The 70,316-nt window shown below is 51.4% G+C and overlaps 2 protein-coding genes across 2 annotated transcripts in view; one reads left to right on the forward strand and one right to left on the reverse strand.

Moving 5' to 3' along the window:
* The window catches only part of LOC132351102 (chymosin), an 11,609-nt gene extending 5,070 nt beyond the window's left edge, over positions 1 to 6,539 (forward strand). The window contains exons 4-9 of the mRNA XM_059900939.1: positions 94 to 212; positions 2,208 to 2,407; positions 3,940 to 4,053; positions 4,818 to 4,962; positions 5,557 to 5,655; positions 6,402 to 6,539. Of these exons, the coding sequence (XP_059756922.1) occupies positions 94 to 212; positions 2,208 to 2,407; positions 3,940 to 4,053; positions 4,818 to 4,962; positions 5,557 to 5,655; positions 6,402 to 6,539 (815 nt within the window). The remainder of the gene's footprint in view (positions 1 to 93; positions 213 to 2,207; positions 2,408 to 3,939; positions 4,054 to 4,817; positions 4,963 to 5,556; positions 5,656 to 6,401) is intronic.
* A 21,474-nt stretch (positions 6,540 to 28,013) lies between these two features.
* On the reverse strand, positions 28,014 to 29,549 carry KCNA10 (potassium voltage-gated channel subfamily A member 10). The gene has a single exon (XM_059900951.1). The coding sequence runs from the start codon at positions 29,547 to 29,549 to the stop codon at positions 28,014 to 28,016; it is 1,536 nt and encodes a 511-aa protein (XP_059756934.1).
* Between the last annotated feature and the right edge of the window lie 40,767 nt (positions 29,550 to 70,316).

Genomic DNA, 70,316 nt, shown 5'->3' on the forward strand with positions numbered 1-70,316 from the left:
CTTACAAGACCTGGTGAGGATTCAGCTCCCACTGGCACTGTCGAGTGGTGAGAAGATGCTACAGGCCCCACTAACCCTGAGTCTGTGTTCCAGAAAATCACCACCGCTTCGACCCAAGCATGTCGTTCACCTTCCAGAACCTGGGCAAGCCCCTGTCCATCCAGTACGGCACGGGCAGCGTGCAGGGCTTCCTGGGCTACGACACCGTCACTGTGAGTGGGGCTTGGGGCCAGCCAGCCCTCACCTTCCCCCCCAACCAGCCACTCTCCCACCCAGACACCCAGGCTCTGGGCTGTGCCCCCCCTGACAGGCTTCTCTGGGTCCGGTTTCCATCCTCCTAACCCTTTTCTCACTTGACCTTGCCATAGTGAGTCCTGAATCCTGAGTCTGTGCCAGTTCTGAGTTCTTCAGCGCCACGTGTGTGATCTCATTTTAAATTTAGTTCTTTCAACAGCCCTTTGAGGAAGGTATTCTCATCCCCATCGTTCAGATGAGGGACCCGAGGCTCAGATGAGCTGATAACTTGCCTGAAGTCGCACAGCTGGGTGACGATGGGAGCTGAGTGTGAGACCCACGTCTCCGACTCTCTGGGCTTGACCTCACTCTGGATCAGTCATAGAGCAGCATCTTCTTCCATGTCAGAGAGCCTCTGTGCCCTCTGGACAAGGGCTCCCCTTGCTCTTGTTCCTTTCTGGCTTCTGAAGTACTTAATACAGTGGCCAGCACATAGTAAGCGCCTAATACATGTTAACATCTTTCTTTTCGTCCTCATCCACCGTCTAAGGTTAAAAATCAAGCAGCATCCCTTGGTGCTCTTCACCTTGATCTGCTTTTAGTTCTTCCCAGGGTCTGGCTGAAGTCTTTTTTACTTCAAGCCCAAAAGGACACAGCCCTTCTCTGCTGACAGCCCTCTCCTCAGCTTCTTCCCTTGGCTGGGCAGTTGCCCTCCCAGCTCAGGCCTCCCCAAGAGTCAGCACCAGAACCGCTGGCTGAGGTGGCCCAGCAGACAGACCTCTGGAAGGCTGATTCCCCTGCCGAGGTTTTGCTATTTTCTGCTATTTTGTGTTCTGGGGGGAAAACCTGCATCTTCACGGAGGAGCTGGCCCTTGCTGTGGGCCTGAGCCGTGGCGCATCTTGCTGTCTTCGCTCATCCACCTTGGGCAGGGGCTGGGAGAGAGAGGCTCAGGGGTCAGGACCTCCCTCCCCCCCTGCCACCCACAGAAGTCTCACATGAAGTGAGAATGAGTGGGGCACCCAAGGAAGAGAAAGATCCGTGTGGGTGGAGCAGGGTGAGCTAAGGGACCAGAGGAGGGAGAGGAGGGGTGAGAAGCAGGACCAGAGCATGAGGGACTCTAAGGCACAGATTTCACCCTGAATACCTTCAGGAACCTCTGGAGCAAGGGGTGACATGATGGCGTCCACTCTCAATTTCGCTTTGGCTGCCTGTGTGGAGGATGGGTTATAATGGGACAGAGTAGAAGCAGGAGGCCTGGTGGGTCGCTGTGGGAGCTCAGAATAGGCTAGTGGACGCGTCAGCCTTCCAGGGAAGTGGGCAGGTTGATAGGACACTTTGGAGTTAGCACTTCTTCGCAGAGTGCCGATAAAGGTTCACTGATCATACATTTAGTAAGTGCTCGATCAATGTTCAGCATTCATGTTCTTTAGTCTAAGCACTGCCTTGAGATGCAGGTGTTATTATTCCCTGTAACAGATGAGGAGATTGAGGCTCAGAGAGGTACTTGTCCAAGGTCACACAGCACATGACAGAGCGAGGATGCACCGCGGGACCTTTTTAGATGCAAACTGCGTGCGTGTTCTTTCTGTCCATCGTGCTGCTCCCACGGCTCTTCCCTGGGAGATGCCCTGGTGCAGCAGCTGATGGGAGGGCTTCAGGCTGGCAGAGGGCCTTGGAGCGTTCCTCGTTTTACGCCCTTCTTTGGGCTCACCCCCAACTTCTGCACCATGAGCCCTGCTGTCCACACCCCCAGCCATGCTCTCTCTTCCCCTGCCACCCAGTCCCCTGCCTCATCAGACCAGTTCCCTCAAAACCACAGCACAGAGCTGGGAAAGGAGGCTTTTCTCTCTTAAGCTCACATAACTACGCTGCCTAAAAGAGGGAGGGCGGGCTGGCAGAGCCTGACCCTCGACCTTTCTGGGTCCTCTGCCTGCAGGGCCCCCTGGTGGAGGTCATTCTGCCTTTCTTGCAGGTCTCCAACATTGTGGACTCCCAGCAGACTGTGGGCCTGAGCACCCAGGAACCTGGTGACGTCTTCACCTACTCCGAGTTCGATGGGATCCTGGGGCTGGCCTACCCCTCCCTCGCCTCTGAGTACTCGGTCCCCGTGTTTGACAACATGATGAACAGGCACCTGGTGGCCCAAGACCTGTTCTCGGTTTACATGGACGGGTAGGAGCTGCGCCCAGCGTGGGCTGGACTTCCACGTCCTGGCAGGGACTGTCGCCTGAGGAGTGTCCACCCCGTGGGGACACTGCAACCCAAGGGTAGTCACCGGCATCCAAGCAAACCTCTCCTTGCTTCCAGGCACATCCAACCTCCTGTCTAAAGGTCCCCAGCAGGGTCACTGACGCAGCCAGAGTCCACTGGGCCAGAATTTGACTTTCATTTCTGGCATGTAAAAAAGGAAGCCTGAATCCATCTCTGCATAAGGGCTTTTAACCTCTTTTCTTCCAAAGCGGCAGGCCTCAGTAATCATTTATTGATGTCACTGAGACTCACAGATGTTTAGAGCAGGCTCTAAAGGAGTCCAACCTTCTCCTTTCAATATGCAGGGAACTGAGGCCCGGGCGGGATGGTCACCCTCAAACTGGTGGATGAGCCATGTCTGGGGCCCAGGGCTCCTGACTCCCAGTCCAGTGTTCCCCACTCTACCCGCCTGATGGGGCAGCTCTGCTAGACAGAGGGGTGGGTGGCAGGACTGGCAGAAGGGAACCACACCCAGGAGAAGGAGCTGGGCAACCCAGGCAGGGGGTAAATAGGTGCATTCACTCATTCATTTACTCAGTAGATATTTATGGGCCCTTACTAGTGCAGGGGCTGTGCCAGGAGACGGGGATACATCAGCAAACAAGACAAACTGGGAGTCAACTTTTTAGCAGGGGAAACGGACAACACACACGTCATAATTACGTATACAATTACGATGATGACGGTTGTGATAAGAGCACTCCCTGCAGGGGAGATCTGCATGTACTGAAGGCTTAATAGTAACAGGCAGCCCAGTCTGACGAGGTATGTGTGTGGAGAGTGGCCAGGGGAAGCTTCGCTGAGGCCTGAGTGGGTGATATACAGGTGAGACAAAGGGATGGCACATTTTAGGCAGTGGGGTGGCATGTGTCAGAGCCCGGAGGTGGGACAGAGCTTGATGAAGCCAAGGAACAAGAGCTGCAGAGTGAGAAGCAGGTAATCCACAGTGTGCCAGTGTTTCCTGGCCATGAGACAGAGTCCCAGAAGCAACAGAGAGGGTTTGGGCTGGGGTGGCAGTTTTCATCCAGAGCATGTGGGACCTCGCTGAAGACCCCTTCCCCTACTCAAGGCCAAAGGGCTGGGGGCAGAAAGCCTTGAGTGGTGGGGGGCAGGGACACAGTGGCCTGAGCAGAGCCTGGCAGGCACGTGACCTCCTACTTCCTGACCTCCCCTCCCACAGTAATGACCATGCTCTGGGCTCTAGTGCTGCCTCAGCCTAGGTGGGTGCTGCAGAATTCAGAGAGAAAGGATGCTGCAGCTGATATCAAAGAAAAGCCTGGAGTACCGGGAAGGTGGGAGAGCTCATGTGAAGCCTTTGGGGTGGAGGTGGGTGTTGGAGGCCAGGAGGACGGTGCGGCAGGGTCTGAATCGCATCTAACCCTGTGTGGGGCTGGGCTACCTCCTCACAGAGCCAGGATGTCGGAGTTCCACATCATGACTTTCCTTGGTTTCAGGAATGGCCAGGAGAGCATGCTCACGCTGGGGGCCATTGACCCGTCCTACTACACAGGATCCCTGCACTGGGTGCCTGTGACCTTGCAGAAGTACTGGCAGTTCACCGTGGACAGGTGGGTGAGTGGCAGCTGTGGCCCCGCCAGAGGCTGCCTCCAGGTGTGGGGATGTGAGGGTCTGGGTGTCAGCCCGGTAGCTCGGAAGACCATCACATTAGCGTATGAATCAGATGCTCCAAGGCCAAGTGTCTTTGTCAGTGAGGACGCTAAACCTTCACTTACACTTGATTAATAAGATTAGCTGTGCTTATCCAGCACCGCTACCTGCCAGGAATTGCGCTGGGTGAGGATATGACTGCCTGCTTTAGTCCTCATTAGAGCCCTGTGGGGGTGGCGCTGTGATTATCCTCATTTTGTAATTTACTAACATCGACTCTGAACCTCACGACCATCCCTTGAGGAAATCAAAAACAGGGTGGTTAATGTACCCATTTTGTAGATAAGAAGCCTGAGTGTAAGAAGACTGGGGAATTTGCAGCAAATAAATGGCAGTGGAAAGCTTGAAACCAGATCTTTGGGCAACCAGTGTGGTACTCATTCCACCCCTTAATGCCCATGACTTTGCTGTTTCATTGAAGTTTCTGTCCCATAGAAGGTCAGGTGGCCTCCATTGAGCCACTGAGTTGGAAGAAAATGGTTTCGGGTCTTTTCTCTGAGTTCAGGAAGTTATGGGGGCTCCAGAAAGGAGCCCAAAGAAAAGGATCTGGGGTGGCTGGACTTCCTTCCTGCCAAGGATCCTGGCAGGGGAGGCTAGGAGGGACCCAGGGCGGGAGGGGTGGATGATGGTTGTGCTGCGAGGCCATCCTATTTCCCCTCTGCAGTGTCACCATCGGTGGTGTGGTGGTGGCCTGTGATGGTGGCTGTCAGGCCATCCTGGACACGGGCACCTCCATACTGGTCGGGCCCAGCAGTGACGTCCTCAACATCCAGATGGCCATCGGAGCCACACAGAACCGGTATGGTGAGGTGAGGCCAGACCCTTATCCCCACCTCCCCAGACACCCCAGAAGAGGGAACCCCTTTGCACATGGAAGAAATGACAAAGGGAAATGGTGAGGGGTTTGGGATTCCTGCAGGGGTTGGGATTTCTTGGGAGGCCTTCAAGATGGCCTGGCTTTTCTAGCTTAGGCTCACTTGCTGTTGGAGGTCCCATGTCTCGTGCAGTGGCTGCAATCTGACTTCCTGTCCCCAGGGAGGGTCATACATCCCTGACTCACTGAGCTTTGCTGTGCTCTCTTGTACCCCTCCACCCATGGGTCTCCCCTCTTCCTCCCTGACAGCTAAGTGCTCTCAGTGTCCTTGGGAGCTCTGGCTGGGCTTGGAGGGGAAATGTCGAGGCAAACAACTCCTTGTCTCGAGCTGGTGTCTGTCCCTGGGCTGGTCCCCATCAGTGTGACTCCTTTGAGGTCTAAGGACCTCCCTGGGGTCCTCTGAGTAGCAGGTCCCTCCCCACCTCTTGGCTGCAGTGCAGAGGAAGAGGTCCCCCCTGGGACTTTCTCTGCTTCTGGCAGTCAGATCACACCCATGGTCCTTCTAAGAGGACCTCCCTCTGGTCTTTAGTTTGACATCGACTGCGGCAGCCTGAGCAGCATGCCCACGGTGGTCTTTGAGATCAACAGCAGAATGTACCCACTGACGCCCTCCGCCTACACCAACCAGGTATGAGTCTCCGGAGAGGAAGCCTGGGCTCACCCAGCTCCCCTCCTCCCTCCTGGCAACTCAGCACATTGGTGATGGAGCACAGCACATGGGCTAGATGGAGAGAGCAGGACGTGCATTTAGACCACCTGGCCTTTCGGAGTGGGGCCTGTTGTCCTTGGGCCTCATTTGTGGCTGCGGCAGCCTCATCCTGGGAGAAATGGTGCAGACAGGAAGGACCGAGCCCAGCGGCCTGCGGGAGGGTGGGATGGGCGGGACCACAGCCACCCATAGGAACCTCCATCCACTGCGCTAGCTTCTAAGCCCTGGGGCCTAGGGCTTTGTCTGGGATTTTTCTTGATAACCTGGGCTTTGTGGGGACCCAACCCTCATCCCTACTGCCCTGCTGGCTTCAGCTTTGACCTAATCCTGAGCACCCCGAACTGTCAAGGCCTTGGGTCCCCAGGCCTGTTCTGGCTGGTCACCAAGGCCGTAGGTGCTGAGAGCAGGAGGGCGGGGGGTTGGGGAGGACCAGTGAGGGGGAATGAGGAGGGGACCCACCAGGTGATCTTGGATCTGACACTTCATTTCTGAATGTCAGTTTTTTCATCTGTTGAGTAGATGAATCTGATACTTGTTTGCTTAGCTCAGAAGGTGATTTCAAGGGTGAGAGGAAACAATAAATCAGAGAGTGATTGGGGGTGGGGTCCGGAGAGGCACAGCAACTGGGGTTGGGACCAGCTTCATATCGGCCTTCCCTTTCCCAGGACCAAGGCTTCTGCACCAGTGGCTTCCAGGGTGAAAATAATTCCCAGCAGTGGATCCTGGGGGATGTCTTCATCCGGGAGTATTACAGCGTCTTTGACAGGGCCAACAACCGCGTGGGGCTGGCCAAGGCCGTCTGATGGCACCGCTGACCAAGAGCCTCGCTGTCCCCAAACACATGCACATACACACATGCACCCGCACGCATGCACACACACATGCACACACACATGCACACACATAGGTGAGGTTTTCAAGCAGACGGTTCTCAATAAATACTACGTCTCTGCAAAGCCTGGCTTCCTTTGGGGCTGAATCCCTGCACCGCTCTGGGGGTGGGATGTGACAGTCACGTGGTGTGTTCAGCAGAACTGGGGCCACATGGGTAGGGGAGCACTGGGGACACTGTTGATGGATGGAGACTTTCACAAGGGAATTGGCCATTTCAAGCTCAGGTCAGGTTTTTAAAAGCAAGACCAGTCTTGCCTTCCTGTTCTCCTACTCCCCGTCTTTCTGGGGAAAGAGTGCAGTAAGGGAGACCTTTGCAGGATGAGACTTGTGCCCGGGGAACAAGGGCTTGAGGTGGGGCCGAGTAGAGAATATTGGTCTAGGGAGAGAATGGCTCTAGTTCTATTAAGAGAAGGGCTTGACTGCCATTTGGAGAAGACATTAGTGGAGCAGGCAGAGGGCTTCTGGGAAGGTCTGAGGGCCCTGAGGTTGCTGTGGGGAGAACCACAGCCCAGAGGCCCATCCTCAGTCTTAGAGGCTCTGCACCTGACTCGCCAGCACCTGAAAAGTAGCTACATCGCCGGGGCGGACCCATGTCCACCGGCTCACAGAGGCGGACATGTCAAAGGTCAGCAAAGACCACAGCTGTCAGTGAACAGACCACGCATGCTCACAGGTCCCTGCAGCCTTCTGAGGAGGGGAGAGGCCACCGAGGAAATACAAATATCAGGGGGTCAGAACAAGGGCCTCTAGGCAGAGGTAAGAGGCTTTTCTTAGTCATGCTACTTTGAGGTGCTGTGAGGGGCAGGCTGGCCAACCTCCTGGGGAGACCCCAGTGCTCGGTCACTTGGCAGGAGCTGTGCACGTTTGCTCCCTCGACCCTCCTTCCCTTCTCTGCACCCCTTCTTTTGACAGTCTTTTCCCTAAAGGGGACGGTACCATTGATCAGCCTTCACTTTTCTAAATCACAGCCAATCTTGCCCCCAGTACAGTCACTGGGCTTTAAGTCACACCTTTATAGTAGCTGAACTCTCAGAAGTCCTTGGAAAGGGGGTTGGGACCACATTATTATCTAGTCCCTGCCCTCACTGTATCCTGACCACACGTGCCCTGCAAACACCTGAGGGGCAGGTGAGTCACGTGGCATGTCTCAGAGGGCCTGAAGCTACAGGTGTGGCTGTGACACTTCACAAAGGAGGCCGTCCTTTAGGAAGGGGGCAGGGGGCTCCCACAGGAGCTGCGGATGGGGTCCTGTTGACGGGACCCTCTGGGGGCATCTCCCGGGGTCTTTCCCAGCTGTACCCAGGGACAAACAAGATGAGACCTGTGGAGGTTGGCTTCTTCACAAGGGAATGGCAGATGTGCCCCTAAGGTGGAGACACTGTGGCTGTGGCTTTCTCGTCTGTGGCTGAGCAGCCGGTCCTGGCCGTGGAGGGAACTGGGGACCGACCTCTGGTAGGGAAGAAGCAGGGCTGCACCGTGGTGGGTGACGTGGGAGAGGAAGGGCTCAGGCTGCAGCCCTGGGGAGCTGAGGGGCCTGGGGTGGGTTTGGGCAGAGGACACAGGAGAATGTTCTGGGACTTCAAGGGCAGAGGGCAGCGTTGGTGCTTCAGCCTTATGGGGTCGGGGAGGCGAGTGTGGTGCTGAGTAAGTTCTGGCATTAGGCACTTTGTAAAATCTAAGACCAATACTGCCTGTTTGCCAAGAATGAGACAGAACTGGGCCACTTTCATTATTTTTAGGCTTCCTGTAGATTAAAAAAAAGCCAAACAGGCTCACAAAAATTGTGTTATATTTCAGTGGTTTACCCTTAACAAATTGTATTTTAAACATCCAGACCTCAATTGGAGGTAATGTAGAAAGTCATCGTATTTATGTGATGACTTTCATAGATGGGAAGCTTGGACCAAATGGTCCCCCACCGCACCCATTGCCCACCTGGCCCGGGTAGAGACCCCTGTCCCGAGGGGGCAGCGCCCTCTGGGTCTCATGGGCCATGGCAGCCTCACAGTCTGCTCCTGGGATGTCTCCTGGCTGCAGAGAAAGTTCTGCTTGGAATGTTCTCCACAGTCCTACCCTTTGTCAACTTTTAAGTGTCCTTCAAATCTCCCTTCAGTCCAGACCTCTTTAGGATCTTTAGGATCCCGGGTTGGTGCCCTCCTGTGGCCCTGCTGCGCCCAGCCCTTTCCCTAGGGTACACTTGGTATTTTTATTTTCTTGTCTGTCTCCCTCACAGACAGTGGGCTCCCTGAGCACAGACACTGTGTACCTCTTTTTGATATCTTGGAGGCCTAACTCATGGAATGCCCCTATCAGGTATTGTTGCATGAATGAGTGAATGAATGGACAAGTGATTCACTCGTCCTGACGAGTCATACTACTCACTGCTGGTCTCCTCTTTCCTCCCCATCTTCACAACCGCCCGCCCTCACTGCACACTCAGGCCTGCTCTCTACCTTTTCTCTCCCATTGTGAGCCTGGGGAATGGCTCGGCACATGCTGGGAGGACGCTGAAGGGGAGAGAAGGGGCCAAGCTGTCTGCAGGGTTTCAAGTTTCTGCCAAGGGGCCCACACCAGGCTCTGAAGCAGGCCCAGATCACTGGGGGTCTGCAAGGGGATAAAGGAGCATTGGAAGGGGCACATCTGCCATTCCCTTGTGAAGAAGCCAACCTGGAGGCCAGTGAGATGTGATGCTGGGAGAGACCCTGCTGGGAGAGACCTGGCTGACTCACTACCAGGTCTCCTACCTGCGCTGTCTGCTGGCGAGAACCAGGGCCTGGCGGGGCAGCTGAGGAAGTCTCAGTGGCCATTCACGTCCACCCTCTATGCAGCTGCTGCCATCTGTCTGCTACCGTGGCCACACCCAGTACCCTGCAGTGTTGGCCTCTGGGCATTTGCTCATGCTGTTCCCTTCGCCTGTTTTCTCCTTTCCACTCTCTGACCTGTGAGCTGCTCCTCACCCTTCAAGACCAGCTTTCAGTGTCCTCTGAGGTGACACCTACACTGCACCAGACTGCCGGCTCCCAGCTTCCTAATTGCTCGGCAGGGATCTTTAAAACAACGTTTATCTTGCCTTTGTTATTCACTGACATGCTGGTCTCTCTGCTAGAGTCCCTGATGGACAGCACAGCATTTTTACTCTCTGAATCTTCAGTGCCCAGGGAACTTCCTGGCACAATGTGGAGGCTGAGAAAGAGCCCAAGGGTGGCTTATGCCTTGTGATATGAGTGGGCAAGTCTCTGACCCGGTGGCATGAATCATAAGTGCTGAAAAACACGGGCTCTCTCTCTCTCACACACACACACACACACACACACACACACACACACACGAGTCTGCAGGTCTCTTATCAGTCCCTGCCCCGCCCCTGGCCCTGAGTACACACAGGCAGAGGCCTCAGGCCTAGAGCCCTATTTCCAGTTCCTCTCCCTCCTTGTCACTCATTTTCCTGCCAGTTCTTCTCTTGCTAATGAGAGGAAGTTTTGGCCAGAGAGAAGCTTGGAAAGGAAGTCTTTGAAATGGAAATGTTATGACAAAATGATAGATTGTTTTCCGGGCTGTGCAGTTTGTTTCTTGCTTGCAGCAGCAGAAGGGGAGAATATCTCTGCACCGGGAATGGTGGAGGTTGCCCACGTCAGGAAGCCCTAGACAGTAGGAAATGCAAGTGAAACACACACCAAAAGCAGGAAGCCGGTGGTGGGAAGGTAGGGCGAGGGAAAGCCCCAGGCAGGCAGAGGAACATGGCCTGGTTACTGCCCAGTAACTCTGGTTGGAGCTGCGGCCCCCGATGGGCCAGGGTGGGCAACAGCTTCCTGCTGAGGCCAGAAGAAACATCTGGTGTAGCCTTCGACCATGGCCACACCTACCACCCTGCGGGGCTGGCCTCTGGGCCTTTGCTCATGCTGTTCCCTCCATGTGATGTCCCTTTCCACTTTCTCTGACCTGTGAGCTGCTCTTCATCCTTTAAGACCAGCTTAAATGTGCCCTCCTCTGAGAAGCCCCCTTACGGCACATGATGCCCACCTCACCCAAACCCTCCAAACGGCAGGAATACTCGCTGGCTGACCCCTGGCCACTCGGTTTACTTGAGGTTAATTAGAATTGTCACCTGTCTTGTTTATTAAAAAATGTATTTTGAGTACCTACTGGGTGTGAAGCTCTGCTCTATTCACCGTGTCCCTCAGTGGACACAGCACATGGAACCTCCACCCTCATGGAACTCTGTGGGGGGCACAGACTGTGGAAACAAGAAGTGTGTAAACTGCATAGCATGTTCGATGGCTTTGAAACTGATAGGTGTCGTTTCAGGGGGCTCCAGGAGCACTGTCCTTTATGTCTCAGTGCAGAAAGAATTCAGTGAGAGGCAAAGTGATAGATAAGTGACTTATTAGAATAGGACGTTTGTGAGGCTTACAAGCGGGCAGGCAAGCGTTGTGCTGCCCCGAGTGCTTAGTGGGTTACATTTTTATAATCAGAAGAAGACAGGGGAGGGGGAGAAGACCTTCTTTGTCTTTCTTGAGTAGATGTCACGTTTCCATAAATGATTGTTTTTTGTGTGTGTGCCCACCACTGGGCAGGTTGTAGGCCTTATTCTCCACTATTGTTTTATTGTTTTTAGGGCATTGTGTACAGAGCATGTCCTAGGGGTCAAAGGGCATGTTTTGGGGGTCATTAACTTATTGAGCTCACTGGGCGGGATATAGGTCTCATGCTACCACTGTTTTGTTGTTTTATTGTTTTGGAGCATGTCTTGTGCCTCTGTTGCATGATTCTGTGCTAATCAAGTTAGCTTGATTTTGTTGTTAAGCAAGCCAATCTGGCTCTGATGTTAAGTGACCAGTTCTGCTTTATGAGTCAAGCAAGCCCGCATCGTTTCAGGATTTTCCCATGACTTTCTGGAGTGATCATTAACATTACTGTGGTCTCCCAAAGCCCCTTAAAGTTCCCTCTCTATCTACAATTCCCTAATGGGGTTTCTAAGCTGACTATTTGATTATCCTACTCCATCCCTATCAGTCTGAAGCTCCAAGGGAGAAAGTAGAGCCGGGTGACATGATGCAGCGCTGTGGGGAACACGCTTGCTCTAAAGCGAGGTGAGAATGGTAGGCTCCGTGAGAAGGTGATGTTTGAGCAGAGACGTGCAAGAGGTGGGAAGGCATGTGGCTATGAGAGAGGGACAAGCATTATAGGTAGAAGGAACAGTGTGTGAAGATTAATCAGCACTTAACCAATAGAAGTTGCTGGTAGATAAATAAGGATACATTATTTTCTGCTCATGCCTCTTATGTTTCTAAAGAGATGACCCTGTCTTTGAGGGCAATAATCATGTCTCGGTCTTTTTGTATCCTTCATAGCACTTATGTGTTTGGCACAGAGTAATTGTTCAGAAGATGTTTGTTGAACAAATACACACACTCCAAACTGTCCTCTAAACGCTTAAGAGCATGAGGCAGCTCAGCACTTGTCCTGGAGCGCCCTCTGGTGACCTAATCTCAAAAGCCAACTTTGTATACATTCTTTGGTATCTGGCAAGATTCCTCCTTATCACCCCAGGCCAACCAAGCAATAGAATTCACTCAGTGCCTACTATGTACAGGGCACGGTGCCAGCTTCTGCAGGAGGCACTGACTCACAGGAGATGTGGTCCCTGCCCTCAAACCCCTCACTCACAGGACCTCTCGCTGGTTAGCCTTTCCCTTCTCAGTCTTTGTTTTTCTGGGATCCTCCATCTCCATCTTTCTGGATCATCTGTCATACTAGAATTACATTTTGAGCTAGAGCTGGCCAGGTGAGGATGTGGCGAGTGTGTGCCTGAGGGGCTTGGGGGCGGTGTTAGCCCTTCCAGGTCAGCCGAACAGCCCTCCACCCCAAGGAGTTCCAGCTCCAGGGAGCTTGGTAAGCAGCGGGGACCTGCTGCACGAGATACTCCCTGGAGTCGGGCTGGGGCTGGTAAGGTGCAGACCAAAGCTGCCTCCCCATTCTGGCTTGTGGAATTGTGCCTCCTTTTTGGAGACTGCTCATGCCCTTTGCCGCCTCGTCTGGGAGAAAATAAAGTTCCATCGGAGGTGCTGGGCCACCCCCGTTTTGTCCTTGTCCACCCCTCTGGCTCGGACCATGAAACCTAAGAGTCTCTTTCTTTCCCAGGGCCCCGTCTAGCATTGAGACCAGAATAGCTGTGTCCTTGAAGCTTTATTTTTAGGGCCTGTGAGAGGCATCAAGGAGCTTCCTGGGTAAGGACAGCCACACCTCCTGCAGCTTTGGACTGTGACCTGGGAAGTCCTGTAAGCCAGGCCCTCCCGTGGGAGCACCAGATCTCAGCCACGTTTCCCAAATCAACTCCCTGGGGGGCATTTCTCATCGAGAGAGTCATTCATAAGCAGTGGAGTGGACTGTAGGCAAACTGGCTGTCCGATGCCTAGGCTTGTGTCCCTGGGACTCCCAGGGTCACCCTGGTGGCCAGTCTCTTGACCTCAGCTCCTAAGACAAAGAAGCAGGCAGGCCTAAGCTGGAGGGATGCTGGGGCCAGAACTCTAGTGCCTGCACCTGCGGCCCTGGCGGGTTTGGAAAATATGCAAAGAATAGAGAATCTCGAAGCACTTTCCTGAGTCCATTTCCGGGGAGTCCCAGACACAGACCAGTTAGGGAGAGAAGCTGGGATCTGAGAAGCTTCAGGAATGAGAGACCTATTGACAGGCTAGGACAGAAGACGCCATATGGATATTCTAGTCATTGGTGGGCTATGGATTTGGACAGTATTCGAAGGGTTTATTTAGACACAAGAGGAAGAGGAAGGGCTTTCTGCCACCCACAGGGTGCTCCCTTGCAGAGTTCACTGGGCACTTGTGCATGTGTCTCCCAGGCCTCTTTGTCTCCTCTGACCACTCAGACCTCTGCGTCTTCTTTGCCTTGAGAGGTGTCTTAATGCTGTAGGGCTGCCGTAACAAAATACCACTGACTGGGTGGTTTAAACAACAGAAATTTATTTCTCTTGGTTCTGGAGGCTGGAAGTCCAAGATCAATGTGTCAGCAGGGTGGGCTTCTCCTGGGTCCCCTGTCCTTGACTTGCAGATGAGATGGCCACCTTCTTGCTATGTCCTCACATGGCCTTTCCTCTGTGCCTGCACATTCCTGGGTATCTCTTCCTCTTCGTATAAGGACACCAGTCATATTGGATTAGGACCCCACTCTTAGGACCTCATTTAACCTTAATTGCCTCTTTAAAGGCCCTGTCTCCAAATACAGTCACAATGGGGGTTAGGGCTTCAACATATAGATTTTGGAGCGACACAGTTCAGTCCACAACACGTGGCATCCTGAAGGGTTGTCCTCCCTTCCCCACTGTGTCTGTTAGCCCTGCAACACCCAGCTGCTCATCTGTCCTTCCCCATCCAGCCTTGAAAAGTAAATACCGACCCCCTCCCTGGGCGGCGGGGAGGCTAAAGCTGACTTGCCTGCTTGGAAACACTGCAGCTCCTTCTGGGACTGGTCAGGCCTCGAGGGGGTACAAGTACTAGGTGGGATTCAGCATGTCTCCCCCAACAGGGGCAGAGGGACACTGAAAAATCCCTTGCCCCACTGGAGGTTCCTGAGCTAGAGAGGTGAAAGAGGGTGACTCAGGGGACTGTGGCCTTTCCCACGCAGCTGGTGGCCCTGGCCTGAGGTCTGGGACAAATATTCTGGGAATTTGCCTGGGCCTTGTCAAAGTGAACGCTCTCTCACTCTCTCATTAAATATTTATGGAACATACCTAGTACTAGGTGCTAAAGCCACGGTGGTGAGCAAAACACAACCTTCACCCTCTTAGAGCTTTGTAGGGGTATCAATTATCAGGAGCTTTATCATGGTGAGATTTATTGGAAGAGACTATGTTTTAGAATTTAAATACTCTGTCCCATTGTTCTTGCAATTGATTGCAGTGTCCTAAAAAACCTGGTAATTCCAAAATCAAACTCCATCTGCCAGACTGTTTCTTAGGCCAATGAGTGTCCCATTTGTTAGTCTAGAAGGTATGGTCCCCGTTCAGCTTGTGCTTCAGAGCCCCTGAGGCGGAGCATGTCTTTGCATGGAGGAAAGGGGAGCAGGCCTGGCACCCTGAAATCTCATCCACACAGCTGTTCTTCCAGCATGCCCTACGCTGGCTCATGGAAGCCCTTCCCTCCCTGGGGCAGCCTATGACCAGTTCCCTCCGCTCTGCTACTCCTGATGGGCCACCTGGACTTCACCAGCCTCTGGAAAGGGCCCCAGATGAGATGTCATTTTTATAGTCCCAACAGGTTTCGAGGGAGGATCTGAGAGCTAAAGCCAGAGGGCAGCCGAGAGCTGTGACGTGATGGGGACATCTGGAAAGGGGGAGTTGCTGCAGGCTGCTCCAGCAGAGGCTCCGCAGGGCTCTGGGGCCCAAACTGGGCTTGGCAGGCTGGGGAAGAGGCACCGCCTCTAGGATTTGCCTTGAAGCTTTTGGCAGCTTTGACTGTCTCCTTAGATCCATTGGTGGGCAGCCCCCAAAGTCTAAGACCCTGGAGCAGATGACTCTCACGTCAGGCCTCCTGGCACTGCAGAGGATGTCTGGGGGGGGTGGGGTGGGGGGGGTGGGGAGGTGCCCTAAAGGCTGTGACCTCAGTCTTTGATGAAATAAGACCTGATGCTCCAGGGTGGGCCTGGTTCAGGGGCTCTCTCACGGGGGAGCAGAGGCTGGACCTTGCTGGCAAGTCACCTCTTCTTCGGGGGTCTCTGATAATCGCTGCTGCCATCACCACGTGTTCCCCAGTTAAAGGTGCTGCTCCCTTTAACTCTCTGGCTCAGGTAGGGGTACATGGCTCTAGTGCACAGGCTCTGGATGACACAAAGTGGAGTAAACAAGAGTGACATATCCCCAGGTGGTCAGGTTTAAGAGCTATGTGTTGACCCACTCTATCTCCTGGCTGATTTCTTTACAACAGATACCAGCTGTGTTAGTTGTCTATTGCTGTTGCTACAAATTAGCACAAATTTAGTGGCTTGAAACAATACAAATGTATTATCTCATAGTTCTGGAGGTTGGAAATCCAAAATTGGTCTCAGTGGGCTAAAATTAAGGTGTCAGGAGAGCTGCCTTCTTTCAGGGAGCTCTAGGGAGAATTGATTCCGTCACCTTTTCCAGTTACTAGGCTGCCTGAATTCCTTGGCTCATGGCCTTGTCACTTCGACCTCTGCTTCTGTTGGCACATCTCCTGACTCTGACCTCCTGCCTCCCTCTTATAAGGACCCTTGTGGGTCCCACCTAACCCAGGATCACCTCCCCCACCTCAAGATCCTTAACTTAGTCACATCTGCAAAACCCCTATTGCCATGTTTTGTTTTGTTTTTTAATTTTATATATTTTTGGCTGCGTTGGGTCTTTTTGTTGCTGCACGTGGGCTTTCTCTAGTTGCGGCAAGCGGGGGTCACTCTTCGTTGCCGTGCATGGGCTTCTCATTGTGGTGGCTTCTCTTGTTGTGGAGCACGGGCTCTAGGCACGCAGGTTCAGTAGGTGTGGCTCGCGGGCTCTAGGGCGCGGGCTCAGTAGTTGTGGCACACGGGCTTAGTTGCTCCGTGGCATATGGGATCTTCCCGGAGCAGGGCTCGAACCCATGTCCCCTGCATTGGCCAGCGGACTCTTAACCACTGTGCCACCAGGGAAGTCCCCCTATTGCCATGTTAAAGTAACATATTCAAAGGTTTCAGGAAATAAGATGTGGACGTCTTTGGGGACTGTTATTCTGCCTCCATGTCATCTTATTGCCCTCTGCCCTGAAGCTCATGTCCAGATAGTTTCCCTCCTTGAGGTCTGGATCCAAGAAAGGGAGGTTGTAGTAGAGGCAGGGCCCCCCTCCACCTGCCCAAGACCCTCCTCCTTGGAAGACTGACAATGAGAATCCAGTTCCTTCAGAGAATACCTTGCCCTCTTCCTCACGGGGTGACCTTTCTCTATGGCTGCTGCAGGACCAGTTCATTAGAATACCATCAAGTACTCCCAACATCAGCACCCCTGCCCCCCAAATCATAGCAGGATAATCTCCTTACAAAAACTCAGAGAGCCAAGGACTGAAGCTAAGACACCACAGCTGGACACTTGTTCCTCAAAATCCCATGCCCCATCCACCAAGCCTGCTGATTTCTTTACTAAGAATTGTTTCTATGAAGGGAAGGAGAATATTGGCATATAGATATCTAAGTTGGGGAGAGGGTACCACTGTGGGGGAAGGGAAGGAACTACCTCCAGAACCTGGAACTGCCAATGCCAAGGTGTCCCCCTGAGGTCCCAGGGCTGGTACCTGAGTCCAGCTGGGGGTTAGACTTGATTCCAAGTCCTCAGGGAGTATCTGGTCACCAAAGTCAAGAGACTGGGGAAGATGGAGCTGCCTTGACACTAAGTTTTAGAGAAATAAATAGAAATGCTTTGTTCTCACTGTACATTGTAATTGTATGGAACTTCTTTCACTTGAAGTGGTACTGTCTTGATAGAGAAACAAGTTTTTAAAAGTTTAGATAAATTTGAGGATGTCAGACTGGGTTCAGCTCCATCCTTGCCATTCATTAGCCCATGACATTTCTGGGCCTCAGTTTTCTCAGCTGTAAAATGGGAACACATAAGAACTACTCACTGAGGGGCTTCCCTGGTGGCACAGTGGTTATGAATCTGCCTGTCAATGCAGGGGACATGGGTTCGAGCCCTGGTCCAGGAAGATCCCACATGCTGCGGAGCAAATAAGCCTGCAAGCCACAACTACTGAGCCCATGTGCCACAACTACTGAAGCCTGAGCACCTATAGCCCGTGCTCCGTAACAAGAAGCCACTGCAATGAGAAGCCCGCATGCAGCAACGAAGTGTAGCCCCCCCGCTCGCTGCAACTAAAGGAAGCCCGTGCGCAGCAACGAAGACCCAAACGCAGCCAAAGGGGGAAAAAAAATTAATTAATTAATTAAAAAAAAGAAAGAACTACCCACTGAGGACAGTAATAAGGAAGAAGTAAGATAGTGAATGTGAAAGTGCCTTGTACAAAGGGATATGCCATGAGGAATGTTATTATTAAAGGAATGTAAGCATGCTGGGAAGCATTTAACACCTGGGAGTTTGGGGACCAGGAGGACAGTTATACCTGCAGACAGCCAGTACCTTGGTGGCAGAGAACTGGGCTGACTGGCCCAAGAGTCATCTGGATGTGGGAGACCTTATATTTTCATGTGGTTTCTATTCCCTTATGCTCCTCTCATTCTAATCATCCCTCCCCTGGTCTAGCTCCACTTCGGCAAATGAGAAAATATCCTATGAAATGCTTTATCCTGTGTGATTGACAGCCTTCCAAAATTGTCTCCAATAAACCCTGCTTCCATGTATTCACACTCTTGTGTAATCCCTCCTCTTGAGTGTGGGCTGGATTTAGTGAATTGCTTGTAACAAATACCTGAAAGCGATGGGGTATCAGTTCCGAGGCAGAGTTGCAAAGACTGTGGATCCCGCCTTGCTTGCCCCCTCTCCTGCCTCTCACCTGCTCACCCTGAGGAAGCAAATTGCCTTTTTGTCAGCTGCCCTATGAAGAGGTTCACACGTCAAGGAACTGAGGGCGACCTGCGGCCAACAGCCGGAGAGGAATTGTCCCTCTCAGTCCAGCAGTCCTGGAGAAACCAAGTCTTGCCAACGAGCACATGAGTGCGCTTGGAAGCAGATTCCTTGCTCCATTTGAGCCTTAAGGGGACTGCTGCCGCATTGGCTGACACCTGGTTGCAACCTCATGAGAGACCCTGAGCCCGTGGGCCCAGCTAAGCTGCGCTTGGGTTCCTTACCCACAGAAACCGTGAAATAATAAATGCATATTGTTTTAAACTGCTAAATTTTGGGGTAATTTGTTATGTGGCAATAGATAGCCATGTAAAGTGTCATTTGACACTTAAGAATCACAGTGTCATTACACTTCTAGTTTAGTAAATACAACGAACATTGCCTCTGTGCCAGGAACATAGTACTGGGACTTCTCAGGCTGTGGAGATGAGACAGGCAAGACCCCGCTCCCCAGGAGCTCACAGCGGAGGAGGCAGTAGGCATGGAATGGGCAAGGAGGGGGTGGGGGCGAGGCAGAGGAGACATCAGAACAAGCTGTCTGGAGGGAGGGGTGTTTGGAGTGGCCTGAAATGATAGAAGGTAAAGCTAGACCCAGAGAAGGTGAGTGGCCTCAGGTCACACAGCTAATCCACACAGATCCGCCGGGCTGCACAGGCAGCACAGAGCATGGGTCTCCCCACATTTTCTGGGCAAATGGAACACAACCCAGACAAAGGAATAAGGTGATGCTGAAGAAAAAAATAACTGCTCTTGCAGAGTTTTGTTTCCTGGGGGAGCGGGGCAGAATTACAGGGTATGGTTGTGGGAAGAGTGGGACGTTGACAGAGCTTGGGTCCCCCCCTCCAGGTGCGACAACAGAGGCAGAGCAAGGGTGTGTAAGTCATCCCGCCAGAAACGTCTTTTATGCTAGGCTGCCCCGTGTCGCCTTCATCTCTGTCCTGTGCCCTTTCCAGGGCCCCCGGGATGTTCCTGCCTCCCTCCTCCTTCCCTCCCCCCAGCCCAGGATGCTTCTCATTCCCTGGAAAAGGGCTCAGGGATATTGTGTCGGAGGCAGAGTCAGGCCTGCAGTGTGTGTGTGTGTGTGTGTGTGTGTGTGTGTGTGTGTGTGCGCGTGTGTGGAAGTAATTCTTGATCTCAGGGGTCCTGCGAGGCAGGAACCAAGCCATTGAGAAACTCCAAAACATGACTCAAGTAGTTTAGGAAAAAGCTTCATTTTACAAGTCACTAGTGGGAGGTGTTTCCAGAACCTACTCAGGCACTCTGCTGATTGCAAATCTACGAGGCTTGAGGAACTCGGGAGCGGGTAGGCGCCCACCCTCAGGGGACTTGCCAAGCCCTCCCAGCACCCCTCGCCTGACTGCCTTCCGCTGCTCTCCTTCCCGCCCACTCCTCACCTGTCCCACCTTCGCCGCTCCTGACCGCCACTGATCAGCCTGAGGAGGCAGCAGCAGGGACGGAGGGGGAAGGTCAAGGTTGCGGGCTGGGAACGTTTCTCCTACTCTTCACTTTAATCCCTGACACAGTCTGAGGGGCAACTCTGCAGTGGGGTGGCCTCTGTGCCCATGGCAGGTAATGGGCTCCATGGAGGGAGGGTGCGTGGTGTTGTAGGGCCCACACAGACTCTGGTATCAGGGCTAGTGGCTGCTGCTTTTCCTCGCTGTGTGACTTGGGGCATGTGACTTAACCTCTCTGAACCAGTTTCCTCATTTGTAAGGGAAACTGGGAGGGGAGATCAAAATTATTATGGGGTATTGTGCCCCCCCTCCCAAAGGATATGTTGCAGTCCTAACCCCCAGGATCTCAGAATGTGACCTTATTTGGAGATAGGTCTTTACAGAGGTAATCAAGTTAAAACGGGTCATTAGGTGGGCCCTAATCTAGCCTCCAGAACTGTGAGACCGTAAGTTTCTGATGTGTAAGCCACCCAGTTTGTGGTACTTTGTTATGGCAGCCCTAGTAAACTGATACAGTCATACTCACCAGAAGACGCAGAACAAACATCTGGCCTACAGCAAAGACTAATCCCCACTGGGGTAGAAGGAAGGGGCTCCTTCTCCATTCCTGCCCCCATTTTCTTCCAGAGCAAATGTTCCTTGTCTGACAAGCTGTGTTCTGTGAGACCCTGCTTGGGGGAGGCAGCTGTGGTGTCAGGGGGAGGCCACAGGCTCAGGTCCCTGCCTACCAAAGAGTAGACGGTGACACCTGGGACAAGTCATTGAACTTTTCGGAATCTCAGTTTTATCAACTCTAAAGTGAGGCAAACACCCAAACCTCCTCGACTATTTTGAAGGGTTATTGTGAGGTTCAAGTGAGATAATGATGTGTATGGAATCATTTTATAACCCCCCCTCAGCATTAATTACTACTGTGGTTATTCCTGGCATAAGAAGGAATTCTGAAGACACAGCAAAGTGTCCATAGGGGAGCATGGAAGGAGGCATCCCTGCTTTGTGGGAAAATGCGATACTGTCCTAAGGATCCCACAGAGGCAGAAGCCAGAGGCTTGCTCAGGATTGTTCCGAGTACCGTGCCACCCTGAGCTCAGGTATCCTGCCACCAAGTGGCAACAGGAATCCTGCGTATGTTTTGAAACTTTTTTTGAGATCTCATGGAGGGGAGGGGTGTGGGGCAGAAATCTACTAATTATTTAGTGCCAGTTCTATGAAGGGGGCTTTGTAGTTGACATCTCACTTAATTCTCTTGAAGAATTACCCCTAATAACCCCAACTTATAGTTGAAAGGATTGAGTCTCAGGGAGTTTGAGCAACTTGGACTTGTAATGTAAGGACTGTCAAGCCTGGGCTCCTTACACATCCTGACTTTCCAGATCCAACACGGCCATTTCTACTTGTGGTTCCCTAGCAAGTAAAGTGCTCCAAGCCTACTTAACTTAAAAAAAGCACCCATCTGTCATTAAACATTTGAACTTGAGCATTTCATTTACAGATGGTGTTTTTGAGAAAATTATAACAAACCTCAAGACATCCGAACACCTCTTTCCTTCACAAGGAACTATTTTTAGTCTTAGCTTTTCCCCTCTTTTTGCCCCTTTATCCAGTTTCAAAGAGTTGCAGCTCTTTGTTCTTTCTACTCACTTATATAAGCTTTTTAAAAAATGCCTCTTCTGTTACCAACATGCTAGACTTCCAGCCCCGGCCAAAAACCTTCCCTTCCCCTCAGTGCCTCTCTGCCACCCCAAAGAAGAGAAAGAGAGCTACACGCCTGGCCTCTCTCTCCACCTCCTGCAGTGAGGTCCTCACTCTCTCTAAGACAAGGCCAGATGAGCCTCTCCTGGAAAATGCAAAACCCTGTTTTCCCCTCTCTCCACTCAAAGGGAAGCATCTTGGTACTTGATCCTTCAGAACTGGAAGGGAACATCACTCTCCCTTTGCTCTCTCTGGCAAGAGGATTCTCCAGGACTAGAATTCGTGTCAATGCTGGCAGGACTGCCCTCCTGGGCTTCAGATTCTTTCCCACTAGAATGTGCCGACACTTCTAATGGAGCAGAACGCCTTCGGGGAGACTGAGCTACGTTTATAGCCTCCCCTTTGTGGGCTCCATCCCAGGACTAGTTAGTGGGTGGGCTCATGCGGGCTTGGTTCCCCTTGAGTCTAAAGGGGCCAGGGAGTGGGAGGGGTGGCTGGCTTTTCATTCACAGGGAGAGCTCAGAAAGTTGACGTTTTATCAGGAGGCACAGGCCTCAGACCCATCCTCAGGGAGGGTGTGGATTTCTGGCTCTTCTGAGAAGGCTGTTTCCACTCCCTGAGGACAGAGACCCCTCTCAGTCTCTGTAACCCCAGAGCCTTTTTTGGTGTCTGGTGCATAGCAGGGATGGGGTGAATGTTGGAGGAGAGAGCGAGCATGCTGTCTACATGCCTAAGAAAGTGAACTGGGCACATGGTGGGTGTTCATTATCTTCTCCTGCTTGGAATCTCAGAAAACAGAGAATTCAGGGCCTGAACAGAAGATTCTGTGTCAAGAAATTACTTCAACCCAAACTCTCCAGGTAAATGGGTCAATTTGTGGGAGTGTAGGGGGGAGTCAGGGGCCTCTCAGTCCGCCCTCCTGTGGCCTCAGTTCTGCCTTGGATTTTCCCTTTCTTTCTCTTCCTCCTTTCCTCCCTTGATTTGTTGAGCATCTATTACGCACCAGACACTGTGTTGGGATGTTAACATTAAAAAGGCACAGGCCCTTGAAGGGTTTACCACCTGCAGGGGAGTTTTTATCTTAGGCTTCAGGCATCTCCTCCTACTTTGCAGCATGTTTTACCTTTTGGTAAGGAATTTCATATATTATCTTATTTAATTCTCACAATAACCTTGGGAGTTTTGTATTATTTATTTTTCAGCTATATTTATCTTTTCCTGTTATATTTATATTTATTCTTCCTGTTGACAATAGAACAATAGGGTCAGGTGGGAAGGAGGGGGCTCAGAAGAGCAGAAGATCCACACAGAGTCCCTAAGGAGGATGGCTGTCATCCCTCTGCGTGCATCTGACTGACACCTCAGCGCTGGAGTGAAATAGCATTCATTATCCGGTGACATTTCTCAGGCAGCTTCTTACCTCTGCCTCCCCTGAGATGCAATAACAAAGATTCGTCTGATCTTCCTTTCCCCCATCTCCCTGGCTCCCTGCACCTCCAGTTCCTTTTCATCCCTGCGTTTGAGGGCAAACGTTCTCCTGTCTCTAGGATGTGCCGGCCGGGCAGACTCAGTGGTCTCTGGGGAGACGGGGTGGCTTCCTTCCTCTCACTTCAAAGGGACTTTGGAGCGCTGCACTCCACGGGGTGAATGCATGTTATTTTTTAGGGGGCTGGAATCAGCTTCTGGGCAGGAGCACTTTGGGTGTCTCTTTCCTTTCCATCCCAGGACCTGAAGGGTGGGGCTGGCGAGAGGGCTGTTGGGTGCCTTGGCACCAGTGGGGGGCGCACTCCTTCCCCAGAAGCTGCTGTGGAGGTGGGCCTGGAGGACTCCATGGGAGGAGGGCCTGCTGAGGTGGGCGAGGGCTGGGCAGACAGGGCACGACGGGGAGCAGTCCAAACTGACTGGGGAGGCTGGACATCCGGGATGCTTGAGCCGAGCAAACTTTTGAAGGCTCAGCTGTTCCACTGGAAAGCTTGTGAAGGGATCCGAGACAGGGAGACCTGCAGAGTGGGGCTTCTTGCCATCCTCTATCCTGTCCACCAGACCGAGCAGCCCCAGAGGGAGGGGACAGGAAGATTTCCCTAAAGATGGCTGGAGCATGCTCTAGGCCAGGCCTCCCCTGGGCCCCTTCCTGGCTACCCCCAGGCCCCAGAGCCCACCCCCATAATGCCTTCAAGGGGCACCTACCCATCATACTCTTCATTATGGAATATCTGGTTTCAGCCTGAAGGTCTAGGATTTGGGGGAGAGTGGGAGTAGGAGGAGAACAAAATCTTAACAGGCCTACAGAGTGGCTTGGTTTGGTCTCTCTAGGGTAACTGGGAGGGAGAGCTTAAAGGGACAATTCATTAATTCAGAAAAACACTTATTGAACACCTGCTCTGTGCTGAGATAGGCCCTGGGACAAAAATGCCTATCTTTTTGATCTAACATGTGAGGAATTAAAGATAGTAATTAGATACAAAGATGATTATATGTATTTATGTATTTTTGGTTAGACGGTGATAAGGCTGGGCCCTGGGGACTGCCGTGCTCCCTCCCCATGGAGAATGCTTGCTTGTCCAACAGAGGCCAGCAGACAAGGGCGATGGACAGAAGTGACGAGAACTCCGAAGGTGGCGTGTGAGTCTCCAGGCCCAGTAGGCCTACCATCAGCTCTCCTACATTTCTCAGTCATGTGAGCCAATAAAGCCCTCTCTTTTGGTTCCATTTGATTGGGTTTCTGCCACCTGCAACAGGAAGCATCCTGCCCATCGCATTCCTGCACCAGCTTGTGCCCCATCAGGGAGTGCTGAGCAAGTCGCGGGGAAGTTCTTCCCAGCAGCCTGCTGAGGCAGGTGTAACTCTGTCTGTGTTTTTAGATTTGGAAGTAAGTTCAAAGAGGTTGAGTACAAGTATAAGAATGAGAGAAGTAAGAAGTCACAAAAGGACATGTCTCAAACAGAGGGCAGGTCCTAAGCAGCCACTTTGGCCACCTGCGGAGGTCCTGAGGAGCCTGGTTGGCCAGTTTGGGTGGGAGAGGGTTGCTGGGAGGACTTTGAGACTACTCACTGCTGTGGAGGGAGGGGGGAACTGCCCTGTTTGCTGTGAGGTTGGCCTTTTTTTAATCTCCATTTTCCATGTAAGGAAACTGAAGCTCATTGAGGCCAAAGTCATACAATTGTTAAAAATTCAGCCAGGTCCTTCGATTCCAAGTCCAGGGAGCTTTCTACTCAAAAAATCCTTAAGTTTTTGAAACTCTTTGTGGTTTATAAAGCACTTTTCAAAGAGAATGATGAATAGACACAACTGTTAGTCCTGACTTGCACGGTTCTTCGCAAAGATAGCTGGCATGATATGGTAGAAAAGAAAACACAAGATTTGGAAGCCTTCTGCAAATTGTAGCACTCTCTGAAAATGCTTCTGTTGTTTCTCTTACGTTATTTGCATATTTTTACTGTGAAAATTTAAGGGGCTACTTTTGTTCTTTCTGTGTCCTTATTCAGTGGCTATAAATTGTCTGCCACACAGTAGGAGCTCAATAAATGTTAACTGGCTGAATGAAGCCTCAGGCCTTGCTCTGCCCTCCTTAAGACAGGCTTCTCTGAGCCCAGCTGCTGACCAGTCCTTCCCTCCTTTATGAGAGGGGGAATATCCTTCCTTCTGTGTTTCGCACTTGACCCCCTCGGCAGCCCTGTCCTGTCTGCCCTGCCTCTCTCCTTTCCCTCTGTCAGTGAGTCACCTTGGGTGCTCCACTGTGGACCACAGATCTCATTGCAAACAGGAGGCTGGGCAGATGGATGGTGAAAGGGGATCCCATTGCCCATCTCCCTGGGTTGCTGGGGAAGAAATAAATGACTCAGTGCTGGCCCACAGGGACTGTGACACCAGCCCTACTGGCAGCAGCAGCATGGGGGGTGGAGGGCTTGCTTCTGCAGCCCCGCTCCCTGACTCAAGCCTGAAGGTCCGGACCTGCTTTCTGGGCCTCAGAAGCCTCTGATCAGACCTCCTAACCTTGTGGGGTAACTGGATTAGCTGGAGAAAAAGAGTGGTTCCCTTTGTCCTGCTAGATTGGACTCTTCTTGCAGGATCCCAGGAAGAAAATGGCTGGGGCTGCAGGCTCCAGGGCTCTATCTTGGCCTCTGGGGGCACTGGTCCAGTCTGCTCTGGGGCCTCATTATCTTACCCTGTTTTCAGTATGTGAAGGTGTAAGGCCAGCATGTGGCTCAGCCACTGAACATGGAATCAGAGAGAATAAGACAGCAGGGGCCTTAGGAGAAGAGCCTCGCTGCTCCCAGGAATGCACCAAGCCTGTCTGCATGACACAGCTCCACTTCCTTGCTCCAGCAGAAGCTGTTCTCCAGGTTAGGGTGCTCTGGGCAGGCAGCCTGGTGGGATACACTTTGGCATCAAAGAGACCTAAATTCACATCCCTCTGTACTGCTTCCTGGCCGTGTGTCCTTGAACCTCTCTGAACCAGTTTCCTCACGTCCCAAAATTGGAGAGCTGACGTGAGAGGGCAAAGGGTTTCTCTGTGGGGAGAGGTTTTGGTGTAAAAGATTATGAAGACGTGGCTCCCAGAAGGCAGAATGTGGTCATGTGGGCTCTTTCGTCAGATATGCTTTGGATTCTGGGCAAATAGTTTTTGCAAGGGCCTGGTGTATATAAAAATTTACATCACCCCAAATCAGAGTGCAATCACCATCCTGGCATCTGAGCTTGTGTGATCCTGTAAAAGAAATGCCACAAAAGACAGTGGGAGCAATCTGTTCACCAGACCACCATCTTGGCACTGGAGGCTGACACAGGGGTTCAGGGTAATCCCACAGGTGGAAGTCCAAGACATCTGGTCAACCCCACATGCTTGGAAGTGAAGTGTGGGTAAAGAATTGGAGAATGACCTGAAGAGGAAGAATTGAAAGGGAGCTTAGAAAATTGTGAGGAAGACATTCCAAAGCCCAGAACTCTGAAGCTCAGGCCTGGGATAGGAGTCCAGCTTGCCCAGGTCCAAGGGCTGTAAAGCCAAGGCTAGATCTTTCCATGACTCAGTGCTAAATTACATCTTGGGTTTAAAGTGCAAGAAGGAGATTGAGACTTTTAGAGCAGGTGGGGGACTTAAAATGACTAAGTCCAGCTTCCTAGGGCCCAGACTAAGGACACAGGAAAGGAAAGAAGCAGCTCTCTCCCACACCCGTTCATCTGTTAGACTGTCCTGAAGTGGAAGCTGTGTGACGGTACCTGGGCTGCAGTTGTGTGGATCTGGGTGTGTTCCAGGGCTGTGTGCTGTGGGTGTGCAGTGGCCTGCAGCCCAGGGGGCATTATTCTGGTGTTGACTCGCCTTTGAGGCATGGCCAGACATTGAGTATTGGATCCGAGGAAGGCACAGGCCTCCTTACTTGAGGGGTGAGGAGGGAGGGACAGAGGGGAGACTATCTTTCCTGCCTTTTGGGGAATCCCAACTCCATTCCCCCATCCTGGGAGCTTGATGGGCTGAGCAAGATCCTCTCCCAAGAGGGCAGTTCTTCAGTTCCTGTGACAATAGCCCTCCTTGGGGGTCGGGGGGTGGCTGGCCTCTGCACACATATCTTAGGGTCCTGCTGTTCCTGCCCCAGCTGCCCGACAGGCTACTGGTCAATTCCTGATGATTCAGTGGGAGCTGAACCCCAAGGCAGGTGGACTTTCCTGGAGCAGCTCTCCAAGGCCCTGGTATATATACTTCCCAAACTCAGGGTCCCAGTCTTTGCACAAATTCATGGAGATGGGCCAAGAGAAAAACATCTGGGAATGTTTCTGCTTGTCCACTGTCCAAGGGAGGGACTGAGGAGCAAGGGGACCAGGCCGGCATTGCCTCCCAGGCTGCACGGAGAAGGGGGACCCCGCGGGAAGAGTGTGCTTGCCCAGAAGTTTGCCTCCTGGATCCTCTGAAAGACTGACCCCTCAAGTTCCTCTCCTCCTGCACCCAATTCTATCACATTCTCTTCATTAGTAGAAAGAGCACCAGACCAGTAGGTAGGAGACTCAGGCTCCAGCATTGACTGTGTCACTGTTTCTGGGTGATCTTAGGTAAGTTGCTGTCTCCTGGTTTGTTCATCTGCAAAGGGGAAATAATAATCAAATCTGTTCTACTGGTTATTTTTAGATGCAGTGAGATAATGTAGGTGAAAGAGCTTTGGAAAATGTACACAATGCTACACAACTGTATGGTATTATTATCAAACAACTCTGAGCACTTACTCATTGCTCATAGCCATCCCTGGCCGTTTAATGTGCTTCCTCTTAGGGACACCAGAGCCAGGGCTTCTTCCTCTTTAATGTGACAATGAATCACCTGGGATTTTGTAAAAATGCAGATTCTGATTCAGCAGGTCTGAGGTGGCCTTTGATTCTGCATTTCCTTGCTTCCAGGTGTTGCTGATACTGCTGGTCTTGGGGACCACAGGTGAGTAGCAAGGATGTGAACTACCCCCTCATAGGAAAGGACCTTTCTACAGTCGATTGAAAAGACACAGCTCAGAAAATACAGCAGAAGTATCAGTTTATTAAAATAGCTTCCAATCAATGATGGCCTGTTGGTCACAAATGATATATTTTGGTTTCCAAAAAGACAGAGAGCAAGAGGTGGGCAGGGGAGAGAGACACAGAGAGACCCGGGAGATTCAGGGGGCCAAGAAGCCCTGGACACATCACTTCCTAGACTTCTCTGCGGAGCAGCCACTGTTGGTCTTACTAAGAGAGTCTGTGCTGCCCATTCTTGAGCCCACACTGTTGAGGAGTTTGTCAATTTTTCCTGGGATGTTCTGCTTCTCCTCAATCTCAGTCTCCCGATGGTAAAAGTAGTTAAAGTTGGAGACAATGACAGGCACAGGGAGGGCAATGGTGAGGACCCCTGCGATGGCGCACAGAGTACCTACAATTTTCCCCCCTGGGGTGGTTGGGTACATGTCCCCATAACCCACAGTTGTCATGGTGACCACCGCCCACCAGAAGCCATCAGGAATGCTAGAGAAATGGGACTCTGGCTCGTCCACCTCAGCAAAGTAGACTGCACTGGAGAAGAGGATGACGCCAATGAAGAGGAAGAAGATGAGCAGCCCCAACTCCTGCATGGAAGCCTTCAGCGTCTGCCCCAGGACCTGCAGCCCCTTGGAGTGGCGGGAGAGCTTGAAGATGCGGAAGACCCGCACCAGGCGGATGACCCTCAGGATGGCCAGGGACATGTTCTGCTGGGCGCTCGGCTCTGTCTCCCAGACCAGCTCTGTGATGAGGGTTGCAAAGTAGGGGATGATGGAGATGATATCGATGATGTTTATGATGTTCCTGAAGAAGTCAGTCTTGCTGGGGCAGACCACGAAGCGGAGCACCAGTTCGAAGGTGAACCACACGATGCAGGTGGACTCCACCATGAAGAAAGGGTCGGTGAACATGGTGTGGGAGAGGACTGTCTTGCTCATGTTGAGGCTGGGGTCTCTCACCACCTTCAGTTCCCTATCGTCTCGGATCTCGGGAAGTGTCTCCAGGCAGAAGATGGTGATGGAGATGACCACGACCAAGACAGAGACCACGGCCACACCACGGGCAGCGCTGGAGCTCTCAGGGTACTCGAAGAGGAGCCAGAATTGCCGGTGGATGTCGTTGGTGGGGAGCAATGTTTTGGGATCTTTGATGAAGCCTTCATCCTCTCGGAACTGGTCCATGGCCTCACTGCCCAGTTCATAGAAGGAGATCTCATCAGCAAAGACGTCGATAGGGACATTGGCCGGGCGCCGGATTTTCCCACCAGACTGGTAATAATATAGGATTCCATCAAAACTGGGCCGGTTCCTGTCAAAGAAATACTCATTTCTCATGGAGTCAAAGAACTGCATCCTTTTCTCCCAGTCTCCCAGGAGGGTCTCTGGGAACTGATTGAGTGTTCTGAGCTGGGTCTCGAACCTTAGCCCAGCAATGTTGATGATCACCCGCTGGTTTCCTTCATTCAAGGCCACTGGCTCAGGCCCTGGGGGATCGATGTAGTCTCCTGGGAGCTTGGAGAAGGCCGTCTCATGGTTGGTGCTGTCGTTGATGAGGATATTCCAGTTGGAGAAGGAGCTGCTCCCAGGTTGGCCTTTCGGGGTGGTTAGGTCAAAGTCTGTGGTGTAGCCTGGCTCTTCCTGGATTTCATCTGAGTTATCAAAATTGACCAGGGCAACCTCCATTTCTTTCCAGCCACACGCATCCATCCTAGGGGAGTCAGGGAAGCAGCCTGAAGACCCTCAGTCTTCCCTGCCTGCTGTGAGCTGTGGAGAGGAAGAAGGGCATCATGCAGGAGCCAGGATAGGGCACAGCTGGCTCTTGATCATTGAGGTAAGTTTTCCAACGGATTAAAAAATGGTTTACTTTTAGCTTGGGATGGAACCTTGTACTTATTTTGGCAACATGCTTCTTGAAATCCATTTGCTCCCTCTGAGTCTGCACACACTAATAATTAGAAGAAATTGCAAAGACGGAGCCTGGCTGAGAGGGGAAAACTTCCTCCTGCCAAAGAGGGTCTCTGTACACCGTGGCAGAGAGAGGCCATAATGAAGAAGTTCACGATTCTTAATAAAATGTATAATTTTGTACTTGTATGAAGTCCTCCAGTTTACCCAACACTTTTCATGCCCAATCTCATCCTTAACTTTTTTCTTTTTCTCACACTTAACTGCCAGTCCCTCACATATTCTGTTGGGTATTGTATCTTCAAAATATACCTAGAGTTCAACCATTTCTTAACACCTCCACCGCTACCTCTTGGAGCCAGCTGGGATTCTGTGGGGAAGGGTGAACAAGAAGATGGAGGCTGGGTGGGCAACCACTGTCCTCCCCAGCAATCAGCCATCTGTACCTTAGCCCCTCCTCTGTAAGTAACTCCTAGGGTTGTTTTGAGGGTACATTAACTGAGATAACATATGTAAAATGCCTGGTGGAAAGATCATTAAATTTATAACCATTGGTTTTGTGAACTTCCCCACATAACAGGGACTTTAGAAGCCAATAGCCACTGGTATGTTTCTGGCCTAAGTCCAAGATGTTTATGGGAAATGATTTCATTAAAAATCATTCAGGCAGTGGGAAGTAAGTAATTGTGTGTGTGTGTGTGTGTGTGTGTGTGTGTGTGTGTTGGGGGTAGGGTTAAGGAGAGCATGCCCAGTGAGCTTGGATGTCCACAAACATAGACTAAAAGTCCTTCCTTAGGTCCATTCAAGCTTTGATTTCAACATAAGAACACTGAAACCAGGCAGGCTGGGGGTCAGGGTGGGAGAGGTAAAATCTGTAGTGCTCATTGCCTTGAAGTAGTTTCATTTACAGATGACAAGGGTATCCTGTAGGGTACAGTGTTGTAGTCTTTTCAAAGTGATTCCACATTCACTTAAATGACAATAATCATGTGAGGTTGGAAAATGTTATTTCCATTTTACAGATGGGGAAACTGAGTCACAGGAGCCAAGTGACCTTCCCAAGGTCACACAACTAGTGGCACAGAGACCCGACATGAACCTGCCTCCTGGCCTGGGAGACCCACTAGACCACGGGTGCCCTGCATGGAAGCTGAGGCCTCGTGGGGAGATGCAGGCCAGGGCCTCAGAAGTGTGGGAGCTCAGAGCTCTTTCAGTCCCACGCCCTCCTTTCTCAGCTCAGGGCAATGTGTGGGGTGAAGAGCTCAGGTTAGGGTGGCCTGCCCTGCCTCTTGGGAGTGTGCAGCCTTTGCAAGCTGCCTAATTTCACTGAGCTGCAGCTTCCTGGGCTGTGGAATAGGGAGAATGTGCCCACTGCTGAGCATGTCAGGTATCATGTGAGGAACAGGGCGGTTGGAAGGCAGGATGGAGCAGCGGCTGAGAATGCTGAGACCTGAGCCAGTTGCTGTGAGCTGGAATCCTGGCTCTGCACACAGTAAGCCCTGGAGAAATATCTGCTATTCCTTCACATTGATCCATGTGATAATTTAGAAGGTCCCATCCTGGGCCATTTGGCTGCCGGGCAGAGGTGGGACCAGGACTCCAGCCCTGTGTCCACCTTGTGACTTCAGAGCAGCACTTTCTTCTTTGGAATTCTGGCCCTGGGTGAAGTTTTGGGGTACTTCCTTCTTGGGGTGAATCCCACCCCATTTTATCCAGACTGAGAGGAAGAGGTACATCTGGGGGCTCTGGGGCAGGGACTTGGAACCACTTCCAAGTGGCTAGAGTGGGCCCGTATCAGGAGCCTTCTCCTTCTTATCAGGGGGCAGAAGGCGTGTGGGGATGAGGGAGAGCTTCTTTGGCCAAAGTAACTTCCTCTCCTGGGAGCCAGGCCACTTCTCTTCCCCACTCCCCCTCTCCTCTTTGCTGCTTCCACCCCCAGCTCAAAGTGACAGATACGGGGGTGGCTGAAGATGGTCAGGTGGTGCAGGAGGGGGTGGAACAGTGCCAAATTCAAACAGCATATTCTGCGGTCTACAGAGGTGTGCTGTACAGTTGTTCCACATGTTACATTTAGATTAGCAGATATTGGTCATTATAGACAGAGGGAAGAGAGAACTGGTCTTGGGAACAAGAGACCTGGCTTGAGGCTCTGCCCCAGCACTTAGGAGTTGTCTATTTTTGAGCAAATCACTGGATTTTTATGAGCCTCAGTTTTCCGATCTGTAAAATGGGGAAAATAATGATAATTCCCACCTCAAAGATCGTACTGAGGACTAAATGAGGTAATGACAGTGAGAACACTTAGTAAATTACTGCAAAAATGAAAGGAATTACCCTGCCTAGTCCCCTCCCCTCTGTTCCATACAATACAACATATCTGTGGGCAGAAAGCACATTCTGTGTGGCCTCAAGTGGCCCCAGGAGGAATTCTCAGCTCACTGTCCTCTGATCCGCTCTCCCGACCCTGCCTGCTTGACTTTGTGCCTGTTTTGCTTCTGCCTGGCGTCCACATTCCCTTCCTCTGTCTCTCCTCTTCCTCCCTGCCCATCTGGGGACTGTTCAGGTCCTGCTTGTCTGACGAGCCTGGCCTGGCCAGTCCAGCTTGGAGAGTCCTCTGCCTGCCCTGAGTCCCGGCCTCCCTGCCCAGATCGCTCACGTTTGCACTCAGTTTGGAGGCCCCACGTCCACAGGGTCAGCCTCAGCGCTTCTGCTCTCTTGTGACTTTTGAGAGTGCAGGAGTGTCTTATGGTTTTTCCTTCTGTCCTGCACGGTCTTGGGGGACAAGATTCACCTCTGGTGATCCCCACCTGCATCACCCCAGTGCCCAGCTCAATGTGGCTGATGAGGGTCAGGGTGGTGTAGGAGGTGGTGGGCAGTGCCAAGTTCAAACAGGGTATTCTGTGGATGTGCAGTGAATAGCTGTTAAGCAGGTGAATGCATCAGTGAAAAGAGAAGTGAGAAGTTCATGCTCACAGGAACAGGGATCATATCTGTTTCGTGCACCATTATGATTCCAAGACCTAGCCCAGGGCTGAGCCCAATTAACCTTTGGTGAATGAATGAATGAGGGAGGAATGAACGAAGTGAGGCAGATAGCATCCTGGACTTGCACTGCTTCCCCTGCTTTATGATCCCTGACAACTTGTATTTCCTCATCAAGGCTCCATTTTTAAAATCTGTAATAAGAAAATACACTGAGTCAAAGAAGGCAGGTAAAAAAGGGTACATATAGAGTAGTTCCATTTATACAAAATTCTAGAAACAGCAAACTAACCTAGAGTGACAAAAAGCAGATCAGCAGTTGCCTGGGGATGGGGGTGGGGAGGGAGAAGAAGGGATTACCAGGGGGCCAAGGGAACTCTTTTCGGGATGACGATTATGTTTATCTGGATTGTGGTGATGGTTTCACAGAAGTATACATATGTCTAAACTCGTCAAGTTGCACACTTTAAATGTAGTATGCATCATTTTATCTCAGTACAGCTGTAAAAAAAAAAAAAAAAAGGCAAACAGCAAACAAAAACAGGGAATAAAAGTGTATCGTCCTCTGATGAGTCTTCAAAGTTTTTGTAAGGACTAAAGGGGATATGGGGATGCTTTGTAAACTGCATGGGTCACGTGGAAGGAGGGGGTCACTCTAACGTAGAACCCACCTCAATGCCAGTGCCATGCCCTCATGCTGCAAGGGCTCAGCAGATAATTTAGAAAGTGAAAGCACCCTGGAGCCAGGGCTGAGTGAGGCCCCCAGGGACACCCAGCAGGCTGCACTTCTGCAGAGCGGGCAGTGGGAAGTGTGCACACGTCAAGGCAGCCCCTGGCCCCGGCAGGCCGGCTCCCCTCAGCTTAGTGCTTGGCATTTCGTCTGTTTGGTGGCAGGAGACAAGCCACTGCCTGCACCGGGAAATATCCACTCCTCTGGAGAAGTTTCATTCTACCTTAAATGGGCCTTTGCAATTACCATTCAGGGGAGCCAAGATGGAAGTTGGTTTTGACCTTGGGTCACCCTCCTCCCCCCATACTGGCCCCCTGGGAGGAGATGGACACTCTGGGTGGGGTGGGGCACCCCAGTGAGGGTGGGCTGCAGGGCTGGGGTGCTTGGGGGCCAGCTCCCATCGCGTCGGGCAGCGTCCTGGAGCCTCCTCTGCTTGCTGTTCTCGATAGCTTTCCCTGAGTCTTGCATCTTTTCATCTGCCCAGCATTCTAGGGCTTCGATAGAATTACCAGTACTCAAGGCTGAACCGTCACCCACAGCTGAAGTGATCGTAGTATTCAAGAGTCTTCTACGACGTCTGATTCCATTCATAATCTCCGCCTTGCCTGGCACAGTGCTGAGACAATGTGGTGGGTTGAAACAACCTCTTTTCCCCTCTGAACATACTTGTGTTTTCCTCCCTCCAGGCCACTATTTGTGCAGGTCCTGCCATTTGCATCCCTTCCTTCTGCCTTCGCCTGAAGATACAGCTTTCCCTAAGGAGTCAGGTAGAGGTACTCTTGCTCTCCTGAGAATCCCCGCACAAGGTTTTGGCACATTATTTGAACCACGTCTCATCTACCCGGAGCCCTGTCATCTTCTGGTCCCTCGGCATCTTTGTACAGGGGGGAAGGCTGGTCCACTCACTGTCCCCAGTGCATCTTACACCTCCCCCTCTTCTGACCTTTGCTCCTTCCCCTCCCCCAGAGCCAGATGGGTTTGGGTTTGAATCTTAGCTGTGTGCTCAGTAGGTACATGGCCTTGGGCAAATCACCACCTCCATAAACAACGCTTTCTTCCTCTCCAAATGGGTCTAATCACAGCTTCCCTCAGGGTTCTTGGGGGAAGAAGAGAGAATGTATGTTGTGAATAGCACGCAGGACACACAACAGGCATCGCTAGATGGGAGCTGCTATTGTTTACACCCCGTCTGTCCTGGGAAGCCTTCGAGGCTGCCCGGTGTGGACCACAGTGACCCCAGCTGCCTCCCCGCCCTCTGTAGCGCGTCACTTTTGCACCCAGTCTGCGGAGGTGGCTTTGTTGTTCTGGTGATCTCTTCCTGGACTAGACTGCGCACTTCCTGCAGGCAGGGCCTTGTGCAGGGCCGGCCCTGTGCCTCTCCCAGAGAGCTGTCCCACAGATGTCTGTGGGTCTGGCCGTCAGGTTTGCAGAGTGATATGGCGCAGTCAGTTGCCCTGGGTTGCCTAGCTACCCCAACACTTCCCCTACTTTCTGGCGAGGCAGCGTCCATCCCCGAGTCAGAGAACGGCTGAAAGAAGTCATCATGCCGACAGCTGTGAGCACCGCAACACGGGGCCCCGAGAGCCCCAGGGACGGGGGACGCAGAACTGAGCAGAGGGCAAGCTCAGGTGTCACAGGGCTGGCAGCAGATGGGAGACGAGGCGATGGGCAGGTGGGCCTGGCACAGGGTGGGTTTCCACTGCTGGTTGTCCAGTGAATGAGGGGAAGGAGTGGCTGGAAGGCAGACGCTGGCGCTGCTTGTGTCCAGACAGAAGAGGGCGCTGTTGTTCTGCTGGAAGCAACCCCTGCTCCACTCAGCGTAGATGACTCCACAGTGCCCCTTCCTTCCATCTGTGAGCTGCTTCTCTTCCTCTCTCGGCTCCAGCCAGGCCTCGGGTCTGCTGACTGTCCCTCCAGGTGTCTCTCACGCTGCCTTTTCCCGGTCTCAGTCTTGCCATCGGTCCAAGCCCCATCTCTTCGTCTCATCCTGAACCACTGGCCCAGCCTCAGTTAGGAGCCTGAAGAGCATAGGCTCTGGTCCTCTCTGCCTCACTAGGGGTCAGGATTTTTACCCCACCTTCCAAGGGCCTCAGTTTCCCCATGTGGGGAATAAGATGGAGTCTTAGGTAAGACTTGCTGGCTCAGCTGCCCTCCCGAGCCCTCCTGCCCCTGTGGGGAGGTAACCCAAGTCCTCCGCTCTCCCAGCCGTCCTAGCAGAAGGCAGCAGGTGGAAATGGGAGCCTGGGAGGCATCAGTGGGGTAGAGCTTGAAGCTGAGACCAGCATCCTGCCGGGAGACCTGAACCCAGTGGGGTAGGTGGAGGCAGTCAGCAGGCTGGGGTGGGGGTCTGCAAGGGGTCGGCTCCCTGGGGAGCGAGAGGCAGGCTCTCCATCCTAGTTAAGAACTCAGGCTCTGGGGCAGACAGAACAGCCCCCTCTCAAGCCTGGCTTGACCACTTACTGTCTGTGCGATGGAGGACAAGTGGCCTCACCAGCACCTGCCTCGTAAGTGTGTGATGAGGAAGTGATGCCGCATAGAAAGCACACTGTGTGTGACAGGTGCTCAGTGGTAGCTTGTGTCAGTGGGACCACGGGTCAGGGATGGGGGTGGGATGGCCCTTCTCTGTTCCCTCTTGGGCACTATTAAAATGTGTGGGTCACAGCCCCACTGCTGCAGCAGCTGGGCCCTTTAGGAGGCTGTCCCTGCTCAGGCTGAGTCTGCAGGCACCAGCATGCTCACCAGGGAGGGGGCGGCCTGGGGGCAGACGTCTCTGGGGCCATCCCAGGCGTGTGACAGGACGTGTATGGCCCGTATTGTAAGCCTCTCACCCGAGGAGAAGCTGCTTATTCCTGCCCACTCCCGTCACCTACACTCCTGCTGGCCAAGCGTGTCCACACAGGATTTGAGCCCCACAATGGCCCCTAAGGCAGGTAGGGATTATTATTCCCATTTAACAGATAGGAAAGCGGATGACTGCGCAAAGGTCGTTTGGTCACTAAGTTACGGAGCTGTGACTCAAACTCAAGTTTCCCAGCTCCAAAGCCAACATTCTTCCCTCTATCCTATAGTCCCACAAGAGCAGATCCACAACTGTATGTGACCTAGTCTCATTCAGCCAGGGACGGTGCCCGAGACGCAGACACACAGAGACATGGATATACACGCAGCCACACGTGCACAGTCACACACGGTCACACACAGCCACAGACCCACGTAGACACACTCAGACACACACATTAATACGGCTGTGTGTGACTTCTCATCCGAATAGTCACAGACACACACTTGCTACACAGAAAATTACCAAGACACCTGTGCACATAGATAGACGTGCTCATGTACAAATATGCAGAGACACACAAGTGGGCTTCCATGTACAAACTTGCGGCCGCAGGAACCACCTATGTTCACAAGACGTTTCTGTCCCAGGTGTGCCTTGACACCCCCTCCCCTATCTAGTCTGTCTGCCTCTTAGAACAGAAGGATGTTCTGTTACTTGGAGCGATCGAAAGAAGACAAGGAGGGCTGGAAGGGCTCAGGGAGCTGTCACGTGGCTCTCTTCCTTGCTAGGGCAGGGGGGGCCCTGCGTGGGCAGAGCATGTCTCTCCCTGCAGGGACTGCTCAAGGACAGAGCTGTCTTCTGAAAGAGACAGAACGATATGGGCAAGAACTCTTTCACTGAAAACCTGAGCAGCAGCAGCGATGCTGAAGAGAATGACCACAGGATAGTTCCTTCCAGCAGGAATATAAGGGCTTACAAGGTAACTGCTATTGACCACGAGACTGGAACAGCTTCCCCGTGACATTGGGGGAAATACTTTTGCAGCCTTATTCAAGGTTAGGGATGCACTGATTTTCTTCCCTGATTTTCTCAATAACATGTTATGATTCATCATTATAAATTTACTTAAAACTGCCTCATCCCCTTCCGCATCATCCCAGAAGGCAGCTTGCAGAGTGGTTACAAGCATGGACTCTGGAGCCAGCAGGCCTAGGTTTGCAACTGTGACCAACTAGCCCTACACAAGTCACTTAGTCTCTGTGCCTCAGTTTCTTCATCTGTAAAATGGGGAGACTACCTATATCTTAGGGCTGTCAAACTGATTAAAGGAGTGAATGTTTGTAAAACACTTAGGACAGCACCGGCCACATGGTGACTGCTACGTAAAGATTGGTTATAACGTGTTTAGGAGCCTGGGCCTGGCTGCCCCACGAAATAGCTGCCTTGCCTTGGCCTGGTTTTGAGAGCATAACTGGGGCCTTCCTTCAGCGCCCCTATCATTGTCTGAGCTCACATTGTTTTCTCCTTCCCCCAGGCTGTGCCCCAGTCTGGTTCTCTGTTCAGGTAAAGCCTTCCTTTTCTCTGACCTTCACACCCCATCAGCTTCCAAACCCTGTGGATCTGCCTCCTTGAGGCCCCAATCTCCTGTCGCCACACCCCCGTCAGCCTGTTCAGACCTCATCTCTCGCCTGATTGCTACCATATCCTCCCCATGTGGTTTCTTCACAGCCAGATGGACCCAGTCACCCCCGTCCAAGGGCTCCAGTGGATTCCTCCACCTCCAGATCAAAGCCTCCACCTTCCTCAGCCTGGCACGAGTCCTGGACCTTTTTTCTCCCATGCTGCGGTGGAACCCCGCCCTCCTCTAGTCTCTGCAGCCAGTTCCGGGGTCTGTGGACACATGTGGTACCCTCCAGGGAACTGAAGGGGAGGGACCAGCTTGGTCCCGCTCCACCTGGCAATCACCCAACACCCCTTCTTCTCACCTTCCTCTCCCTGTCCGGGCTGCCCAGGGCCAGGGAAGTAGGTCCTGGGGCTAAGAGTTGACACTGAACAACAAAATGCCAAATGCCAGCCTCTCCTTTTTCCAAGAACCCTCAACCTTGAGTTATTTTCTTGGGATCACCTCCCTAAAGAACCACCCCATAGCTGTGTTCCAGGATGTATTAAGCTGCGTGACCTTGGGCAAGTTACTTAACATGTCTGTGCCTTAATTGCCTTATCTGTAAAGCAGGGATAATAATAACACACATTATTGTTATTAGAGAGATTTGGGGGAAGGATTCATATCCTTGGATCACCCCAGTACCTAGTATGTTGCCTTGCACATAGAAGAACCTCTGTAAATCTTTGTTGAATAATTCATTGATTGTACACAAAGGCGTGAGCTAGTGGAACGAAGCGCTTATGGTGGAATTGCAGCCATCTGCCTGTGTGGGGTGGAGCGGGCAGTGGAAGCTGCCTATGTGCCTGACAAAATACCACAGAGGCCATTGTCTATTCTCCTGACTAAAGTTCTTCTGCTTCTGGCTTCTGGGACTGTTCTTCTATTGGCTCTTACGTGGGACACTGAGCAGTGGGGCTCTGGGGCCTCCTTAAGCCCCAAGAAAGCTCTGGAATTTCTGGAGCAGAAACGGTGGGGATCCCAGGACAGCTATGCTTTCTTCCGGTGCAAAGACAAGGCTCAGTTTTAGGTGAGGGATTGAGACTGGTGTTCTTGGAAGCCTCTGAGCTAAATGACGTAGGAATGTGGACCGTCAGAATAACGCATCTCTCTAAGAGCAGGCTGGGAAACGAGCCCATCTGGGTAGCTCATGCTTGCTGCCCTGCATGCAACTGAATTTCCCCAGAATGCTTCAGGAACCCTAGGAGAAAGACACTTGGGGCCCTTTGATATGGCGGGTAAGATCTAGTTGCAGAAATTGAAGTGTGGGTCAAAGGGAAAAATGTGGCCAAGAACTCACCAGCAGGAGCAGTGGATGAGAAGGTGCTTCAGGTTCAGCCTGTGAGAGCCTCGGACGCTCCCCTAGGTCAGCTCTCCATGGCCAAAGGGATCTGCTGGTCTCAGGGCAGACGGGCAGACTGGCAGGAGGAGCCTGCCCAGCTGATGCCTGGGATTCAGAAATCCTATCCTATGAAACAGGATCGCGCTGGCTGTCTCTGTCTCTGGAGGAAGCTTGAGAGAGAGAGGATCCAGTGAGGGCCAGTGGGCAGGGTGTGAAGTGCAGGGCCCCAGAGGCAAACCTGGCAAAATGAACTCAGGAAAGGATGGCCCTCCACCTTCATGGCTGATGGTGCTGATGGTGCACAGATCAGATACTGATCCAGAGGCTGAATTAGTATGACCCAATTTCTTAAGAGCCAGTGATAACATGTAGGTGCAGAGGGTGGTGGTGGTGAGTTTGTGTCTCCCCATCTTTACTCCCAGCTTGTAGGACAATTTGCCCATAAATGGGTGATGAGTCGGGCATGGTTTTGCTCAGTGACTGATCCCTGGCATTGAGGTTCTTACGAAAGGGCCCTGGACTCCATCTGGGCTTCCCCCCACCCACCTGTGAGAACGGCCAGGATAGGGGTACAGCTGGGGGTTGCTTCAGTCCCATTGGGCTTGGGGGATAGGACCTTGACCTGACCAAATGGGGAAGGGTCCTTTCTCCAACTCCAACCAGAGCTGCAGGCTCCCTGGGAGGACCCTTTCCTGGAGGAGAGAGGATGACTTACCCCAAAGGGCCAAGGCAGGGAGAGGGAAGTGCCCTGGCTCTCTGCCCTCATCATCCAAATAGGTGGTCTATTTGGGTAACAGTAAGAAGAAGAGGCAAAGAGGTAGAATAAGCCTGCATTGGTGTTAGAAGACTTAGTGTCAAGTTTTCCATTTACCAGCCGGTCATTTTGAGCCTATCCCTTAATCTTTCTGAGGGAACACAGCACAGTGATTCAGCACACAGGCCCTGGAGCCCACTGCCAGGGTTCAAATCCAGGCTCAGCTTCTAGCTGTGTGGCCTTGGGCAAACTACCTAACCTCTCTGAGCCTCCATTTCTTCAACTGTAAAATGGGGATGAAAATAATAGTTCATCTGTCACAGCCTTGCTGTGAGATTTAGCTAAATTAATACATATAAAATAATGTCTGGCATAGTGACATAGCCTATGGAAATTACACCTTTTGCTTTCAGGGATCCGTGGATGCACAGTGCCTTTGTTGCACCAGAGGCTCTGCTCATGGGTATTCTGGGTGATCTTAGGATGATAGATATTTTGTTCTTCCTCATGGGAGGCTGGCTCATTTTCCCATGTGCAGGGCGGCCTAGTGCTTTCTGGGTGTCCATCTCCAAGGAGAGCTGGTGCTCCACAGAGCCTGGTGACCACCCTACCAATTCCTTGAATCAGGGTCTGAGTTCTGGCTCAGGAAGTGTTTGTGGCTCACCAGGAATGCCCTGGCCCCACTGCAGCTCAGCTCCCTGGCACAGGCACATGGCCAACACCAAGGCCTTTCTCCTCAATAGGTAATGAGTCCGTCAATAAAGGCTGCCCTCCTCGCCCCCTCAGCCTCTCTCTTCCTGTTGTTGCTTCCCGCTCAGTGTTACCCAGGTGGCCTTGCCTTGTGAGGAGTGGATAAGAGAGTAGAATCCCAGAGGGTAAGGGACTCAGAGTGCCTGGCACTTACCCTGCAGCCCAGGGCTGTGCCTGCCTTCCCTATCCCAGGGAGGCCCCTCCCAGCAGGGATGCAGGTGTGCTGGCAGGGGTGGGGGAAGGTGAGGCGGCTCTAGGTCTGTTCCAGGTCATCCCCTTCTCTCTGGACCCGGATCGGGGCTCTGAGCAGCCTCTGAGGAGTGAGTCCTCTGACGGGAGCAGGAGATGGAGGCAGGCTCAGGGAGTGGGTCGAGGTATCCTCAGCTCTCAGTTCTGCTTAGTAGTTAATATTGATCAGATTATCATCCTTAAGCTATGAGTGTTGTTAAATGTTTTCGCAGATGTGACTAAGCCAGGACCAGGAGAAAAGGTTTCTCCTGGTCCAAATGAGTCAAATAGGCCAACATTTATTTATTCATTTTAAGTCCAGCAATATTTGTTGTGCCCCTATGTGTCTGGCACTGTGCTGGGGGCTGGGATATGGGGTGGAGTCCCTTGGCATGGCTGAAGCTATGCCCTGGGCATAACTTGCACCAGGTGACCTCCCATGTGTTTTTCTTTAAAATAGCTTTATTTTGATATAATGGACATACAATGAATTGCTCATGTTAAAAGGGTACAATTTGATAAGTTTGGACACAAGCATATACCCATGAAACCATCACAAACAATCAAGATAGTGAATATCTCCATCACCCCCAAAAGTTTCCTTGAGTTCCTTTGTAATTCTTCCTTCCTGCCCGCACCCCTCTCCTGCCAGTTCTCAATGAACTGCAGGTCTGTTTTCTGTCCCTATAGATTAGTTGGCATTTTCTAGAATTCTATATAAATGGAATAATACAGTATGCATTCTTTTTTTTTTTTTGTCTGGTTCTTTTCACTCAGCAGAATTATTTTAAGATTCATCCATGTTGTTACATGTATCAATAGCTCATTCCTTTTTTATTATTGTAGAGTATTCCACTGTGTGGATGTAAGACACAATGGTCATCCCTTCACTTGTTGATAGACATCTGAGTTGTTTCCAATTTTTTGGCTTTTACAAATAAAGCTGTTATGAGTATTCAGACCCTAGTCTCTGTATGAACTTACACTTTCATTTCCTTTGGGCCGATATATAGGAGTTCCTACGAGTTTGATAGATTTAAATGCCCAGTGTCTGCAAGCAATCCCAGATTGGCTGAATCTTCCATAATCTTTTCCTTAAAGAGAAAGCAGGTAAATATGCACAGGTACCTTGAGGACAAATGGAAGAGGTTGGGGGCAGAGGGGAAGCTTTGTAAGTGATCACAGCTAAAAAGCATTTTCCTTTGAGACAGCAGGACATGGTCCTTTACCGTGTCACTACCAGGGCTTAGCAGCTAGTCATCGGCTTTGACCTTGAGGCTGCCATCCTGGGCACAGCTGTGGCCAGAGGAGAGGCCTGGTTCAGCCTCCTGGGCACCAAGGGGCTTACATGGACCTGGGAGAGATGCTAAGCAATGGCTCTAGAAGCCAGGGCAGTTGAGGGATGGTGTCAGCTCTGGGCTGTTTTCTCCTTGCCGCTCTAATCCAGACCTCACACCACACTTTGCATGTAATTCCATTTGGTTTCAAGTACCCCTTCCTTTCTCTCAGCTCTGAGTCTGCACAGGAGCAGCTTGCCTGGGGGTACTGGGATACCCCTTCCATCTGGGTAGCTGGGCTCAACCTGGCTGGGGCTCAACATCCCTTACACTGAGGGCTCTGGGAAGTGGCTTCCGGGCACCCAAATCCTGTCTTAGAGGGATGGGGAGTTGTGGGGGGACACAGCTTCTCCATACCTCCAGTGACTTATCAATTGGTTACATTGTTCATTTACTCAACAACCAGTTACTGGGCACAGAAACTGTGCTGGGTGCTTGGGTCATGGGAGAACAAATGTGAACACCTTCTAAGGTCCAGAGGGCAGCCCAACGAGATGGCAACAGCAACTTCACTCCAAACAGAAGAGAGCTACTTTGCAGACAAGCTCCAGGCTGTGGGGGACCTAACCATCCCTGAGGGTCTGAATCCTCTGAGCAGTGGGAGGGGTCTTGACAGGGGAAGAGGGGGGTGCACGTGTCAGGACCCAGTGAGTGTATGAGTCAAGGATGGCCTTTCCACCCCCGGCAGCCCTGCATCCTGCTGTATGTGGGCAGATGGCCGCTGCCCAGGGAGCTCCCCACCTCTCCACCTGCCAGGCCAACAAAGAGGTTAGGCCCCAATGGGGCGATGGGGGTCACAGCTAAAGAACACAATGCCATAAATGTTGGGTAAGAAGCAGGATTTTCTATGGGCAGAAAAAAGGAGACTCTCCTGATTGCTATAAAACTATTTAAAAAGTCACCTTCTTCATTTCTTTTCTCTTCCTGACATTACCTCTCTCCTCTATTCTCATTGGCATGGGAACCTGTCATTCTTGTCAAGAGTTACTTGAAAGGAAAACGCAAATGCATTTCAGCTGCATGTGCAAAAATCACGGTGGGGAGAAGGTGCAGGAGACGGAGCTTGGAATGGCTCACAAAAATTCACTGGACAATGAGAATATTTACAGCAGTTACCATTTAATGAGCACGTACTCTGTGCCAGGTACAGGGCCTAGTGTTTAGGTATATTGTCTCATTTGAACACCCCTCCTCTCACCCCCAGCAATAGCAGCAGGTGCCATTAAATATTATCTCAAGTAGGGAAACTCAGCTCACATAGCTCCTGAGATGGCAGAGCTGAAGTGTGGATCTACATGTCCCGACGACCTCTGGGCGGAAGGTTGTGTATGACATGCAGCACAGCAGGTGGAGGTGGGGTGCCTGGGACTGACTCTGCCTGAGGGAGTCAGTGAGGGCTCCTGGTTGGCGGGGGGTAGCATCTGAGCTAAAAGAAACGTACTCCAGGCCGAGAAAAGATTTGCAGCTGATGAAGTCATTGCGTGGAGAGGGGACCTGGCGGTGTGATGGTGGGAAGGTCCAGAAGAGTGGTTCTCTGAAGACTGGCGTGTGGGTGCTCAGAAAGATAGTGATCACGTTAGGTAGTGTCTACACGGGCCACCCAGGCTGTAGAGTGATGGTGTTCACCAACTGGGGCACCTGCTGGTGGTTTCCACATTCTGCTGAGCCTGAGACTGGGTGACGGGGAGGAAGAAAGAGCTGAGGGCCAAGACCCAGGGCATTTATCATCCAGGGCAGGGTGAGTCCTCCTCCTCACTGCCGTCACAGCACAACCCTTTCTTTCTTCAAAGGAAATTCTGTGTGCAAGTCTGATACAGAAAACAGATAAAGAGAAGCTGTTCTGCTTGAGCTCGAGATGGGTGGGGTCCTGAACCTTGCCTGCTGGGCTCCTTTCTACCCTGGTCCTTGGAACATCTCCAGCTCCCTGGAACACAATTTGACACCCACGGGCTAAAGTCCTTCCTGTTTCCGATGCTGCCCAGTTGAGGTCTGACCTCCCCAGTCACCCTGGCCCCCCCACCTGGCTGTGTCCTGTGACCCCCCCTTCTCCCCAGCATGCAGGCCCAGTGACGCAGTCCAGTTTGGTCTTTGCCCAAGAACCTGATCTTCCGGCTCTCCACTCTGACCTCTGGCTCTATTACCACCACTTGCTGGGAGCAAGGCCAGGGGCCCGGGCCCCCTCATCTGACCAACTGGACACCGAGCCATGAAAAACGAACACCCCTATCAGATCCTGGGGGCCTCTCAGGCTTCAGTCTGCACCCGCACTTCTGACCTAAACCCCTGTGCTCCAGTTCCCTGGGAAAAAGGATGAGCAGGGCTGCACACACCTCAAGGAAGCCTCCGTCACCCAGCTCTGTGCTCTGGGAGTAGACTTGGCTGGGAGAGAGGGGGGCAGCCTGGGCAGGAGGAGAGGGAGTCAAGGCTGCAAGTGAAATAGGAGCTGTTTTCTACACGTCAGAGAACAAACCACCATCAGGTCTGAATGGCTCAGGCTCACGGTTCCACAGCGCAGACCTGCTCCATCTCAGCCCCTGAAGACGTTAGTGGTGCAAGTAGTTTCTTGTCATCGGAGCACAGGATTGCTCAGCACCTAATGCACACCCTGGCTCTGTGCTCAGTGTCGGAGACAGTGATGTGGTGGGGGAAAGCAGGGGGAAGAGCAAAAAGGTGCAGATCTATGGCTGTAAAATGGAAATAGCAAGAGCTGCTTCACAGGATGCAGAGAGGACTGGATGGATGCTGCATGAGCCAGCACCCAGCTCTGAGCCTGCTGCCTGCGGAAATAAAAGGGGAGTCTCTGCTAGGGGATCACGGAGGAGGGAGCACTTAGGTTGGGGTGGAGGAGGGAGACAAGCAAAGGGAGGAGGGGAAGATCTCATCTCTCAGGAGCAGCCTGATCTGAGTCTTGTAAGCTCAATGGGATCTCCCAAAGCAGAGAAGAGGTTTGGTTTGTGGAGTGGAACGGGGGACAGGGAGAAGGGCATTCCACGCAAGTGCAATATAGCATGTGCAGAGGAAGGCACTGATGCATGTGAAGGCCTGGTTTACCTGGCAAACGCCAAGCTTGGGAATGTCCCGCCTACATGACGTCAGGGTCCCTTCCATGCAGCGCTGTGTAGTGGAGAGCTGCTCTGGACTCAGACACACCTGGGTTCAAGCTCTTGGGCTGTGGCCTTGGGGCATTTCTTAACCTTTCTGAGTCTCAGTTCTTCAACTGTAAAAGGGAGTCTGTGGTTTACTTTGCTAGGCTGTTGTGATGCAAGGATGAAATGAAAACATGCAGTCACAGGACACGGTCCATGGGATTTTGTACCTTTTCTACGAGATGCAGAAACTGACACTTGGAATTCTGGAGTTGGGAGGTGTCAGGAGTGGTTTGCTCTAGCCTCTTCTCAATGCGGGAAACCCCTCTACAGCAGCAGTGCCGGGTGTCGACCAGACTGCACGAGACTCCTGGGCTTGTGCAAAGGCCACTGGCCCAGCACAACTCTGGCTATAGCCATTTATTGCATCTCACACTGACCCTGTCCTAGAGGAGAGGTAAAAAGGGGAAGAGAATGGTTAGGAGTAGTGAGCACCGGTTCATAGATGCAGAGACTTAGAGGGCACCTTGGAAGTTACTGATCCCAACTTCTGAGTTATCCAGACACAGAAGCCTGTGACTTACTCATGGTCCCCCAGTGAGCTACCCACAGGGCTCCCAGTTTCCCTGGGCAGAGCTGTTCTACAGCAGGCTTTGGCTGAGCTGGCTCCAGCCTAGTGACATCACAGAGAATTGACCCACCCCTGCATGCTCTGCCCTTGGGATCTAGAGGGTCCCACACTGAGGGTCACTTGCATCACCTTTACTGCCTTGGAACCCTGGAGGTGTGGGATGGACTAGGCAGGACTGAAAGCTGCGACTGGGGCCTTGTCCCTGCATGGTCAGAGACACTGGGGAGAAGGGGCAGGCTGATGGGACTAAACCCACTGACTGGGGTGGGATAGGCTGGCAGCAGCGTTAAGCTGTCACGCTGAGGAATCCCAAGGGCGTGCAACTCCAGCTTAGAAGTTGGTGTTGGAGGCTGGGCACAGGGGGCTATGTGTCCCCACAGGGCAGAGCCCAGAGGACCCCATGGCGTCCTGGCATAGGTGGAGCCACCAGGTGGGAGTTGGCATTAGGGTATCTCTCATTCCCCATCCTGAGGGGGCAAGAACAGGCAAGAGCCCCAGCTCGGGGAAGCGGCCACTGGCTAGATTCCTGGACGTGGGCTCAGGTCCTGGGAACCAGGCAAGCATTAGTCGTGGCCTGGCTGAGGTTGCTGGCGGGGTCAGGTGGCCCAGCTGTGGGGAGGGAAGCTGTGGAAGCTGGAACTGTGCAGACCATGGGCAGGCGGGGACAGGAAGGCAGAGCCTCCAGATCACAGCTCACAGTGGTATCACATTAGAGGTGTGGCTGGAGGGCTGGAGGGCAAACTGGACCAGCTCTGCTACTCAACTTGCTGGGTGATCTTGGGCAACCCCTTTAGCTGCCCTGAACCTCGGGTTTTCATCTGCAAACTGAGGATGATAAGCCCTGTGATGCCCGCCTCCCTGGACTGAAGTGACGAGCTGCCTCCCGTCTCATCATTGAAGTCCTTCCATCTGTGAGTCCCTCAGTGCATCCGCCGTGCCTCTGGCTTCCTCTGCATCCCCCAGCGTTCAGGACAGGGCCGTGGCCCGCTGTGCAGAGTGAGTGAGACGGTGGGCCACAGCTGGGGCCAGCCTGCGGGGCCCTGGCAGTGAGCAAGGCTGCGGGGAGGGAATAGCTTGGTGATGGATGATGCTGCCAGCCCTTGCCCATCTGGCAGCCCGAGCAATTGGCATAAAAACAAAGACAGCTCCAGTGGCATGAAATATTGATGCCCTGAGACTTTCCAGAGTGGCATTTCCGACTCTCTCAGACAAGGACCAGCTCTTGGCCCCCGTGGTAACGGCGCCTCCTGCCTGTTGAGGCTGGTTCCAAGGGGCTGCAGGGAGGAGAGTGCCCGGCCGAGAGGGCTACCTGTGAGTCCTTGTGGTCATCCATTAGGCTAGGGTTTCAGGTGACCACGGCTGTAATCAAACTGGGTTGGGAAAAAACATGTTGGATCAGGTTCTGAGTGGCTCAGTTTCTAGTCTGGTGAAGGCAGATGGGAGCTCAGTCCCCTCAGCAGGCTCTGGCCTCCCTCTCTGGCCCTCACAAAACAACCCCACTGACCAGCTGGCTCTCTTTCAAGATTGACAGGGTGGGGAAGGCGGGGTGCCCCAGCCCTGAGGAAGCTCGAGGATGCCAAGGTGAAATTGAGGGGATGCATTCTCATCAGCGTCCTGTAGGGGGCGCATTAATGAAGAAAAATGCCCACACAGTCCAGCTAAGGTCTTGCAGGGCAGTCCCGGCGCCCATAATTCACAAGTCCCTCTCCTAACAATGCAGTAGTGAGCAAGGCTGGAGGCCGCCTCCCCACCCCACCCTGAATCCTAAGGTGGAAAGGGGAGGGTGCTTTAGGCACAGGCACAGCATTTTGGGTCTCTGTCCTCGAGGCGGAGCCAAGGCTCTGTTTATTTCTAGTTTGGCTTCTCCCAGAAGGTGGGGGTGGTAACAGAAAATCTGAGCTCCCTTCTCAGCTCTGTCTCCGCAGGCACTGCCTTCTGGTCCAGACCCCTCCATCGCCATCTGCCAAAGGAGCGCGAATATTTAGCTCCAGCCAGATTCCAACCGCCAGAGCAGGCCAGCCCGAATAGGTCTCTCCGTGTGAGCGCCCCAGGCCGTGGGCCAAGGCTTAGTCATCTTTGTGTCCTCAGCTGCTGGCACACAGGAGGCACCTGAAAAATGTTTGACGAAATTAAGTCTCCGAGTGGGGCGGGGCAGGGCCCAGGGCTGACCAATAGGATGAAAGGAACATCCACAGGCCAATAGCAAAGTCAGTTAGCTCCTGGACTGAGAGGTTTACTGGGGAGAGGGGTGTTCCCCTCCGTGATGGTTGACAAGAATCAGTAAGCTTCCTCTTTGGCCAGGGGTCCTACCTTTCATCAGAGCTACAGCAGGCCAGCATTTTGGGCTGGGGTGTGTGTGCGCGCGCACGCGCGCGCGTGTGTGTTTTAAATTTGATTTTCCTCCTCTTTAAAACTACACATTCACAACAGAAAAGAAAATAGAAGAAAATAGAAGCGTACAAAGAAAACAGCTACGATGTTCTCAACTAGTTGTCATTTCTTAAAGAATATTTTAATTCTAAATATGGTTGACTTGGCTGAGGTAGGGGCTGGGAAGCACATCCGTCTCCAATTCTGTGAGCATGTGCTCACAGACTCTGCACCTACCTGCCCATCCCTTGGCTCACAGAGCAAACCCCTCGACCGGGTATTTCCCACTACTCTGATTTAAAATTAGAACTGCTTGCCTGTTCTAGGTGGGCTCAGCAAGGTCTTTGTGAACGGGCTGAAGAACCTGGGTCCCCTTGGGTCATTCTCTTTACTTTTGTTTGGCGACCCAGCACTGTCAGTGTCCTACCTATTCAGGGCCAGGATGCTGACGGTTCTTCACTCAACCTGGAGTGTGGAGGAGAGGAGTGGAAGAGAGGGGAAACCTGGCTACTTAGAAGGTCGTTCTTCCTGCCCTGTAAGAAAGACTGTTAACCTAGGGCCTTTTCTGAGACCAGAGGTTTAATGATCACTTTCTGAGTGCTTACTATGTGCTTGACACTGTTCTAAGCACTTTACAAATGTTAATTTATTTAATCCCACATAACAACTCTTCATTTTTTAAAATTTAACTATTGAACAAATATTTATTGAGCATTACTATTGTCTTAAGTTAGACACTTGGGGTCATTCTTGACTCCCTCCCATGCCCCATTCTCTATTCTAAGTAATCACCCTCTCCACTCCCATCATTTCCACCTCCCTGGCATCTCTCCTTTCTGCCCCGCCTCCTTGTCTGCCTGGCCGTGGATGCTTTGAAGTGGTCTTTGTACAGGTTCCTCTGCCTTTTCCCTTTCAGTCTTTTCTCCACACAGCATCCTGAGTGGTTGTTCCAGGATGCAAATCGGATCTATCACTCCCCTCCTCAAAATTCTTCAATGATTCACCATCTGCCGTGGTGCAAAATTGAAACTCCTTTCATAACGTATGTGGCTTGTTGTCCCTGAATGCTGGTACTCTCTTCTTGCTTAGTATCATCATTTTTGGCGGGTGAGAGGTTGCAAGAACAAAGACCACTTTTCCCAAGCTTCCTTGCAGCTCGGTCTGGTCAAGAGACCGAGGAGGGAGTAAGTGAGGGGTTAGCTGGTAGCTTCTTAGGAGCCCTGCTCTAAGAGTCAGCACTCACACACTCTGCTCTCCTTTCTTAAGGAATGGAATAAGATGTCCCTTCTTGACTCTGAGGTCAAGTCTATGCACAGGGAAGCAACAAGATAGAAGGAGCCTGGTTCCCTGCTGGTTGAATCCAAACCAGTCCTGGACCGCATATCTGGCCTTTATGTAAGAGAGCAATAATATTCTATTTTGTTTAAGCCTATTTTGTTTTTGTTCCTTTCAGTCAAACCTAACCCACAAGACCAGCCCCACCTCATCTTGCTCCTGCGTGGGTCCTTCAACAATGCCAGGACGACATGCACCCTGGACTCTGCCCACGGTGCCCCCTTGGTCTGGGATGTTTCCTTCAGCCCATTCCCCTGAAGCCTGCGCACTTGGCAAACTCTTGTGTATCTTTCAAGTCCTGGTTGGAGCATCCCCTTCTTTTCAGAGCTTTCTCCAGTTCATACGTACAAGCTCACTCAAGCCCTCCTTCCTCTGTGCTCCTATAGCACCAGGTGCATTCCTCTACACAGCAGTGGTCATGTTGTAATTGCTTGTGTCCCCTCTTCTTGTGTCCAAGGACAGTATCTAATTCGTCTTTGCATTATTGCTGACTAGCACAGTGTTTGGCAAACAGTAAGTACCCAATCAATTCTTGTTGAATAAATGACTACAGGTTTCAGGAAAGATCCAAACACAGTTGGTAGGATCCTAGGAAAGGCATAAGTTCCTATTGCCTGATAACTCTTCTCCTTGAGTTTGAATTACAGCCTTGCAACCTCTGAAAGTGCAACCTGAGACGCTGGTTCTAAATTCTCTGCATTTTAGGAAAGTCTCAGCAGTCCCAGCTCACACTGGGCCACTGAGTCTGTGGTCTGCAGGCCAAGCCCCTTCAACTCTGGCTGCTCTTAGACAAAGCAGGAGCAAGAGGGGTGGAGCAGAGAGCCCCACAGCCCAGGACATCCGCCTCCCACCGGGATGGGGAATTGAGGCAGGGAGAATGCTTCTCTCCCCAGATCAAGAATGAGTGCTGGCTGCTGGCCGTGGGTGGAGGAGCAGGTGGGGAAGGGTGGGGAGATGCCAGACAAAGACCTCAAAGAGTCAGCCAGGGGGTTGCTGACTCAGAACTGGGGCAGGCAGGGATCTGGGGTCTGGCACGGATCTGGGGTCTGGCACAGGGGCATGAGGACCAGCCACAGGGTCCAAGAGGCACAGAGGACGCCTGATTCTGCATCAAGGCTCTGCCGAGGCAGGGGGAAGCAGAGCAGATGTGGGGGAAGAGCGTGCATCTGGAGACAGGAGAATTGGAATCAATTTTCCAAAATCCTTCAGAGTTTCAGTTTCCTTGTTTGTGAAGTGGGGAAGGCCATACCAAGTGCAAATTTATGAAGTTTCTTTGTAGTTCTTTGTAGTCCCTGACTTTGGGTTCAACCAAGTGCCTTTTTGGCCAGTAGAGGGAGGTGAAAGTGACAGTATGCCAATTCCAAGCCTGGGCCTCAGGAGGTCATGTGGGTTTCTGCCTCATTTCATGCAGCAGTCATTGCCTTCAGAAGACATGCCTCAGCTACCCTGCTAGTTCAAGGAGGGTGAGAGCCATGAAGACCAGAGCTGCCTCAGCTGAGCACCGTTCAGATCAGATGATTCCCAGCAGACCCCCAGATATAGGAGCAGGTCTGGTCAAGATCAGCTCACCCACAGATGCATGAAAAATCATAAACGATTGTAGTTTTAAGCCACTGAGTTTGAGGGTTGTCTGTGATCTTACAATACCTAACTGATACAGAGTCCCTCCTCTAATTCCTGAACTTGGCAAACAAGTAATAGTCAAACAATGACCAATATATAATAGATCAGAGCAGAGATACAAAATAACCTTAAAAAAAGAGAATGCCAATGAGACCAAAAGGACTCGATAGTAAATGAATTTACACACACATGAAGGAAGTACCAGTCAGAAGAGAAATTAGAAACTGAAGCGGAAGGAAGGTGAATCAATCAGGTAAAAGCAGCAAAGTCCATCTAACACCCTGTAGCTGCTGGGAGGAGCTTGTCTGCTATCAGGTGAACCCCAATTATAGAGATGGGTATGGCAGGATAGGAGAGCCTGATGCCATTAAACAATCAAATAACTTAGTTAACTTATCTTGACCAATTCCTCAATGTTTCTATGATTTGACTCTCACAGAGAGACTGTGGTCAGCTTGAGTAAGTTTCCAATACACTTGACAGTTATATTTCTCATTGTGATTTAATTGGCATTCTGGTCTTATTCATTGGTCTTCATGTAAGGTTTGTTAGTGTATATCAGTATCCCCAAATCTGATCAAATTTGATTTGGGGTCCTGATAGAATTTGAGTTTGTCAGTCTGTAAGGATGAGGGCTGGAATCTTGTCGGCAGAGAGCTTGTCAGAATAAAAGCTGCCTCTGATGTCTAGCCAGCTGGCTTCATGTAACCTCTGCATTAACATTCACCTTTCTTTCCAATTCTACGGCTAATGTTGTTATCTTGGCATTTACAAGTCTAGGGTGAGATCAGGGGAGTGATTGCGCCTGGCTGGTAAGGAAAGTTGGGGGAGGGAGGCATTGAGCTTAACCTACAGATTCAAAGACCCACTACCTAATGGTACCTTCCCAGTCCCATATATCTTGCTTAGAAAGACAATCATGGGATCGTGATTCAGGAAGGGTCTTCCAGACCATCTAGTCTAACTTTCATTCTATAGAAATGGATACTCAGGCTCAGAGAGTTAGTATAAGTTGCCCAAATTCACACAGCCCCCTGCATCCTCCCCATGGGAGGATCCACATTTGGGAGAGCCACGGATATTTTCTCGCTGTGATATGGCTGGTTCCACAGAGATCTGGCATGCCAGCCTGAGTGCATCTCTGAGGGCAGGAGCCATGCCTGTGTTTGATTCCAAGAACCTGGGGTTGTGTACGTCTGTTGGGCTTGTACGTCATGTCTCAACATGTGCTGCTGACTGGCTGACATTTGGGGTTGGGGAATGATCTCTAAACCCTGTTCCTCAGTCCTGGGTTTGGCTGGCTGGGGCTGCCCGTCTGCCATCCACTCTTTCAAGCTGTGATCTTGGCAGGAGCAATCCAGTTACTTGTGCTTCATTACCTGTACTCCCTCTCCAACTGGTCACACTCCCAGAAGGTAATAAGAAAAGCTTTCCCTATTGAGGAGTCATGGAGATTTCTCTTTCCTTTGTATTTTCTACCTTTCTCTCTCACCCCAAATATTCACTCTTGGCCCTAACGTTAACTGAGCACTGACAAATCAGGTAAGCTTTCCGTAGAGGAGCATGGGAATGATCTGGATGTGATTCCAGTTCTCAGTATGGTGCAGGGAAAGGACACAGGGATGGGAGTTAGAAAGCCTGAGTTCTAGTGCCCTGGCTTTAGGATGTTAAGCGGGTCATTTGATTTCTTTGGAACCCAGATTCTTCATCTGTAAAATGAAAATGTTGAGCTGCTTAATTGCCTCTAGCACTAATATTCTGTGGTTTCATCTTGAGCTCACAAAAATTTCTTGTCTGCAGAGTTGAGAAACTGAGCATTACTCCCTGATATAGTGAGCTCTGTCCTTGGTGCTGAGATTTTGGGCACTGCATCGTTCGTTGGCCAGCTTTAGGAAAGAAAAATCGGCTTCACAGAATGGAGGCAATGTTGAAATTTTTGAAAACTTTTAGGATTTGGATCCTAAAATATTGCTTCAATTAGCAGGCTGTAGACCTGGGGCTCAAAGATTTTTTCATAAATTGATTGTTACAGAATTTGATTTGTATTGTCCAGGCCTGCAGAATGGTTTGGCAAAATATCTTCAATGAACAGCCTGTATTTTGATGGTATGACAATATATATCCTGGGTTTTCTGGTACAGTCCCAATTTTCAAATATGCTATCACATTGTTTTCATAAATCATTGCAATGTCCCTGAAATTCTAATATTTTGCCATCTAGACAACATCTCCAGTGTGTCTCTTGGTTATGGAAGTTGTTTAATAATCTTTTGTCCAATAATGTGTCTAGGTTTCTGGTTGGTAGGAAAAGTTGGGAGAGGGAGACACTGAGCCTGACCTACAGAGTCAGAGATGCACTAGCTAAGGTATCTTTCCAGGCTCCTGTGTCTCACTTAGAAAGACAATCCTGGGATGGTGACTCAGGAAGTATGCTTCCAGACTGTCTCGTCCCACCTTCTCACTTTATCTCTTCTGTTGAGATTATAAAGCCTCTGGATGAGAAATTGCCAGAATTGTTCTTTTTCATTAAAAAAATCTTTTGTGATTAGAGGGCATGCCTAGGTTATGATATGAGCTTCCATTCTATGGACAAAAAGGCAAAGGAATAAGCATTTCTGTGCGGGCCATGCCTACTAAATATTGCATAAGTGTTAACAAGCGTAAAATATAAGACAAGTGATATTTAGGTGTCTACACAGCACTAGAGGGCCTGAGTGGTCCTCCTCTGCCCCCTCTTACGTGACCAGTTTCTTTGACACTGTGTTGACAAATAGTGGTGACAGAATGGGGATTGTCTCTCAGTGAATGAATCAGTCATCAGTCTCCTGATGATGGTGGAGAAGCTGGATAATGGCAGGAGGCCAGTGATGACCCAAGAGCAATCTATGGGCCTGTGTGGAGGGTTTCTCAAAGCCACATGGAAAAGGGTCCCATCTCAGCTTGAGTCTACATTCATCAAAGGCTTTGTTTCTCTGCCTCCCTTGGGATTGAGTTTCTTCACTCTCCACACTGGAGAACCCAATTCAAAGTTGATACCAGATATTTAATTCAGGAAGTATTTATTGAGCACTTAACATGTGCTTATCATTGTGTCTGACCATGAAGTAGGTGCAAGCTGAGGGCTTACTGGCAGTGAAGACTGTGGGGAACAGGAGTGCCCATCAAGAAAGTGGTGGAGGAGGGCTGGGAGGCAAGAGGAAGGTGAGTTTCCAGAAACCTTGGGAAAGGAGGCAGTGGTATGGGATTATGAACCTGGACTCTAGAGCCAGTCAGCCTCAGGTTCAAGGCCAAACTTATCTGCTTAATAGCTGTGTGACCTTGGAAAGGCCAATTGACTCCTAAGCCTAAACCCAATAATTTGTTAGAGGGAGGGGCCGGTAAAAATAGCACCCCTACCTCACAGGGTTGTTGTTGGAATTAAATAGGATAATTTATGTAAAGGGTTTAGTTCTGTGCCCATGATAGCCTAAGAAAAGGCAGCCCTCTTTATTATATACATGTGATGTACATATGACATGTGGATTGCTTGGGAACAATAACCAAATAACTTAAGATCCATGCTGTCATCTCCCTCCTGCCTCCTTGGACTATGAGGGTGCTGAATTTGGTCTTGCACTTTCTGCTCTTCCTCAAGGATACACTAGCAATCTTGTCATATCTTGTCATCTTCCAGGTGGTTGCACATGAATTGCTTGGATATTTGTTCCACATCTTGCCTGGTACAGACTGAGTTGTTGGTTTTGTACCTGGAGGGTTACCTGGGCTCTCAGTATTACAGCTATCTCCATATCCACTTCATCACTGTCCTCAAAGATGTCTCAATATTCACCCCATCGTGGTCCTTATGGATGTCTCCCATCCTCTGTGAACCTAAACAACCCCTACTGCCTTGGCCAAACATTCACAATTTCCTAAGTGTCTTTGGGATGTAAGTCAAAGGGGCTAGCTAATTATGAAACAGCATCTAAGAGCCGTATTTCCTGTCCTAATCAAGCATGAATTTTCATCCTTCCATCAAACAAGGCACCTTAATTATATGATTATAGTTGATCTTTTAAAATAAAGATAGCAGTTAAAAAATACTTCTGTCTTCTCATTGTCTCCTGTTATTCTGTCGTTCTGATGGGTGGAAGGGGGCAGCTGCAGGGGGTGGGAGTGGTGTGACTTCCACCTTTTTCTTCCTTTTTTCCCTTTTATACATGGGGGATGTTTTCCTGTTTCTATCTTTCCCTGGCAAGATCTTTCCTCTTCCTTGCACCAGCTTTTATCACTACACAACTGAGTATGTGTTTCTTTTGTCCTGCTCTTTTGTTCTGATGAAAAATTAATCTGGCAGCATTTCTAATTTTCAGATCCTTCAGGTACCCTCTGTCAGCCTTAGATAGCATCACCCTGATCTGAGGATTGGTGCTGCAGTGATGCAGCCAACAACCAAGAATGACAACAATAAACAATAACAGTTACAAATACTGAATTGTGGTAACTATGCTAGCTACTCCTTCTCACTCTGCGTTGCTGGTTGCTCCCAGGCTCCTTGAGCTCTTAATATGGGAGTGACCCAGGGCTCAGCCCTTGATCTCTTTCTATATACCTTTGTTGCTTTGGTGATCTCATCCAGTCTCATGCTTTAAGTATCTTCTACATGCTGATGGCTCCAAAACTATCTCCAGCGTAGCTTCTTTCCTGAACTCCAAGCTTGTGTATCTAACTCTTTACCCTGTATCTCCACTTGGATGGCTAATAGGCATTTTAAAACAAACATGTCCAAAACGAATCTGATATTTCCCATCAAACCAGCTTCTCTTGGCATCTTTCCAAGCTCAGTATATGGCAACTACATTTTCCAGTTGCCCAGACCAAAACCTTGGTGCTTTCTTTGACTCTTCATTCTCTCACTTTCTACATCTAATCTATAGCAAGTCATATTGCTCTACTGATAAAATACATCCAGAACCTGACCTCATCTCACCACCTCCACTGTTCCACCTTAGTTCAAGCCATTATCATCTCTCACTTGGATTATTCCAGTAGCTTCCTAACTGGCCTCTTTATATTTGCTTTCCATTCCCCATAGTACAGTCTCCAAACAGCAGCCAAAGTGATCCTGTAAAAACATAACTCATGTCTCCTCTTCCCAAAACCTTCTAATGGCTCCCATGACAGTGTACAGGTCAAAGTCCTTTCAATGGCTGTAGAGCCTTACGTAATCCGTTATTTCTCGTCTTCAGGGCTCTCTCTCTTGCTCGCTCTCTTCCTTATTAGCCTACTTGCCGTTTCTTAGACATGACATGCACTCACCTCAAAGTCTTTGCATTTGCTGTTCTGTCTTTTGGCATGCTTGTCCTCCAGATGTCTGCGTGGCCACTTGTATCAGGCCATCCCTGGTTACCTATCCAAAATTGCAGCCCCCATCCCTGGCCTATCCCTCTCCTCCTGTTCTTTTTATCTCCTTAGCACTTATCATTATTGCATTTATCTTCTCATCAGCCATTTCCTCCATTCCATTAGGGCAAGAATATTTTTGTTTTGCCTGTTATAGACCCCCAGTGCCTGACACAGAGTAGGCATTCGGTAAATATTTGTTGATTGAACTGCTCTGAGATCACTGAATTCATTAATCCATTTAATTCCCACAGTAAATTTATGAGCCCTGTTTTGTACATAAGGAAATCGAGGCACAGATAGGTTAAGTGAATGGCCCCACATCACATAGCTGGTGGTGACAGAGCTGAGATTTAATTCCAGGCAGTCTGAGTCAGAGCCCGTGTACTTCACCACGAGGCTCCACTGCCAGGCTGTGGTGTGTGGTTTTCTGTCCCTGTGGCTGGGAGCTGTCATGCTCCAGGGAGTCAGCATGGGTTGGTCATTGTCTTAGCTCAGGCTGCTCTTAACAAAATACCGCAGACTGGGTGGCTTAAACAACAAAAATTTATTCTCTCACAGTTCTGGAGGCTAGAAGTCTTAGATCAGGGTGCCAGCATAGTCAGGTTCTGATGAGAGTCCTCTCTGTGGCTTGCAAATGACCACCTTCCTGCTGGGTGCTCAAGTGGCCTTTCCCCAGTGCAAGCACATGGAGAGAGAAAGAGGTCCTCTCTCTTCCTCTTCTTGTAAAGCCACCAATCCCCTCAGATTAGGACTCCACTACTATGACCTCATTTAACCTTAATTAACTCTTAAAAGTCCTATCTCCAACTATAGTCACAATGAAGGTTAGGGCTTCAACATGAATTTTGGGGGTAAACAATTCAGTCCATAACAGTCATTCTCTGGACTGAGCAGCCTGACGTCCAGGAAAGAGGTTTCTTATAGTCAGGCAGTGACTGTTCTGTTTCATAACAATAATTGGTGGGAGGCTCCTATTAGCCTCAGAACTGATTGGGGACAGCATGAAGACGTCTCAGTGGATATTGGCTCGTTTCTATGGTTTAAAGTGTGCCAGGCCTGGGCTAAGTGCTTTCCCCACACTATTTCCTTTAATCATCTCAACAAGCCTATCTTGCTCTTATACCCATTTTATGAGTGGGGAAACTGAGGCTCAGAGAAGTTAAGTTCCCTGCCCCAGGTCACACAGCTGGTAAGTGGCAGAACCAGGCTGTGGACCCGGATCTGACTCCAAAGTCAATGTTCTCTACTTTAAGACTTGTTTATTTTGGAAAATAAATTAAGTGAACTAAGTTACAAGACTGCAGTTACTTTTCAAGTATATTTTTTATTGTAATATCTGCCTTAAATAAGACACATCTTTTCTTTAAAAAGCAATTTCTTATTTGTCAGTTTATAGTCTGCATTTATTAGTTATGAAAGCGAATTGGGTCAGGATTACTGGACTTTAAATTTGTTTTTCTCTGAAAAGTAACGTTTGCTAAAAGTTTACCAAAAATTAGGAGAAAGTCAGGGTAATATAGCAGAAAGAGCTTACCAGTTAAGAGCTGGGTGGTCTCTCTATGGCTCTAGTGTGACCTTGGACTAGTCACACACACACACACACACACACACACACACACACACACACACACCCGGGCCTCCACCCTCCCATGAGGAAATGAAGGGCCTAGAAGAGCTGACCTCTGAGGTCTTGTCCCACTCTGTGCCCCAAGTCCCCGAAGTCCCTGGAGCCATATGGGGCTGTCAGGGTCTTTCTGAAGCTGTGTGTGTTGGGGGGAACTTCCCAGTGTGGGTGTGTGTGCAGGAGGGGGAGGGCCCTCTCATAGGTTCTGCTGCCTTGAGGTGGGGCACGGTGTGGAGGAGGCAGTTAGAGAGCCGGGCAAAGGAAGGAATGGCTTAAAACTGAGAAACTTGTATGTTCTCCCCTGGGTGCACGGGCCCAGAGGCAGAAGCCGGGAGGGTGAGGGGTGAGTCTTGAGGTCCCAGTAACTGGCACTTCTGTTCTGGAAGAAGTGAAGCCTGTCCACTGTGCACCAACGCTGATGCGAGAATTACCTGAATCACTGCTCCTGCTTTTCCCTACATGCCTTGCCAGAGGCTGTCCTCAGATGAGCACATCTGCAATGTATGAATCCCACAAATTCCTCCCCCATTATCACCTGTGATGCTTACCATAGCCATGAGAGTGACATGCTGCTGGCCTTGATTTACACCCAAGAAGCTACCAGCCTTCAGCCCAGCCGGCACCCACACACTTGGGCCATTTCCTCCAGTTGTCCAGCCTGGGGGCTCTGGATACCCCTGTGCCCTTGGTTTTTCACTATGTGCACCCATCCCTTCAGCAATCCTTTCTTAACTCCCTCAACCCAACTGCTGACCTGGTGCTGGAGTGATGCTTAATGGGACCCTCCTCTAATTTAAAGATTCATTCAAAGAAGACAAACAGAAAAAGCACTTGCTTTGAATGACTCACAGTTTCCTTTGAGAAACAGGGAATGTCATGTGTCGCCCCCTAGTCCCCAGGGGCCAAGATGGAGAGAATGTGAGGGTAGGAGGGAGGCTGGAGCCTCTGGCCTGCCTGCCTGCCCTGGCTTCTGACCCAGGTCCTTCTACACTGAGGACAGCCCTCAGCTTCTTAGGGACAAGAAATCGTGGCCCCAGTGAGCAAGGTTGCCATGAAGGCATTTGCCATGGTTGAAAGGCGCCTGCGCTGGCCTAGGGATCTGGCCACCCTCCCACCCCTGCCACCTCGGGTCACAGAAAAGGCGGCCGGGCTGTCTTGTATGTTTGGATCACAGACCTGGGTGTACTGGGGTCAGCAAGGCAGGAGAGCCCCTTCGGCTGGGGCAGCTTCTTCGGCAGATAGGGAGGGTGGAGGCCTGGGAGGAGGGCCAGAGATGGGGCAGAAGGTGACCTAGGGCAAAGGAACTGGAAGGCGAAAAGGGCAGCTCAGAGTAAAAGGGCCTCCGGTTCCCTCCTCCGGCAGCCCTGGCTGGACTGGCCTTTCCAGCCTTCTTTGCTCACCTGTGGTGGGTGCAGGGACCTGCAGCTGCCCTTCCTCTCCGCTTGCCCGGCTGAAGCCCACACCTGAGGGCCCTGGGCCCAGGTTTGCCAGGTAAAATATAAGGCACCCAGTTCAATTTGAATTCGAGATAAAAAGTGAATGATTTTTTAGTATAGTACAGATTAAATACGCCCCATGCAATACTTACACGAAAAAATGACTCTTTGTTTATTTGAAATGCAGACCGAGCTGGAAGCCCTGCATTTTGATTAGTGAGATCTGATAGTACTGCCCGGGCCCTAACACTAGCTCTCATGGGTCTGCTTCTCTCGGACAGCCCGGGCAGGAGGCTTCAGCGGGAGCTACCTCGATCATGCCAAGTTCTTACAGAGCAGAGGAAGGAGGTCAGCTTTGCAGTGGAACTCCAAGATCTTTCTGACCCTGGAATGCTTTATCCATCTGGCAGGTTGTAGCCTGAAATTTCATTATCAGTCTTTGGTCAGTTAATAAGTAGCGGGAAGCCGAGTGGAGTAGAAGGAAGAAGCTCTGAATAGGAATCTGACGGCAATTGATAAGCTGGTGGGGAAGTGTGTAACCTCCCCAAGCCTGTGCCCTGCCTCACCTATTGAGTGCACATAAGAAGACCCTTTTCATAGGTTTCACTGTAAAGGGTGAAAGATATAATGCACGTACAGACCACTTGACATATAGGAAATGCACAACACACATTAGCTGATGCCAGTTTTAGTGCAAAGAACAGAAAGCCATAGAGAACCTGAAAGGCACTGGGGAGGGGAGGAACCCACAAGAGGAAGACGGCGCAGAAGGAGAAGGCAGCGTCCGGGAGTGGCTCCACCTCTCACCATGGTCCTTACCTTGCTGCTGCTGTTCTGGGACCCCTGGGTGGGCTCAGTGTTCACTCTACCTCCTATTTTCTAGAAGCCAGACCACCAGGTATGAGAGGGAGAGTGGGATCAGGCAGACTTGCGTGGGACAGAGAGATGGAAGGGCTGGAGGATTGGGAAGGAGTGGCAGAGAGCTCATGAACATCAGGACTTGGCCATGCTATGTGTTGGGCTAGGAGGAAGGAGACGTGAAGGCTGCAGGCAATCATGGCTACTAGGAAGATGGAAAGAACAATTATCTCTTAGCATATATGAGTATCAGTACAGAATGAGAATTACATTATGCTTGATATGAGGCCCTTTAAAGCTTGAGACAGAGGGTAGGGTCCCCTCTTGACTGGGTCTAAGGGTGATGCTATCCTCTGATGCAGGGATTATTAACCTGGGTTCAATGGACTTACTGAACTTATATACAAAATCTTGTTGTTCTGTGTATGTACATTTTTTGGGAATAGCTTTAGTTTTCATCAGATCCCCAAGGTGGTCCAGAAAAGTTAAGTACCACTACTATAATCACTCTGTTTACTCTCATAGGCAAAATTGGTCTTTTCTGGGTCATTTCCATGTCTTTCAAGGATACAGAGGCTGCCTCATCTCTAGGTGTGTTTCCTCTCCCCACCTCTCCACCGCCCAGCTGGCCTCTGCCTACACAGTGAGCCTTTGCAGTGACTATTCTGGGGAGTGGTTGGGGCCCATGAGTTTACTGAAGCTCTGGCTTGGGGTGTGGGGAGAAGGACCACTTGAGGGAGATGGCAGGAGCTGCTGCTTTCTTTCTCTAGTGAGCAGATGTTCAAAGGCGTTTTTTCTGGTCCCTAAACTCACCTGTCAAACAGAACACAGGACAGGAGCCAGATGGGAGATGGCATATTTGGATCTGGCCATCACCATCCAGGCCCCACCTGCCTGACAGGTGAGCCTGAGATGTGATCTCCTCAGGAGGGGATCTGGAGAACGGGGGAAACAACAGCAGTTCTCACCATATGCTTTGTATTTTCCAAGAAATTAAGCAGAGTTTCTCCCTCCCAGTGAATTTCCTTAACAAAGATATTTTAAAGCCTTGGAAAACATTCTTGCCCTACTTTAATTGTATAAAGACTGTCAGTGCTGGGAGGGAAAGGTGGAAGACAGAGAATGAGAGAGTGAGAGAGAGGGGGAGAATGAGTGAGGGAGAGAGGGAAGGAGAGAGGGAGGAGAAGAGAGAGAGAGCGAGAGAATGAGAAGAGAGGGGAAAGGGAAATGAGAGATGGAGGAGGAGAGTGGGGAGGGGAGAGGGAGGAGGAGGGAGGGAGGAAGCAGAGTGGGAGCGAAGGAGCTGGGAGAAGAGAAGGAGGAGAGGGAAGTGGGGAGGAGGAGGAGGAAAGCAATGAGAGAATGTCTTTAAGGAATTACAGAGCAGCTCTTTCCTTGAAAGAATTTCCTCTCCCACTTTCTTCTCTCCTCACTGTGTTGCTACCCCAGCCCACCTCTCCAAGATGAACCCCCTGAGGTCTCCGGGAAACAACTCCTTTCTCCCCAATGTCATGTTCTGTCTGATTCCAGCCCTCCAAGCCTGCTGATCTGTAAGGGGCTTCTTGGGTGACGGGGCATGTTCCATGAGGCACCTCATCTGAGGGGAGGGAGTAAGGCAAAGAGAGGCACTGGTGGACTCAGAAGCTTGGACTGTGGTGCCCGCGTGGGTAACTGTGCCCAGCTGGAAGGTGCACTGTTGAGAGACGTCTGCCCGCAGACCTCTCTCAGCTCATCAGCTTCAGCTCCTTCCCCGTACCCTGTCATGACAACCTTCCAGCCTGAGCGTCTCTCCTTAACCCACCCAGAGCCTGAGCTGACCCCTGCCCCCAGGCTCCTTGTCAGTCCTGACTTCAAGCCTCATGGGTTTGGCACAGCTCCACCTGGCCAGTGAGACTGGTCTCCTCTAAGAAAGGAACAAAGAGGCACCGAAGGTGGGGGCTGAGGAGCATTCTGTAGGACCTCTATCTGCTTCTGAGACGGAGCTTGAATTCTCCCCCTGCTGATGCCCAGAAATCCCTGCTTCTGAGGGAGAAAGTCACCCTGCGGAAACTGCGGCAACTACGAGCTATCCGTTGTACACTGGAAACTCCATGATAGCTGATTCCTTTGGCTGGTGGGCAAGAAGAACTGGCCAGAAGTCTTCCATTTCAGCCTCTGGTCAGCACTGATGGGACACCTCTCTGTCCTTCCAGACAAGAGCTTCAAGAAGTCCCTAGGTCACCCCCAGGAGGGAGTAGGGCCCCAGGTGTCTTGCTGTCACACTTGCCTTGGCTTTAGTGCCTCACAGGACAGATGGAGAACTGGGTCAGGGGAAGGCAGAAGGGAGGAAAACATCGGGAAAATCAACCAGATGGAGCTCTGGGAGGGCAGGGACCCTGCCCTAGTTAACTCTGGGTCCTCAACACCCAGCACAGCAGCGGGCAGAGAGAGGATGTACAGGGACTGTTGACGATCCAGTGAATGCCTGAGGCCTTGGTCTGCTTATCTGAAAAAATCTTTGGGTCTCATCTAGCATCAGCATTCTCTGATTTCACAGAAGAGAGTTGTTCAGAAGGGGAGTCTATTTGCCTAAAGCTCTGGGGGTGGAGTTTGAAAATGAGCATGATCCTTGTTTGGGAAGGTGAGAGTTTGTTTATTCATTCATTTGACAACAGTATACTGAGCATCTGATTTATCAGGCATTGTATGAGGTGCTGGGGTTAAATGATGAGCCAGAAAAACAGGGTTCCTGACCTTATGCAGTTTATAGTCTAGTCAGAGGGACAGGTTTGGCCAAATAATCTTCCAGACGTATAGTTTCAAACTGTGATGTGTGTTTCAAAGGCAAAGCTTAGGAGGCTTGAGAAGGGTGAACAAGGAGAATAGGGGGCCCACTGGGCTAGTGTGTGGGTTCTTTTTAAGTAACCTTTCCCAACCCCTCCCGACCTCCATAAACTTCCCTTCATGTTTCCTTGGCCAAAACTGGTTCATATGATGCTTCTTGAATAAATACCTGCCAAGAAAATGAGATTATCAGAACTGGCTGAGAAGAATCAAGATTACTATCATTGTCTCTGATTAAGGGACCGTTTAACAAAACTGGGGTTCTCTTACCAAGGAATCAAGAGGCATGATTTTTAGGGAGGCAAACAGAAGTATCTGCTACCCAGGAGCCAATTCCCAACATTCTTCCCAGGAGAAACAGAGACAGGGAGAAACCCCTTGGAGCTGTCTTCTGAGAGGAAGGTGGGCTGCTCCAGGCTGGAGACCAAGGCTCAGCGATCAATCCAGGCCTTTTCTTCAACTTGTCTAAGGTTACTGAATCCTGGAGCTGGAGAAGACCCGATGAACACCTAAAGTAGTGGTTCTTAAATCCTGTTGGACATCCAAGTAAACTGAGGAGGGGGTTTAAATACAGATTCCCAGACTCCCCAGTGATCTCATACATCAGAACCCCAGGAAGTGGAGGTCTAGGAATCTGCATTATTAGAGAGCTCGCTAGGTGTTACGGATGCGATAGTCTAGTATCTGGGAACCACAAATCTTGTCCAGTCCCCCCATAAAATGGTGAAGCCCAGAGAAGGGACTTAATTTGCCCAAGTTCACATGGAGAGTTGGTTGACCTCTGCCTGGAGATGACCTTCCCCAGAGGGCCTATCTGTTGGGCACCCTTATGGTTAGTGGAAGGGAACTGCACAGGAGCAGCAGTGCCAAAGCCCTGAGTCACTATTCCAGCAGGATGGGACACCTCTTTGCTTCTGCTGGGCTGGGGGTGGGGAACATGTAACGATGACCACTTCTTGTTAGCCTGAACCTTATCCTCACCACATGCAGCCCTTCCAATAACCCTGGGGCCAAGGAGCGGTCATGCCCATTGCAGAGATCAGAAAAACAACGGTCCAAGTGGCTTCCACCAGGTTTGGACAAGCAGAACTGGGGCTTCTCTGCTCCGAAGCCTGTGCATCTTAGTCTCTCCTTTGGCTCTTCTTCTCAGCCGCCCTTCAGAGATAAATCGAGGCCGGCGCTTTCCCGGACTGGCAGGCCAGGCTGAAGTGGCTGGCCCAGCGTCTGTGTTCTCCTGGGACAGCCCTTGGCGGGAGAAGGTGCCGGCTCCTGCCGGGCTGTCCCGGCCCAGAGTCGCCTTCCCAGCCGCACAGAGCCGGCCTGACCAGCAGAGGGCGCTACTGGGTAAGGATGCGGCGTAGACGCCGGGCAGAACCGGTGGGCGGCCGCCCCCGCAGCCTGGCCACGGTGTCTGCCTGCTGCAGGCCCAGTCTGGAAGGCTGGGCGGCTGGAGAAGGTCTGGTTCTCGTTCTTGAACTAAAGGGAGGCCAGGTTCCGTAGGCTGGGCCGCTGCGGGCGTGCACGGAGCCGCGGGCTGCGCCGTAGCTGCTGCGCGCCGCACTGCCGGCTCTGCAGAAGGCGGTCTGGGGTTTTCCTCTCCAGGTCCCCCACTGCGCAGCAGCCCGCCGGTCCAGCCCTGGCCGGAGGCCTCCAGCCAGGGGCTTCCGCTGCCTGGTACTCTGGCATGGTCATCGCCATCCGAATCCCATCCCAAAGCGCGCGCGCGCGCGCGCGCGTGTGTGTGTGTGTGTGTGTGTGTGTGTTACTACAATATGTAAAATGTTAGGGCAGAGCCTGGCACGGGCTCTGTCCTATGTAAGTGTTTATTATTATTATTATTAGCCTCGGGGTCTGCCCCTCTAGGATGAGGCGAGGCTCCCTTTGTCAAGCTCAGGGCTGGCCACATCGCCATCGGTGGTCCTCACTGCGGCAGGCTGGGGGACGTGAGCTCTCAGAGGCTGCTCTGAGGGCTCCCCACAGGCCAGTGCTGATGCCCACCCACTCCTCGGCTTCCTGCCAGAGAACAGTCCTGATGGAGCACTCTCCCGCCCCTCTTTATAGCTCAGGAAGGTTCAGGGGTCTCACTTCCAATGATGCTGTGACCCCTGTGAGCCCTCAGTGCCCCTCAGTGTACTCCCCAGGGTCTGGGTGAGGTCAGGAGGGCTGGGAGCCTAGGCAGAGTGGCGCAATGGAGTCCTGTGTGCTTGGTACATCCCTGTTTCCTGCAGATGGGCTCAGCCTCTGGCCATGTCCGTGGAGGACTCTGCAGTTTCCTCCTATGGCTGTGGCTCCCCAGGCCTCCTTGGTGACTGTGTCTCCTGAAAGGGCTCTTTGCACACGGCCATTTGGGAAAAGGGTGGCAGTTGGGATGCCCCAGCAAGCGCCTGCCAGCACCTCCCAGCCCCCGGGTGGGTGTGGGCCACCTCGCCTACCGGGAGCACACTGCTGTGCCGCAGACCAGATTCCCAAGCTCCCACACACTGCCAGTCTCACCAGCACTGGGCTGCCGCCTCCCTGCAGAGTGCGACAGGAGGAGCCCTGGGCTGGCGGGAGGGAGGCCTGGGTTCTGGCCTAGAACACTGCTGCTCGCTGACTGGTGCCCTTGGGCAAGTCACTTCACCTCTCTGGCCTTAGGATCTTCATTTATCAATGGAGATAATGATAGCCGTCCTGCCTGCCCCCCAGAGGTTCTGGAGAGACTGTGCACGCACGTCTTTGATAGGAATAAAGGGCTACAAGTAGGCTGTGCTCCTACTTCTAGGTCCTGTTGAGTTATTGGGCTGTCATCAGACACTGGTCACTTCTGTGGGCAGCCAAGTGGTTGCCAAGCAGAGGTGGGGGGAGACATAGATGAAGGACCGCCTTGATCTTGGGGGATCTCTGCCCCCTCCTTTATTGGAGAAGCAGGACACACATTCCTGAGGGCAGAGAATGCACAAATATAGACTTCAAAGAACCCCAAAACATGGTTTTAAAAGTCCATCTATAAACACACAAAAGTTTCCAAACTAACAACAGCTAGACGTTCAAGTGCTCTAGGATTCTAAATTCATCAAACTCAGGGGAAGTTTAGGAAGGCTTCCTGGAGGAGTAAACAGGTTTTGTTATTGTTTTTGTTTTTTAAGGAAAGGAGGACAGAGAAAAGCGTAGTGGGTGGTGGTGATGAAGCTCCAAGCCAGGGCCATCACATTTATAATCATTTTAAGGTAGGAGAGATTTGGTAGTGGCTCCTGGCATATAGAGATACAGAAAGAATAAATGATGTGTAAGGAATGGTGAGTAGGTCTCCTTGGTGGGGCTCTCAAGTCAGGAGAGGAGTTTAGATGGGAGGGTGGATGAATGGGTAGGCTTGTTAAGGCAGCGCCCTCCTAGGGTCCAGCTCAGTATGGCCCATTGTCATAGGTCAGTTTTCCAAGGAAATAGACTCTGAGACAGAGATTTGCATGCAGGAGGATTACTGGGAAGGGCACTTAGTATCAACACTTCAGAAGCATTGGGCAAAGGGGGAGGCTGAACTGTGATCACTTGCACGGAGGTCTCAGCTGATCCCATGGGGAGCTCTGGACCCTTCCAAGAGACTCCTATTTGAGGCTGGGGAGCCAAAGCCTTTGTGTCCCTCCATCAGTCATTGGATGTGGGCTGCCCTGGGGTATAAGCTTAGGGGAGGTGGAGCCCTTCCTCAGAGGGCAGTGCTGGAGTGGTACTCAGCTCTGAGCTGTCAGCAGCTGTGGGAACGAGTACTTCCATCCTGCAGGGGAGATCTGGGTGATGCATCACCACACCCACGTCACCCATCATGATTGGAGGCCCCCAGCAGTGTCTGATGACCCTGACCAGGCTCCAAGACCAACGTTAGCACCTCAGATTCATCTAAGGCGGGATGATTTCATTCCTTTCTCTAATCTATCCTTTTATAGAATGTTTTTGTTTCGTTTTGTTTTTTTATAAATTTATTTATTTATTTTTGGCTGCGTTGGGTCTTCGTTGCTGTGTGTGGGCTTTCTCAAGTTGCGGCGAGCGGGGGTTACTCTTTGTTGCATTGCACAGGCTTCTCATTGCGGTGGCTTCTCTTGTTGCGGAGCATGGGCTCTAGCCACATGGGCTTCAGTAGTTTTGGTGCACGGGCTCAGTAGTTGTGGCTCGCGGGCTCTAGAGCACAGGCTCAATAGTTGTGGTGCACGGGCTTAGTTGCTCCACGGCATGTGGGATCTTCCCGGACCAGGGGTCAAACCCGTTTCCCCTGCACTGGCAGGCAGATTCTTAACCACTGCGCCACCAGAGAAGTCCCTATCCTTTTATAGAATGTTAAAGTTAGAAGTGAATTTTGAGACCATGTATACAATAATCCTCAGCCTGGGTGAAGGGTACATTTCAGAATCATCCAGAGGATTTTTCAAACTGTCCTCCGTAGATTCTGATGCGTACCTATCCCCTCACTCCTCTAAGACTAGACTATAAGCTTGGTGAGGCTGGGGCTCTCTCTGTCTTGCAGTTGCTGAATCCCTGGGTCCCAACACAGCGCATGTCTGGGGAAGAATGACTATAACACTGCCTCCTTCTCAGCCTCCTCTATTGCCACTCCTTCATTTGTCTGCTCTGCTGCGGTCACTGTGACCTTGCCTTTGCACAGACTCTGCCCTTGGTCTGGAATTCCCCTCCCCCTGGAATAGGTGTCCCCCTTCTGATAAGATGAGTTAACATATGTACTGGGCTCAGAGCGGTGCCAGACTTGGCGAGCCCTGTAGGAGTGCTAGTATTGCTGTCACCCCTTTCTCCCTTGGCACGCTCTGCTCATCACTGTTCCAAAATGGACCACTTTTTGTTTCAGTGGTTTGTCCTCAGTGACAAACAAGCCCTGGGCAAGCAGGTACCATATCCTTCATTGTTGTATCCACAGCAGCTAGTACAATGTCTGGCACATAATAGGTGCTTAATAAATGCATGTGGAATGAGTGGAAGAAGTAGGCTTCTAGGGATACAGTTTGAGAAAACCAACCTTAAAGCTTTTTAATAAGGGGTTAGTTGAGTGAGCGTAACTGACACTGGCTGGGTGTGGCCTCATTATTACCTACTGAATAAATACTGAATGTTGAGTGAATGACTTATTACACGGATGGTTGGCGTGTGGGCTGGACAGGCAGATGGGTAGATGGATAGATGGTGAAGAGCTAGATGGATGGATGGATGGATGGATGTTACCCTGTGTGGATGAAGGCCAGGATTTGGAAGAGTCGAGGTGAGAGGGAGGGTGGGTAGGAGAGGGCTTTTGCATTTCACACAGGCCAAGTCAGCTAGGTGTGAATCGGGCTGGGGGCGTCTGATCTTGCTCAGGTGAGGCGTGGCGAAGTGCTGCTCCTGCGTGTTGGTACCTGCAGGGAAGGCGCTGGGGAGCCGTGACTCATTCTGACACATCCCTGATGTCCGTCTAAAGACTGGCAGAATCCAGGAGCTTCGGGTTGCTGAGTGAGGGGAGGAGATGGGTTCTTGGGGAGCAGGTTTACCTGGAGGAGGTCCGGGGTCTTAGGGCCAGGGCCAATAGCCTCTATTTCTCAAGGGTGGTGGCAGAGATTCCCAAAGAAAGGGAATCAAGGCAAGTGAGGCTCCCCTGTGAGAGGTGGTGGAGGGTCTGTGACCCTAGAGGGTGTGTCTGATGCTGATCTGTGACCGGTTTCAGGGAATACTTGTTCTGGAAAGGCTTGCATTTTCTCTTGGTTAGGTAAGCAGGCAGTTAGTCAGTTCAGCTGGTCATCCAATTAGCTGGGCAGTCGGTCAGTCTTGCAGGCAGAGATAGTCTGTCCAACAGCCCCCTGGAGGGGACACCGAGTCGGCAGGTAGGCGTGTGTTCTGTGTGCACCTTGCAGGCTGAGATGGGTACTAGGTGCCGTGGGCAGAGGGAGCCAAGCAGAAAGAGAAGGGAGAGGCTGGGCCTCTGCTCTGGGGAGGCTCCACCAGTGGTTCTTAATGGGGCAGCACTGCGCCCTTAGAGACCATTGGAAATGTGCTTGGTGGTTGGGTGTAACCGAACGGTGGGGGGCAGGTGCTGCATAAGGGAACTGGGCCAGGGAAACCAAGTGTCCTGCAGTGAAGGATGATCCTACACAACCAAGGATGGTCTCACTCCAAAGGCCAGTAGGGTCCCCTTTGAGAAATACTGTGTCGGGTCAAGTGGAACATTTTATACAAATGATTTGCAGGCTTTGTCAGCCGCGCTGCTCCTTCCACACACCCAGCCCTCTACTGACCTCTTCCCTCTCTCTTCCTCTCTTCTCCTCTGGAAGATACTGCTGTTGCTAACTTTGAAAGTTCACAGAGTGCCCTGAGCTGTGAAGAGGGAGGTGGCAAGCAAGTGAGAAGCAGAAACACCATCTGCCTGTGGGTCTGGCTCGCTCCTGCAGCGGGCGGTTGGACCACAGGGCTGGAGGGGGTGGGCTTCTGGGAGGCACGTGGGGGGCGGGCGGGGACCTTTCCCTGTGCACACTGCTCAGGGCCTCCAGAGCCTACCAGCAGAAAACCAGAGGCCCACAGGAGCTGGGTGAGCCTCCCAGCTCGGTGATGAAAGAGGGCAGTGACCCAGATGCTGCCTGTCCCACTGTGGGTTCCAGAGCCGTGCCACCCCCATCCCCATCTTGGTTTCTTCCCTCCTCTGAGGACTGGGCTGTCATGTGCAGGCAGGCAGGCAGCGAGGGAGCCTGGCAGGAGGCTGGCTCTTCCAACACCTCACGTCCTGGAAGGACAAATGTAAAAGTATAAAAAGCTTCTGGTCTTGGGGCCAGATCACATGGCTGAGGGGTCTGCCGTCCTGGCTGCCAGGTTTTCACTGCCTGAGAAGG

This window comes from Balaenoptera ricei, chromosome 1 (assembly GCF_028023285.1).
Source record: "Balaenoptera ricei isolate mBalRic1 chromosome 1, mBalRic1.hap2, whole genome shotgun sequence".
Lineage (NCBI taxonomy): Eukaryota > Metazoa > Chordata > Mammalia > Artiodactyla > Balaenopteridae > Balaenoptera > Balaenoptera ricei.

Bases quoted from the DNA above. Each gene is read 5' to 3' on its own strand.
- KCNA10 (XM_059900951.1), bottom strand. From the start codon at position 29,549: ATGGATGCGTGTGGCTGGAAAGAAATGGAGGTTGCCCTGGTCAATTTT.